The 72,089-nt window shown below is 44.7% G+C and overlaps 2 protein-coding genes across 2 annotated transcripts; both read left to right on the top strand.

The window, feature by feature from the left end:
* Nucleotides 1-34,236: 34,236 nt before the first annotated feature.
* On the top strand, nt 34,237-35,584 carry LOC311325220 (HLA class II histocompatibility antigen, DQ beta 1 chain-like; the record flags this gene model as incomplete). Its single annotated transcript, XM_084457889.1, has 3 exons — nt 34,237-34,318; nt 34,843-35,124; nt 35,469-35,584. The coding sequence occupies 3 exons, from the start codon at nt 34,237-34,239 to the stop codon at nt 35,582-35,584; spliced, it is 480 nt and encodes a 159-aa protein (XP_084314015.1).
* A 23,416-nt stretch (nt 35,585-59,000) lies between these two features.
* LOC311325219 (HLA class II histocompatibility antigen, DQ beta 1 chain-like) lies at nt 59,001-61,435 on the top strand (the record flags this gene model as incomplete). The annotated part of the gene is made up of 4 exons (XM_084457888.1): nt 59,001-59,082; nt 59,907-60,188; nt 60,996-61,112; nt 61,410-61,435. 4 exons carry the CDS (start codon nt 59,001-59,003, stop codon nt 61,433-61,435), a joined length of 507 nt encoding a protein of 168 aa, XP_084314014.1.
* Between the last annotated feature and the right edge of the window lie 10,654 nt (nt 61,436-72,089).

Below are 72,089 nucleotides of genomic sequence, written 5' to 3'. Positions count from 1 at the left end.
GGCTCATCTGGTTTCTCTTGAAGGTAGCATAGAGGACTGCGCAGCTGAGATGGCTGGTCATATTTTGAATGCTGCCACTGTGAGTATACCAAGACGGTTGACCCAGCGTAGGAAGAAGGTGGTGCCGTGGTGGAATGAAGAATGCAGTAGTGCGGTTCGAGCGCGGAACAAGGCTGTTAGAGTTTTGAGGAGGGACCTGTCGCCCGAGAATTTGGTTGCCTACTGTCGACATGGCAGCCCAAACCACAGGTTCGCCTGCTTGGGATTCAACCGTTAGCCTTCAACCTAGTACCCCCAGGAGGGAGACAGGGGTATCAGACGAAGGAAAGAAAAGGATAGTGAAAGCGGATAAGAAGAAGTTTCATGTCAGAATTCCCACATCAGATTGGAGGAAAATGACTAAGCAGGAGAGGTCAGTCGTTTTGGAGGAAAGGAACAGAGAGGCACAAGCAAGGAGATTGAGTAAGGTAATTAAGACTGAGGCCCAGCCAGAACCAGGGCAAGCTGAGATTAAACAAGAGCCAGAGCAGCCAAACTGGACCTTTGGATCACTTGACCCTCAGTATACCCCCATTGATCCCCACAGCATTGAGGCCGCTCTTCTGAGTTACAATATGGGCCAGGACCCTGGCAGTCTTCTGAGTTACTCTGATAGGGGCCAGGACCCTGTCAGTAGAGGTTTTTCCAGAGATCCTTTCGTAGGCCTCACAGGAGAGGGATTCACAGGGCCAAGTATGATCGACCTCCCTGTTGAGATCACTAGGCCTGTTAGCGTAGGCCTCACAGGAGAGGGAAGTACAGAGCAGAGTATGATCGACCTCCCGGCTGCGGCCCCTGGGCCTGCTGGGACAGAAGAGTGCATAACCGCCATACGGAGGTTGACAGATTCTTACGTGTAACACCTTGATGGATGCGAACCTGATCTGTCGAGTGTGCTCATCCGTGCTGGATGCTAATCTGATCTGTTGAAAAGTGCTTGAATATTGCTGTGCTAACACGCTTACAGTTAAGAATAAGGACAAAGCAACATGGAAGATAGGAGAAAAACATAGACACACACACAAGCAGACACTCAGACGCACACACACGCAGACTCCACTCACACACACAAGCAGACACTCAGACGCACACACACGCAGACTCAGAACAATGAAAGAGCAAAAATATACATGTTACAAATACATAAACTATATTTCTAAGATGTAATAGAAATGTTATTAAGTTTAGTTATAGGAAATGATTTGTTTGAAAGTAATATTGTGAAAGAATTGAAAGATTTTAACTTTAGAAGGAGATTACAGTATGTTTTACATGTGCCTGGGCGGCGCACCATGTCGTAACCACTTTAGAGTTTTTGTTTAGAAGCTCGGTGGTGAAAGATTGAGAGGAAGTGGGATGTGGAGCAATTGCCTGCCTGGTGCTACGCTACACAGAACACACAGAGGCTGAGGGTGCGTTCTGAGACACACTTGTGGCCTTGACACTTTAGGCCTATGAACTGAACATCCTACTAACTGACTGTCTTAAGGTACAATGAGTGACTTTCAGAGGGATGTTTCTCATGTGAGAGTCCCTCTGAAGTCTAAGTACTGTTACAAAAGGCATGATACGATCACGTGTACAAGAGGTGGCTTGGGGACTTTCCATTGGCGGCATGCTGAGATGGGACAAAATGGTGGTTTCCATATATGGTGTGAGACTGAAGATTCACCGGTTGATTCGAAGGTTCTCGAAGGCGAGCATGGGGTATATAAGGAAGATTTGACTGTTAGTCAGATGAGATGTCTACACTGCCCGCGAGCCTCGCCCGACCCTCCCGAAGCAGACGTTCCGGCTGAAAGAATCTCCCAGTTCTACATCCACGGCGTTCCGACGGGCTGTCTCCGTCTCCTCTTTGCAGAGAAAACCAGACTTTGCAGCAGCCGTTGCGACACGACCAACATCCCCTTCCGTTCCGGAGGGGCCGCGCCTGGTGAGAATTGTGTTCTGTGGTGAAGCGAGTACCAAGGCCAGGTGTTCTCTGCTCCACTAACATCCTATTCTTCTACTCTCGATCATGGTATACGGGTTTCGTGTATGCATATTGTTGATTAAGAAGGGTTTTAAGGTGAAGTTTTATATTAATATTGTGTGATAATTAATCATAGGTTCATTGGCAGGATAAATTCTGATTATAACAGGTTAGGACACATTATTACCACTTAGATTGTATAGATATATATATATAAAATTAGTATGTTTTGTGTTTTGATCCTAAAGTTAGTACTGATTTGGTTCATTCTTTTTATCAAAGTTTTATTGCTGTGCTCAGTTGTGCGCTCTTGGTGGCTAGCAATGTGTAACAAGTAAAAACTTGTATGATCAGTTAAGCATTAAATTTTGTATAACCATTTAATCATTTAATTCATTAAAAATTCCTCTAAAGGGACTGAGTTGTTTCATTCATCATTATTACTCCTGTAATGTAAATAATTAAGCTGTCCAGGCATAACATCTCAAGCTCTTTAAAGGTTGATTCTAGACTCAGTGTGATAATACTCCCTTGCAGTAAATAATATTGCTAATCCTCCTAACCCGACACGTAACAGCTGTCAATAAGGAACAGAGCGGTCGTGAACCAGAGCGGTATACTAGCGGGTGCCTCTCTCTCTTAGGTCACAGAGAGGGCGACCCAGTAAACTGAAATAGGGAGAGCTCTGGGAAGAAGACCGTTAGCAGTCGGGCGCGTCTGTTCGATTTACCGGTTGTAGCTCAAACGTATTGTGCAATTCTCTGAAGGGTAAATCTCGCGAGAGCATAAGCGTAGTGGCATCCTTGGAGATGACCGGTACTGATAAATCCCATAACACCACAGGGATTTCAGGGAGACACTACAAACGGAGTAGGGCTGTTGCTCGTAGGGTGGTGAAAAGCACAAAAAAGAGGACATGGACGGAATTGTGTTCCTCTATTGGAAGGAATGTGCAGCTGGGAGAAGTCTGGTCCATGTTTAAGCGAATGAGTGGGACGAGGGCATCAGTCCGTATTCCAGCACTGAATGTTGGGGAGAGGCTGGCAGTGTCTGATAAAGAGAAGGCGGATATGTTGGGTCGTGCTTTTGCTGCAGTGCATAGTGGGGAGCACCTGGATGAAGTGCATAGGCAGCAGAAGATCTGCACTCTTAGTAGACATGGGAATGTGTGGGATCGGAGAGGTGAGTTTGGGTCAACTCTAGATGTGGACTTTACAATGACTGAGCTCAAACTAGCTTTGCAGGGTACCGGGTATTCAGCCCCTGCGCAGGACCAGTTATGCTATGCCATGTTCCGACAGCTACCCGTGGCATCTTTGCAGCTAGTATTTTTTAATAGAATCTGGAGTGAGGGCATCTTGCCATGTGGGTGGAAGAGTGCAGTGATTTTGCCGTTTCATAAGCCTGGGAAGGACCCTGCTGTGCCTGATGGCTACAGGCCCATCGCATTGACTTCTCATTTGTGCAAATGGATGGAGAAGATGATAGTTCTCAGGCTGTGTCATGTGCTGGAACGGAGAGGGCTACTGAGTCACTGTCAGAGTGGATTTAGGAAAGGGCGTTCCACGCTGGATGCTCTGGTTGGAGTCTGCTCTGATGTTGAAAAGTCAATGAAAATGAAGGAGGGGATGGTGATAGTGTATTTTGACATTGAAAAGGCGTACGACTCTATGTGGAGGGATGGGCTACTTATCAAGTTGAGTCGTTTGGGTATTGTGGGGAGGTTGTACAATTGGGTTATGGACTTTTTAACGGGTAGGACACTTAGTCAAGGTGGGTGCGGACGTCTCAGAGCTGTTCAGCATAGTGAATGGTATCCCTCAAGGGAGTGTGATCAGCCCGGTGTTGTTTAATGTGATGATTAATGATATTTTTGCGAACCTTGAGGGATGCATCAAGTCGGCTCTTTATGCAGACGATGGGGCCATTTGGATGAGGGGAAGGAATGTGCCGTACGTGTTCTGGAAGCTGAGGCAGGCAATTGAGAAGGTGGAAAGGTGGTCTTATGAGTGGGGGTTCAAACTGTCAGCAAGCAAGTCCTGCTACATGGTGTTCACTAATAAGCGCAAGCTCGAGGCTGGGGGGCTCATGCTCTATGGTCGGCCTCTGGAGTTGGTTACAGAGTTTAAATACCTGGGCCTGTGGCTCGACAGCAGGTTTACATGGGCAGTTCACATTCGCCACTTGGAAACCAAGTGCAAAAAGGTTGTCAATCTACTGCGTGCTGTGGCTGGGTGTGACTGGGGGGCAGGAACGCAGTCAATGCTGGACATTTATAGGGCACTGATGAGGTCAGCTCTGGACTATGGGGGTGTGGTGTATGCAGCGGCAGCCAAGTCTACGTTGCTTAAAGTGGATCGGTTGCAATACAGGGCTCTGCGGATCTGTTTGGGAGCTATTAGATCTACCCCAAATAATGCGGTGCTCGTAGAAGGTGGAGAAATGCCACTGGAGCTCAGGTGGGAGAAACTGGCGCTGGCCTACTGGGTTAGGCTGCAAGGGTGTGGGGACGACCACCTTGCTAAACTCACGTTGCGGGATTGCTGGGAACTCAATAGGTTCCAGGGGACTGGGTTTGGGTGGACTATTGAAGCCACAGTGAGGGACTATGGGCTGGAGGGGATGGAGTTCACTAGATCCGCCCCAGTTAGTTGGGTGCCCCCTTGGCTCTTCCCTGAAGTGACCGTGGACAGGCGCGTTCTGGAGAGAAAACATGGATGGCAGCCGGGTGATGTGGGTATGAACACGGGCATGTATCTGCGTGCGAGTTACTACGGGTGTGTGTATGTTACGTCCCCTACTCAGGTGTAATAAAGGTGTAATAACCAGGGGGGAGAAGGAATGAATGTAATAACTAGGGGGGAGAGGGGAACGCAACAGCCTGTGTCTAGACGCACCGGGCCGACGTAACAAGACAGTACTATGGGGATGGATTGCTGTACGGAACCAGGCAGGGAAAACCAAAGATACCGTTCGTCACAAAATTGATGATTTATTACCGCCCACAACAAATGACAATGAACAGAAACACCCCAAGACGACAAAACCACAAAGGGGGAAATGAATGAATTAACAGAGGGCAGGAGATAAGGGACCTAGGGAGAAGGACTGTGAACGGTGCCACTAAGAAGCACAGCCCTACCTTCCCTACACCTCTACCCTATAGACCCTAACAATATCTAACTGAAAACAGAACTAGAGGCCCTAACTAGCCATCTATCTAAGCCTAAACCGGAACCTTACCTACCTGCTACAAAAAGACGTGGCAGCCGCTCACTCTTACCTAGTGTGTTTAACAGAGGGTTACCTACGTGGTGAAAATGTATACCCCAGGGTATCTTACCTAAAGCCCTTCTCCCAGGAGCGGAAGAACACAAGGGGGGGATAACAAGATCACAGTAAACCCAAACTAAGGTAGGTAGGTTGTCAAACAGAAGTAAACAAACAGTAGGCTATAAGAAAACTAAGGTCAATCAACGTCAAAATCACATACAACATACCCCTCTGTCTCCCTCTAACAAACAGGGAACACAGACACATATATATAGGGGGAAGGCCGCCTGCTGATTGGGCAGGAGATGATTGGGGGGAGTTGATTGCTGATGGCAGCCAGGTGGATGCAGTGGCAGCCAGGAGGATGGCAGGAGACAATAGCTGAATCCCAATCTGAGTGCGCAAACCGCACTTGCGGCCCCTCGCACTTGTGGCCTGAGGCCTGAGCACTTAATTGACGTCAGCTGGAAGGGCCAGAGGGTGCAGGGCCGTGAATTAAATGGGACAGCACTTCCAGTTTCGCTCAATGCCCCTCCCACTTCGTTTTCATTGGCTGCCGCGTTCCTCCGACGCAGAGGCTGCTCTGACGCTCCCTTCAGCTCTGCAAATTGACCGATTGACGTCTGTTTTAATTTAATAATAATAAAAAAATTAGGTTGGGTGGGATATGTTTGCAGCATGTGGATTTCAAGATAAATGTTGTGTTATCTGCAAATGTCATCATTTATGTGTGATGCACTCGGATCATGACTCGGATGCACTCAAGCACTGTGTCACATGAGACGCGGTGGGCTGTGGGTATTTTCTGCTCCTAAGTCCGTGAAATTGCGGACTTTCGGTAAGTGCGGTTACAGTGCGCAAAATGGCGGCGTGGCGCACTTGTGGACCTAGCAATTCCGTTTTGGAACTACCCTGAGCCCTTGTGGACTTAGCGGGAACGCGCATGTAAGGCCACAAGGCCGCGAGTGCTCTGCACTTTCGCCTAAGTGCGCGATTTGGGATTCAGCTTATGATTGACAGGACGAATGACAAGGGAGGGTGCACACAGCATGGACAGACACCTGGGGGAGACAAACATGAACAGTAACAAAGCACAGGACAGACACAATACGTAACACCCCCACCCTTAAAGAACAAACCTGTGGGTTTGTGACAATGCTTTCAAGACAAATCTCAATGAACTCAATGTACTGTATAACCTTGTTTGGCCATAGCAAAAAAAACAACAAAGGCCCTGGCAAAATGCCCGGTCATATGTGCTATACTAACAAAAAAACTGCTTCAAAAACAAAGCACCAAAAATAATGAGCCTACATTACCTCATGGACTCATTTTAGCAGTGGAGCCGAGAGAGGGCATCAGCCACGACATTCTCGGACCCCTTTTAGTGGCGCACCACCAATGGAACACCCTGAACCAGTAACGCCCACCGCATAAGGCGCTGGTTATGGTTATACACGCGGTTTAAGAATACCAACGGGTTATGGTCTGTGAAAACTTCAATCTGATACGGGCTGGACCCAAGGTACACCTCAAAGTACTGTAAAGCTAACAATAATGCCAACGTCTCCTGCTCGATGGTTGAGTATCTGGATTGGGCTTTGGTGAACTTACGTGAGAAATAGCAGACGGGATGATCAACTCCGTCTGCGTCTTCCTGTATGAGTACAGCACCCGCACCTACAGCACTCGCATCCACCTCCAGCTTAAATGCTTTGTTGAAATCTGGGGCAGATAGAACAGGAGAGCTACACAGTAATGCTTTAACTGACTCAAATGCAGCTTGACACTCAGCAGACCACCGATAGAACACAGATGGACTGAGCAACCCAGTGAGAGGAGCTGCTACTGTAGTAAAGTTACGACAGAATCCTCTATAGTAGCCAGCCATCCCTAAAAACCTGCGCAGTTGTCTGCGAGTAGCAGGGGCTGGGAAGTCAGCGATGGCAGAGACTTTTGCCGATACAGGGCGCACCTGACCATGTCCTACCTCCTTCCCAAGATAGGTAACTGTGGCCTCACCAAACTCGCACTTGGCCAAGTTGACAGTTAAGTGGGCGTCGGCCAACCGTTGGAACACAACCTGCAAGGAATTCAGATGATCTGCCCAGTTGGCAGAGTGTATGACCAGGTCATCTAAATAGGCTGTGCAGTTAGGCACACCAACCAAGACTGTGTTAACCAGTGGCTGGGGCGTTACAGATGCCAAACGCCATCACTGTATACTGGAGGAAGTTATCTGGAGTGACAAAGGCTGATATCTCTGAAGCCCGAGCTGTTAATGGGACCTGCCAATAACCCTTTAGCATATCAAGTTTACTGACAAAGGTGGCATTACCAATAGTATCTACACAGTCATCTATGCGGGGTAAGGGAAAAGAGTCGGGGTGGTAACGGCATTCACCTTACGATAATCTGTGCAGAACCTGCTTGTACCATCTGGTTTGGGAATCAGAAGACAGGGAGAACTCCACAGACTTGTACTGGGAACGGCTAAACCATGTTCCAACAAATAAGCAACCTCCTGTTGCATGACTTTTCGTTAGGCCTGATTAACCCTGTATGCATGTTGCTTAATCGGGAGCGCATCACGGGCCTCAATATCATGCGTCAAAACAGACGTGCGCGAGGGAACATCGGAGAACAGACAGGGAAAAGACTCGACCACATTTACCATGTCATCCTGCTGCTGTGGGGTTAAATGTGTCAAATGCTCACGGAGAGAGCCCAACATTTCTGAGTTGCTTAGCCTAGCACACTGCTGTGGCAGGTTGCGCAGGATAAAACCATCCGCATCAACAGCATCACTGAGAGCTGTGACATTTAAAACGGGAACACTGGCAACCTCATGGAGCTCACTTTCACTTTCTCTGGCGTGATACAATTTGAGCATGTTTATATGACACACGCGGGACTGACGTCTCCTGTCAGGGGTCTGTATCACATAGTCAGTCTCACCGAGTTGTCTGTCAACGACATAAGGACCACTAAAACGAGCTGACAGTGCGGAACCAGGAACAGGCAACAACACTAATACTTTATCTCCTGGTTGGAGAGACCGCTGGATAGCAGTTTTGTCAAAATGAGACTTCATCTTGATCTGAGAGGAAGACAACGCTTCTCTTGCTAAGGCACACGCCTCATGTAGTCGCCCCCTAACTTGACTGACATAATCCAAAACACTTTGGGGACCAGGATCTGTGGACATCATCTGATCCTTCAGCACCTTCAACGGCCCACGCACAGTATGGCCAAAGACTAAGTCTGCGGGACTGAATTTAAGGGATTCCTGCACTGTTTCACGGACGCCAAATAACACAAATGGGATCCCTTCATCCCAATCCTTGCTAGTGTCAAAACAGTACTTGCGCAGCATAGCCTTGAGCGTCTGATGCCACCTCTCCAAGGCTCCCTGACTCTGGGGGTGGTACGCACTGGACACTTTGTGCGTGATGTTGAGGGTCTTAAGGACCTGAGTGAACAACTTGGACCGAAAGTTAGATCCTTGGTCTGTTTGGATGACTTTCGGGAGACCAAATGTGGCAAAGAATTTGGTCAGGGCGGCTATAACAACCTTAGAGGTTATTTTACGGACTGGTATGGCCTCTGGGTAGCGGGTAGCAGCACACATGATGGTTATCAGAAACTGGTTACCTGATTTGGTGCGAGGAAGGGGACCCACACAATCGACAATGACCCGCTCGAACAGCTCCCCCATCACGGGAATTGGATAGAGAGGAGCTGGAGAGAGAACCTGGTTAGGCTTACCTATGACCTGACAGGTATGACAGGTTTTGCAATGTGCAGCTACATCTTGTTTCAAGGCCGGCCAAAAGAAATGCCTCAAAATACGGTCATATGTTTTTGTGACTCCTAAATGACCGGACCAGGGACTGTCATGCGCTAAAGCCAATACTTGTGCACGAAACGGCTTCGGGACAACAATTTGCCGCACAGAACTCCAACTGCTGTCGGTTCCCTTCTTAGGCATCCATTTGCGTACGAGGAGTCCATCCTCTACCATGTAAGCTACAGTCGGCTTAGCAGCTTGCTCTGAGCTCACAACAGACAAAAAACAGTTAGCTAAACTAGCATCCTGCTTCTGAGCATTTCTTAATGTATCACTGGTAACAGGAAGCAATAAATCACTGGGTTCTGATTGTATATGCTTGTCTGGGCCTCGTTCTTTAACAAGACGGGGGGGTGACACATCATCATCTGCACTGAATAAGTGACCAAACACTGTGTCCTCTAAGTCACATACCTCTTCGCCCACCCTCCGGGCCTGGGCACGGGTGACCACACAGGCTGGAAACGCAGCAGGGAATTCCTTTCCCAAACTGGCTTGTCAGGAGGAGCAAACACTTCCAGCACAGGTAACACCAACCCACCGGCGATATCATTACCCATGATTAACGTGACTCCTTTCACAGGGAGAGAGGATTGTAGAGCAACTTTAAAGTGACCATTGACCAGTTTGGAGTGCAAGCAAACGTGGTGTAAAGGTACTGGCACATGTCCCATTTCTATCCCTTGTAACAGTACACTGTACCCACATGAGGACGCATCTGACCAGGGCAACACATCCGCTAAAATTACAGACTGCGCAGCACCTGTGTCGCGCAGTATACGAATGGGCACCACTTCAGAGCTGTCGTTCAATGACACCGAACCAGTGAATATGAAGGGTGCATAGCTCGGATCAGGTGACTCAGAGCGCACTGTGGTGTCTTGAGTTCCAGCAGCAGGCATGGTCCTAATCAACCCTACAGGTGTACGGGGGTTAGAGAAGGGAGAAGACTGATTAGTCCCCTGTATCCGCTGCCTACAGTCTTGTATCAGATGCCCTTTCTTGTGACAGTAGTAACACTCGCGAGTCTCTTTGGGACCAGGAGATGAAACACATCCTGTCTTCTACCAATGCTTACATGCAGTGAGATGAAACACATCCTGTCTTCTACCATATCTATCAAGAACTAAATATTAAGATCAAGAACAAAAGATCTAAAGCTAAGGATGTGTTTGGGCTGGACTCCTCTTTCCTGAAGAAGCATAGGGAGTCACTCTCAGAGCCCATTACCAAAGTGGTTAATTCCTCTGTTAGAAAGGCTAACACCATTTTTTAAGTCAGGGAATATAAATGAGGTTAGCAACTACAGACTCATTAGCATTCTCCCTATAGTCTCAAAGATAGCTGAGAAGAGTATAGCTGAGCAACTAATCACCCATCTCAACAATAGTCCCTATCCACTTCACCCTATGCAGTTTGGGTTCAGAGCCAACCATTCCACCGAAACCACAAACTGCTTCTTTTTAGAGACTGTAAAAGTGAAAATGGACAAGGGGGGCGTGATTGAAGCCGTGTTTTTAGACCTGAAAAAGGCTGTTGATACCACCAGTCACAATGTGCTCATCACTAAGCTGTCCATGTTTAATTTTTCACCTCATGCCTTAAATTGGATGAGATCATATCTTGAGGGTAGAACACAATGTGTCAGAATAAATGGTGATCTATCACCCCCCTGGAACATAATGTGGGTGTGCCACAGGGATGGATCCTGGGCCCTCTCCTGTTCAGTCTGTACTGTACATAAATGGCCTGCCCTCTGTCTGCTCTGGTTCTCTAGTCCACATGTATGCGGATGACACAGTCATCTATGTGCATGCTAAAAACAAAGCAGAGGCAGCAAGCAAACTCAATGCAACCATGATGCAGGTAGTTCAATGGCTCACTGACTGCTGCCTCCACCTGAATGCAAAGAAAACCATCTGTATGTTCTTTGAAACCAGGCCAGGTCAAGCCTGGCTTGTTTTTGTTCAGGACTGGTCGAACGGAAGCTAGTCCAACACTGAACTAGCTGTGAATTGAAATGACAGGAAATAATGTCTGATAAATTAAGGTCCGCCGGGGCCTTGAACCCCCATCTCCCAGGTGGGAGTCCTGTGCTCTCACCACTACTCTACTTGTGCAGCGGAGATCGGCGGGTTGGTTTTGGTGTCCTTCTTCCAGTCCCTAGTCAGTCCCTCCAGAAAAACGCGATTATGCGATCGCATAATTCATTGCATTATCAGGTAAAAGGCGCAGATTATGCAAGGGTCACATAATTTTAGAAAGAGCGCATTTTCACCGCGATAATCACTGAACTGAAACGTGGAATATGCGGGGCTCGCTTGATTTCATACTTTCCGCATTTTTCTGCTTCAGGTTGTAATGTTTTTCACCTCGTTTGTAGGGTTGCCACCTTCAATGGGGAAAGATAAGGGACACCTTGCCAGCAGTCCCATGCTCACGGAACACAAATCAAGCAGGGGTCTGGGGGTCCTCCCCATGACATTATGAGTGTCAGACATCTAATTTCCTGCATTCTAGTGAATTGCACCAATTTCTGTTTAATATATCTTGTTCAAAGTCCTCTGCTATTCTCATCACGAATGAAGGAAATAAATAGCCAATAAGAGTAGGCTAAAGCACAGCTGCATCGATTATATTAAGATCAAATCAATAAACATCAGATCATAGACATGGGCAAAATGTTTGGTCTGATAAACTTGGAAATAGCAAATGACCTGAACGACCACAGAGACCAGACATCGGGGGTTGTTTATAAGTTCCAAGGCTGCCTTTTAAGGCTGCCTTCAATCATGACGCCGGTCTATACCGTACCTGGTCTAGGCGCTCTCGCATCGGCTATGGTTTTGTTATTTCTCGTATCATTCCAAGCATGTGAAGACGTAGTGTAGGCTATATGCATTAGAGTGGGGTGTGCACGAAAATACAGGACAGGTTCTTGCATTTTTCGCATATTCTTGCAATATTTGCAATGTCCCGCAACTTCAGAAAATCCCCGCTTTTTCAACGCATAAAATCACATAAAAACCCTGCATATTCCATTGTATAATCAAGGATTTTTGCCTGCATAATCAAGGATTTTTGCCCGCGTTTTTCTGGAGGGACTGCCTAGTGTGGGTTGGGGTCAGAATAAGAGTTGGGGTTAGAATAAGGGTTGGGGTTGGGACAGGATCTGACCTATAAGGCAAGGGGTAAAGGTTGGAGTGAAAGGATGAACATGTGGAGGTTTGGGGTATAGTCCCATAAAGTCATCCCCACTGGGGCCTTGAACCCTCGTCTCCTGGGTGGGAGTCCTATGCTCTCACCACTACTCTACTTGTGCAGTGTAGATCGGCGGGTTGATTTTGGTGTCCTTCTTGATTTTGGTGTGCTGGGACTACTGCCTCTTGTGATGCCAACAGAGAAATGCAGGTCAACATTGACCGGAGGGAGGGAGGGAGGGAGGGAGTGATAACCGGACAAACACTATTCTAGGTGCGCTGGCTTACAGCCATGCACAAAAAACCACTGCCTCTTGTGGTAGCAACATAGAACTGCGGGTCAACAACCCGACGGAGGAAGGGAGAGAGGGAGGGAAGGAGGGAGGGAGTGACAACCAGACATTTGCTATCTTTGGTGCGCTGGCTTACAGCCACGCACAAAAAGAGCATCCAAAACACCTGATCCAGATGTCTTCGCTGCTGGTGAGAGGCTCCAAGTGGTGACAGAATGCAAATACCTTGGAATCATCCTAGATTGCAACCTTACATTTAAAAAACAGGTTAAAAAGGTTACACAAACAGTCAAATTCAATCTATCGAATTTTAGGTACATTAGAATCTGTCTGAACATCGAAGCTGCAAAATTGTACTTCCATGCAATCATGTCCCATCTCACTTTCTTTCTCTCCAGCTGGACCCAGGCTTGCAAAACAACTCTAGCACCCATACAATCAGTTTACAAACAGGCTCTGAAGGTTCTGGACAAAAAACCTATCTGTCACCAACACTGCAATATCCTAGATAAGCATGCCCTTTTAAGCTGGGACAACATCATAAAGCTAACGGATGCCAGTCTGGTTTTTAAAATCCTCTGTGGTCTGGCCCCACCACCACTCAGATGTTTTCACTGAGCAGCAGATACAGCAGATCTGTGGTAGCGGGTGATTTTATAGTCCCACTGAGGAACAGCTCATTCAGCCAGTCAGCCTTCTCAGTGAGAGCTGCTGAGACCTGGAACTCCATACCAATTCACATCCGCAATACTGAAACACACAGATCATTCAAGCGCACTCTCAAAACATGGCTAAGAAATAATCAGGCAAGTGACCATAACAGCCCTGGTCACACTACAGCCTCCTGACCTTGCCTGCCTGCTTGCCTGCCTGTTCATGTGGTACCTTTACGTCTGTCTGTCTGTCTGCTCGTATACCATTGTCTGTCTAGTACTGTCCTTGCTTTTTGTCGTTGTAATCTGTCTTGTATTCTCTCTGCATTTTGTATTATATTTTCATTTCTTGTCTGTTAATTACTATGTTCTAAATGTGCATGAAATGTCTTTTTACTGTCTTATCTTTTCCTAATCTGTTTTTTAAAATGTCTTTCTTACTGTTTTTATCCGGCACTTAACATCTTTCCCAGGGACAGCAGTTGAAAACTAGCTACTCAGCTAACACGGGCACATTTACTATGAGGGCTCATTTTCTAAAATGTTCCTACAATTGTTGATTAATGTGCATTGTCCCTGTAAAAAAATAAACTGAATAAAGAATAAAGTAAAGTATTAACAGGCTATAATATTAGCACAGCAGTGCAGAGATTACAAGATTGGATTCAAGATTATTTTAAGAGCAGGGAATGTGCGCCGGACATGGAAGACAAACAAGGATAGAAATGGGCACGGCTGATTAGCTGATAACTCTTGTAGGCTAGTAGACTATTAACTAACAAGTAGTTTATTGTTCAGCACAAGTTCGGTCTGAACCCATCGTAAATCCCTTAGCGATGCCCTCTGTTCATCCCGTTACAGTTTTAGCTCAATTAGAGCAAAATGATACCTTTTAAAAAGGAGAGTTGCAGTATAGCGCACATCTACTCTACCTGCGCAAATTACGTTCTTAGTGTGGGCCTACAATACACTATATGAAAATGAATGATGAAGACAAGGTTTTTGTAGGCTACATACATCACTGGAATGTTGCGTTTTAAAATTGTATTGAACCAAATAAAATATAGGGACTATCCATATCTTAATATAAATCCAATCTATGAACAAAAACAACATTTCCTTATGTAAAGGGGCAATTTGATGACATGGCTTTTCTAGCTGTTGGTAGCCTAGGCGTAGTGGTGGGGTACAGACAGCCAGAAAAGCCATGTCACCAAATTGCCCCTTTGAAAATGTTGTTCTCAGATTGGATTTATATTAGGCTATGGATAGTGAACCATATGGATAGTTACAACTGTGTTAATGATTGGTGCCCTTTTTTGGGACTTGTGTATATATATGTCCATGTTTCTCATTCACCTCATGGCTGACGAAGGCTCCACGCTGAAACGTTCTCTCTTTCTGCCCATTAAAATGGCAATTTAATATAGCCTCCCATGAGTGCCGGTCTCTCTTTTTTCATATGGATAGTGACCCGACAGTGAGTACAGGTCAGTTGCCTACTATTTTATTCCCTTCTTTCACGTTCTTCACGTCGTAGCTAGCACTACCCGTTTACTTCAGGTTTTGTTTGCCACCACTACTTTCTGCCACCACACTGTGCACACAACTGCAGTGATGCAACTGTGACGTCGACTCCAAATTGGTCTATTCGACACAACAGTACACCCTTCTCTCTCACTCCTGCTCCCATGCACCCACCTGGAAACAGGAGCTGAGAGGAGAGCTGCAACGATACTGTGCAGTATACTTTCATTCTCAAAAATAATATTGCATTGGTTTTCAGAATAAGAAAAAGTGATAAAAAGAGGAAAAACCAAGGCAAAAGTGAAATCTTGAAACATCTTGAGACATTCCAAGACATCATAAGACATCTTTCAATAGTGACACATCTTAAGACATCTTGAGACATAAATATTCGACATGTCTTAAGACATGTTTTCAGACATGTCTTCACTGACAAAATACATCTCAAGATGTCTTCACAAATGTGTCTTAAGACATCTCAAGACAAGGTGATGACTGGGTATGTTGTCAATCAAAATCAGTTCAATCATTCAATCAGTAATGTTACAGGGCTCAGTTTCCATGTAATTTATATTGGCTGCTCTAAATTATCTTTGCCAGCAGGTGTCAGTAGTGTATACAGCATTTAATGAGGGCTTGAGTAATGAATCTATTACACAATGTGCCTGGAAGCCTCTGTGTTTCAGAAAGCCTCATTTCGCCATCACTAACTAGGCTACTTCCTCGCAAATCCTCCTTTTAGTGCTGCTGGTAACTTCAGTGCCATAAGGAAGTTAGCCTGATACACCGGACATTTCACAAGTGTCTGTTCTGCTTAAATCTGAACGGCTTTTGAAGAACATTTAAAATTGTTTGCATTAAACATAAACAGACATGATGGCAACGAGCGTTTCTAACTTGCAGCCGCTTCTGTGAAGTTTAAAATAGTTTGCAAACATTCACGTAGGAAGGCGAAAGTGAAGCTGAGAGCCAAAGGCAAAAGTGCCTATTAATATTGCCGATTTAAACCCAAAGCTAATGGGGAGCTTGATAACAGGTAATCTGTAAACTCTAGAGCCTTCTCTCTTGCTGAGTGGAAACGTTTGAGTTATTTTCCGCTGCGCCACACCTATCAGCCCCAAGAACACAATGCTGATTCTCTCCCTATTTGAAAACTCTGGTTAAACACTAACTATATTAAATAACAACTCACATCTCTCACTGTTATTTCCACTGATATTCTGAAAGGTTATTCTGAAATAAAGTAGCCTACTTACTCTGTATTGTCCTCTGCTTTGAGATGGTATTATTTTCTGTCGAAGCAAAAGCTGAAACTATTTAGACTTTCGTTTTCAGGTGTGGTCAGGTGTGCCTCTCCCTTCTCTCTCACTCCTGCTCCACCCACCAGGAAACAGGAGCTGAGCGTTGCAGCTGAGAGCAGAGCTGTGGAAAGAGACACATACAGGTTAAACACCCCATACTGTATAAAAACCATCATACTGTCTCTGTGTGTCAGTCGGTCCTTGATGATGTGTGTGAATCATGTGTTTGTTTGGATTATAAGAGATGAGTCTGACTAAAGCTATCTGCAGGTGCAGTGTGCTTCACTTGACCTAAAACAGCACAGAGATCAACAAGGTTACTCATGAGGGTGAAAGTCTCATGGAAGATGGAAAGATGGTCAGGTAAGTTAGTGCTGGCAGTGTGGTGAATAGCCATATGAAAAAAAAATTGTGCTGTAATAATGTCAGTGTTTGGAGTCGACTCACAGTAACTACAGCGCACTTTAAGAACAACCCTCATTTCATTTCAAACCGTTATTTATACTTGTGAAACACTGAGGTTTTGCTCATTTACAGTGAAAATAGAGAAACACTTACTCTGCCCCCATCTCTCTCTCTCCGTCTCTCTCTCTCTTTCTCTCTCTCTCTCCTCCTACCTTTACTCTTAAGATTTCAAAATACTCACTTTATTTTGTTGGCACTACTTCTGAAAAATGTACTCAGCTTGTCCGTACAAAATGGCTCCTTGACTGTTGTTGGGCATCACCCAGATGAAGTATGCTGAAGGTAGAGCTATAAACGTGTTTTACTGTTTACTGTACATTTCACTGCAGCTGACTCACAGAGTACATATTAACAATAGAACACTGATCATTTAGATCATTTATTGTGGTGTATTATCAGTCACTGTACTTCACTTTATAATGCCATGATAACAGCTTAAATATTAACAGGAATCGAAAGCAATTCTGTTTATCTGAACTAAATTGGCTGGACTGATGAAGTGCGCAGCTGGAGTGAGAGAGAGAAAGAAAGAGAGATAGAGAGAGGGGGAGACAGTGAAAGAGAGAGTGGGAGACAGTGAAAGGTAGATATAGTGAAGGAGAGGGCAGGGGAGAGAGAAGGAGACAGAGTCATAGAGAGTGGGACACAGTGAGAGATGGAGAGAGAGGGCAGGAGAGGGAGAGGAAGAGGGAGAGAGTGTGGGAAATAAAGTGAGAGAGGGAGAGAGTGAGAGAGGGAGAGAGACAGGCAGACATAGTGAGAGATGGAGAGAGAGGGAGACAGAGTGAGAGAGGAAGAGAGAGATAGGCCAGGAGAGGGAGAGAGAGGGAGACAAAGAGTGATAGGGAAGGAGAGGGAGAGAGAGAGGGAGACAGTGAGAGAGAGAGAGAGAGAGAGAGAGAGAGGAGGGGCAGGAGAGGGAGGGGTGAGAGAAAGAGAAGGTTGTAAGCACACAAGATAGATCATCTAGCCATGCATCATCTATTGACTGGACTCATGGCTGTGCCCAAAATCTGTCAGCATGCAAGCTGTGCCATGTTAACCAGATCTACAGTCATGCTATAATTTGTGTAACGTCACATATCAGTCAAAAGATCGGTTTAATATTTGGTAAACAACTGATATTACCGTGTTTGTCAGTTCAGCCTCATCCATGATGGAAAGAGTATTCCATGTGTGATGAAAAGTTGAGCTAATGTCATGGCAGCACATCTCTATGAAGCATGAGGCAGTGAAAGATGATTGGCTGAAAAGGAGTTCTGTGAATCAGCACTTGATTGCTCTTCCTCAAGGACCCGGATGAGTATGGGCTTGCATACACATATCCTGTATAATATACACATTACTCTGTGAATAGTGTACACATAATTGTACTTCTCCCCCCCCCCCCCCCCAGTTATAAATTACATTTTTTTTGTGTGTTAATACAGGGTAAATGGAGAACAAGGAGTTGAAAATGTGGACAAAGCACGATGCATGTTCACAGTTCGAGGCTGTGGAAGGGGAAGCTTTATCTCAGGCCTAACAACAAAACATGCTGGTTTCTGGTGGCCAACCAACCCTGACGATTTATGTGTGACCCAAATTTATTTTATGAGCTTGTCTGAAATAAAGTTTCTGAAGCGGTTTCTGAGTGGTCTACATTTTTGTAGAGCGCCCCTTGCTCCAGAGAGAGCCAGACCTCAGCGATGAATGCAAATGGCTGCGATCTGTCAGCATGGACGTGTCCACCATAACTGTTTGGCCATGCAACGCGCCTCTCAAAATTGTCAGATTGGGTGCAAAAACATTTAAGAAGTGCTCCAGGAAGTCAAACAGTGCCCTTGTAGCTTTATATCAGCAGCCGGCAAAGTAGATAGAGCTGACAAATGGACAGACAACGATGTGGTGTCAACCTCCACCCAGCAGCTTGGTGCACATGCTGGCGTGTTGAGTTTCAATGAAAGTATTTAGCACTGAAGTGTGCCCCACAGCCAGAATCGGTGCCCTCCACAGCTCAAAATAAGCCTACTCCGTGTGCCTTCCACATACTGTTGGGTGCAGCAACTCAAACATTTACCTCCACCGAAAACCATACAGAACAACAGAATGTGTTTAACTGAACTGTTTAACTGTCTCAACTTTAGATAAGGGAATGGAGAACGGAACATAACTCAGAGAATGAGATCATTAATGGAAAACACCTCTTCATATAATCAGATGATGCTCTGTTTGAGTTCAGTTCATGCTAGACAATTGGAGAGTGAACTCATCACAACTGCGCAGTGTGATTTTGATGCCAGAGATTCAATAAAGTATTGAAACTTGCTTCGACGGATCAGATTCTTCTTCCTTACGACCAGAAACCAAAGGTCACCACATTTTTGGCGCTGCGAGCAGGGTCTGGTTCAAAAGATTGAAAAAGGGCCTGCGAGCGCGGGGCAAGTGGTCTGATCAGCCAAAAGAGAGGTAAGCGTTATTATCACTCTCAAAAATGGCCTCGTGAGCGCGGGACCCCCGTGGGCCGGCTTCAGTCAACCAGACCTAAAGAACTGATTTGACATTTCTGGAAGTAAGAGTCATCTCACATCTGCTAAATTAAACTACTAATATACTGCATGATACATGATGTATCTCACCTAACTTTGAGAGCGTATAGTTGGGTTTATTTTGTACTTGTGTCAGAAGGAAATGCATGATGCGTTCAAAGTAGTTGTTAGAAGAATAATGGATGATCCATTATTTAGTAGTAAAGTAGTTGTTTGCCATAGCGCATAATGCACCGTCCGTCTTTAATATCTGTTGAACTTTGAGTTGTGTCATTCTGAAACTATTCTGAGATTAGAGTAGTCATCAAGAGGTGACAGTGAGATTTTTGTTGAACTTTGAGTTGTGTCATTCTGAAACTATTCTGAGATTAGAGTAGTCATCAAGAGGTGACAGTGAGATTTTTGTAGACTTGTATTATTGAGAAGAGTTGTGAGATGTTTCCTGTTGAAATAGAACAAGGGTTTTGCTGCAAATGAGTCTAGATAGGGCCAGAAAGATAGGGCCTAGGTACTGTAGCTTTATCTGAGAGCAAGTCCAACATTTGGCGTGCATTTGTGGTGTGTTGGTGCCATCAAGTGGCTATTGTTGAAATAGTTCCTATATGAGTGTGTGGGTCTAGACTGATTATAAGGATATTTGTTTAAGTGTTGATTTGGTGTTGGTGAGAAGTAACAGAGTTGTTGTGTGTCTTGTCTTTATTGTACTACCGGTAAATATATATACGTTTGGTGTTTGGGTGTGGTCCGAAGGGCCACCATATAATAGGCTATGTTGTATAAAGGAGTGATGTAAGCTATTGTTATTGGTCTGGTTCTCCTATACTGTCAATCTGATATAAGCATATACACACCTCACATAAGTCTCTTTCTATTTTAATAAGCATATACACACCTCACATTAGTCTCTTTCTATTTTAATAAGCATATACACACCTGACATTAGTCTCTTTCTATTTTAATAAGCATATACACACCTCACATTAGTCTCTTTCTATTTTAATAAGCATATACACACCTCACATTAGTCTCTTTCTATTTTAATAAGCATATACACACCTCACATTAGTCTCTTTCTATTTTAATAAGCATATACACACCTCACATTAGTCTCTTTCTATTTTAATAAGCATATACACACCTGACATTAGTCTCTTTCTATTTTACTAAGCATATACACACCTCACATTAGTCTCTTTCTATTTTACTAAGCATATACACACCTCACATTAGTCTCTTTCTATTTTAATAAGCATATACACACCTGACATTAGTCTCTTTCGATTTTAATAAGCATATACACACCTGACATTAGTCTCTTTCTATTTTACCAAGCATATACACACCTTACATTAGTCTCTTTCTATTTTACTAAGCATATACACACCTCACATTAGTCTCTTTCTATTTTACTTTTTTAAATAAGCATATACACACCTCACATAAGTCTCTTTCTATTTTACTTTTTAAATAAGCATATACACACCTCACATTAGTCTCTTTCTATTTTACTTTTTTAAATAAGCATATACACACCTCACATTAGTCTCTTTCTATTTTACTTTTTTTTCAAAAAAGCTCAACCGGTACCTTTTCTCTGCGTCGAAACGGTGATCACAGAGTTCACTCCCGCTCCATATGCACCGTATGCGGGCGGAATACAGGGCGTGGCACCTCCGTGACAGCCTAGCAGCCAAGGAATTGGTCAGCGGGTCCGGAGTTGCTGGGGCGCGAACCCCAACGTCTGTTTCTGCGCGCTGCGGATATCGCTGGGAGGGGGGAAGCAATGGGCACTAAAATAAACGCAGAAGGAGATGAGAACGGAGATGAGAACTAGCCATCAAGACAGATTGATGAAAACAACCGTTTCGCGGCAGAAAATAGATTTTTAGAAACTGCATTCTAAGTGCCCTGACCACCGCCATTACATGGATATACTGGCTCACGCTGGATTTTAAATTTCTTCTACATGCCTCAGAACTACACCAAAGTGATCTCGGTGAGTCAAACGTCTTATAATATGTCGTAAATAAGGTCCAGGTCGTCAAAAACAAGCATTGTCCTTTAAGCTGGCTTTAATGGGACACTGAACTGTCTTTGTTGTTTGTTTTGTTTTGTGCACCTGAGCGGCGGTATAGCAGCAGAGTGAGAGTCCCAGTGGACTCCGGTGTCAGGAGGGGGCGGACCCTTCAGGTTCCCGTCAGGTGGGACTGACTCCATTGTTATACTCTGTTTCTCCCTTTTTACTTAATCTTTATTCTTTATTTCTGCTCATACACATGAATACACAGACACATGTTTGTATTTGACATTGCAGGCATGCTGGTTGAGGGAAGATTAGACCTTGACCTGGATTATACATTAAAGTAGACACACACACAAATACACACACACACACACACACACACACACCCCACATATGCTCTTCTTCTCTTTGTTTCCTTCCTCTCATATCTAAGCGTATTTAAGGGCATTTTGCAAGCTGAGCTGTGTTATTTTTATGCTGTGTTGTTTTATGCTTTATGCTGTTTTTATGCTTTATGCTGTTTTTTGTATGCTATGTTATTATGTGATGATTGTGACAATGTTTGCTATATTGCTGAGCTATTGAATGGATCATAATTGAGATGCAATTGTCTTAGGTGGTCGGTTATTGATTGGTTTATATTAGATTGCTTGATTGGTTTTTGGGTCAGTTAATAGGTTGATTGATTGGTTACTTAATTGGTGTGGACTGGTGTGGTGACTTAATTGTTAATTGCTTATTGACTTAATTGATATAGGTATCCGTCACACGTTCCTGCAGATTCATGCTCTACAACATCAGGAGGATTCGCCCTTTCCTCACTAATGAAACGGCGCAGGTACTCATCCAGGCCCTGGTCATCTCCCGCCTGGACTACTGCAACTCCCTCCTCGCGGGGGCACCGGCGTCAGCCATTAAACCTCTGGAACTTGTCCAGAAAGCTGCTGCTCGCCTGGTGTTCAACCACCCCAAATTCTCCCACACAACTTCCCTCCTCCGTTCCCTACACTGGCTCCCTGTAGCGGCTCGCATCCAGTTTAAAACTCTGGCGCTAACCTACAGGGCAATGAAAGGAACAGCCCCCTCCTACCTCCAGGCCATGGTCAAACCCTACATCCCCTCCCGACCACTACGCTCTGCTACCTCAGGGCGACTGGTTGCCCCGTCACTCTGAGGCTCCTGCGGTCGATCGACACGGTCACGGCTCTTCTCCGTCCTGGCCCCGCAGTGGTGGAATGAGCTGCCCACTGATGTCAGGACAGCAGAGTCGCTGCCCATCTTTCGTCGCAGGCTCAAAACTCATCTCTTCAGGAAGTACTACAACAATCCTCCCACCTAAGCACTTATTATATTATATTGCACTGTACTTTAGATTGTGATTCTTGCACTTTGCCTTCAGCACTAGATTATGCTCTTAGTCACTTGTTTTAGAAAGAAGATGCCCTTGTGAGTTCTGGCAAGTAGTAGTACATTGGCTCTTCCTACGTTAAATTATTGTTAGTCGCTTTGGATAAAAGCGTCTGCTAAATGACTGTAATGTTATGTAATGTAATGTATTGGTTGGTTGTTTTTGGTTGATTTAGTCTTCATTGATTTATTGTTTCCTAGCTAATTATAGTCTCTTAATTGTTTTAGTGGTGTTTTATTTGGTCGGTTTGCTGGGTGAATTATTTGCTGCTGTGTTATTGATTTTTGTTTGATTGCTTAGACAGTTGTGTTAATAATGGGTGATTAATTATGATAATTGACTATAATAATAATAATAATAATAATTGATTAATTGCTTTGACTAATTGATATATTAATTGTCAATTGATTAATTGATAATTCACTGGCTGGTTTATTGGAAGTTAATTGGTTAACTTAACTAAGGTTAACTTAATTAACAGTTTAATTGCTAATTAGTATTATTTAATTGGCTGTTTTTGATTAATGCTTAATTGATTAACACGTTAATTTGTGATTAATTGATTACTAATTGGAAAGTGCTGGGTGATGCGGGATTAAGCTTCCTTTTTTAAATTTTTGCATGGTTTATATTATTTAGCTTGAGCAGAAATAAAAGAGCAGATGGGCAGTGGCTAGTTTCAGTGCGAACTAGAATGGAGAAGTAAGACGGCTCCTTCCCTCCACTAGTCTGGGGGTCCACCTTGGGCAAGTGGTAGTACCCCCTAGCCACCCTACCTTGGGTAACAGGAAAAAAAACCATGATGGAAGACCAAAGAGGAAGAGAGGCCCTTGTCTGGAGTAGGGCTGGGCGATAAAACGATTAATTCGATAAGAATCTTCCACGATAACGATGATAAACACGTTAGGCTTGTTTTCGATTAAGGTGTTTACCTATTGGCTAACAAACTCACGAGCAGCCAATTGTACAGCAGCAGTGAAACAAATGCATGGGAATGGGAAGCCAGATATTTCCAGTGCAGCCCCTCCCACTCAACAATTCGGATGGCGACCACGCGTTCGGGTGTGTGAAAAATGAATGAGAACGACAACGTTAGGGAGGAAGAGATTGTGGAAAAGCCAAACAAATTCGGTTGTGTGGAAATGGTTTGGCTACCTTAAGTCTGACCAAGCACAGGTCAACGTTATGTGTAAACTTTGTCGGCGAACAGTACTCAGCGAAACTGGAAACACAACAAACCTGTTCCACCATCTAAAAAGGTACTATCCCACCGAACACTCAGAAGCCTCGAGTTTGCGCTACCATGAAAGTGTCAGCCTCCCAAGTAGGCCTACTTCCAAAGAACGACAACAGCCAACAATTAAGTCTGCTTTTTCCACCGTTACACCATACGAAAAGACATCGAAGCGATACAAAGACATAACCAGCGCAGTAACGTACTGTATCGCCAAAGACATGATGCCTATTAGCACGGTAGAAAAACAGGGCTTCAAGAAACTAGTTCGTGTTATGGATGCGAAGTACGTGCTGCCCGGGCGGAAATATTTTTCTCAGACATCACTCCCTCGGCTCTACTCCGAGTGTAGGGGGAAACTGGAAGAGGAGCTCAGGAACATTAAACACTTCGCTACCACATCTGATATATGGTCTAGTCGCACGTCGGAACCATACATGAGTCTCACAATACACTATATAGACGAGGAATGGGATCTCCAAAGCAGATGCCTTCAAACGGCATATTTTCCCGAAGACCACACTGCAGAGATCATTGCCCAGGGGCTTCAGGAGGCACTCCAGTCGTGGGGACTCAGCGAGGACCACCAGGTGTGCATTACTACCGACAGTGGTGCAAACATCGTGAAAGCTGCTTCACTGAACCACTGGCTACGACTGCAGTGTTTTGGACACCGGCTCCATCTCGCCGTTGGTAAGCTATTAACGTTACTCAAACATTTGGATAAATGTTAGTGCTAGCTACAGCTGTCTGGGCTAACGTTAGTTAAACTAGCACTAGCTAACGGGGTCTTGCGTCCGAATAACTGCCCATACACAGGCTTGCTACAAATGTAACCTCGACTTGCTAGCTGACATTTTATAATAAACGTTTTATTATGTATTCTGTTAGCCAGCTAGCAAGCCAGGGGGGCTAGCCTAGCTAGCGAGTCTAGGTGCGTTGTTTACAAACCAAACGCGTTCTACTGTCAGACAGCATAACGTTACTAAAACGATAAGCAGTGGGTGTAAATGTCACCTTTAGATGAAAATGGCAGTTTGTAATTCAAAATAAGTTATTTGTTTGATTTTGTGTATGCATGACTTTGGAGCTTTGTCACATTTCTCACCCATGAGGTTCTAGTGCAGCCCTGGATAAGGATAGTAGTAGGCTACTAGCCAAACACAGCACCTTCAGATTTCTTTGTCATTACAATGTTGAGTATTGGACATCCAATGAAACTAAAGATTGTTTCTCATCAGCTCATACAGTGCAATCGATTTAATATTAATAATAGAAACGTAGCAGCAGGCTCCCAAAGGCTCTCTCTTTGTACTCTTGTTGTTATATCTGTTTTATTTATTAATGTAATCAGTGACTGTTGCTGAGTCTTGTTTAACAATGTCTATATTGCCTTTCCATGCATCTTCAGAGAGAGGTGGGAGAGACCTGGCAGCAGCTCAAGAGGAGCTCAAACTACCCCAGCACAAGATGGTCACGGAGTCGCCTACAAGATGGGGGTCACGTCTGAGGATGGTAGAAAGAGTACTAGAACAAGAGAAGGCCATCGTACAGGTCTTGTCGGCTGACAAAAAAGCAGGCATTTGGTTCCCTCATGGCAGGATATCATGGTCCTCGAGTCTTTCCACAAGGCAGTGAATCCATTGCTAGAGTTCACTGATGCCCTCTCTGGGGAAGAATATGTCAGCATATCTTACCTCAAACCAGTCCTGCACCTTTTCAATGAGCAGGTGTTAAAGCCTGAAGATGGTGACAGTGATCTCACCAAGGAAATCAAGGCAGAGGTCATAGGTTATTTAAATAAGTACTATGACGACACAATCACTGATGACCTGCTGGATATGGCATCGCTGGTAGATCCACGGTTCAAGACCCAGTACATCAAGGTGGGTGTACATAAATGTGACCGCCGCTGGTAATTTGGTCCTCAACTAGGCATTTTCATTTTTCAGTTTTTTACAGATTATGAAAGTGCAGATTGTAAGCTTTCAAATGAGGTCTCATACATTGAAATCTGAACATAATTGAAGAAGATATGCTTATTTGAATGCTAGTACTGCCAAATCAACTTAGCTGAGAAATCTCCCTCAAAAGTTCTCCAACATTTTCACACCTCTGACTGCCAGGTAATGGGCGTGAACAATGGCCTGGTAACCCCTCCCCCAGCCACTCCCCCACTGGACGATCTGTCATTATCTGTCAGAGTGGCTGTCAACTTGGGGTATTAACTGAGAGTGGCAGCCAAGTGGGGTGCTCTCTCACTGGTGACCCCACACTCTTTGAGTCAGTATTAATCTTGTGTTGTGAATGCAGTTAAGAACAATATAAGATGAAGTTCAAATTTAACGTTCTTTATTGTCACATACATGATATAAAGTACAAGCATAAGTAGTTAAGTGTACAAAAAAAGGCAACTGTCTAAGTGTTAAAGTGTACAGTCAGTTGTCTGTTTTATAGACATGGTGCATAGTGTTCATTGTGATCAAGTGTACAACAAAGTAATAACAGTCCCCAGCTCAATACTCAAGGTAATAACAACAGTACTCAGCTCAGTATTCAATATTCTAACAATGCAGTCTGTGCAAGTGTGGGCAAGTCTGTGCAAGAGAACAAGCAACGCTTCAGTATACAAACAGGAAAACAGGAAAGGCTATGGCCTTTCTCCTGCTGTGCTATCCATCCTGATGATCTGCAGTGAATCTACAAGCGGACAGTCTTGTTCTGAGCTGCTGTGGAGTTTGGCGGGGGACATGTGACGTCTCGTCCCTCATCAGAACAGAACTCTCTGATCTTGTCAAAGAGATACGTCTGTCTGGCCATGTCAAGTCCGGGTGGGGCTTGCACAAGAAGACCTTCTCTGGGGGGCAGGACATCAGGCTTGCGCAGCAGCTGAAACTCGACTGCCGGTGCATCACAGTGTTCTCTGGCCACAACCATGCCAGGTCTCTCAGCATCAAAACTGCAATAGAATAGAAGGAAGAAAGTACATTAAACTATTGCCCACAGTACTGGCACTCCATATAGATAAAATAGTACCAGAATGTGTTGATTAAATAGACTAGCTAATGCATGATAGGATGAACGTATTCTCACCTGTTGTGCAAAATCAAAGCTGTAGGGCATAGTGATCTTCTTGCTGGCTGGTATGGAGGGACCCAGGGAGAGCTGCAAATCCTCACCTTTTTGCTCATCCTGTAACCAAAACAAAAAACAAAGGTGTCAGACTACCATAGCTCTCATGCTCTCTCATTCTGTTTCTCTCTATAATATAGCTACCTAGCTCGATATTAGCTGCCACGCTGGCTAGTTCACGAACAAAGGGCTAGCTCAGCTAACTAGCATGTTAGCTAACGTTAGCTAGCTAGCCTTTGTTAGTTTGTTATGCTAGCTAGACTTAGTCACTTGTTTAGAAAGGAGCTACTGCTAAACGACTAACGTTAATGTAATGTAAACAGCACAGATAGTATAAAGATCAGCTTACCCCAAAGCAAAGCAGAATGCTTGGCGGTAGTGTGAATCTGGTACGTCGTTCGCGTTCGCTTGGTAGCAGCATGCTTTGCTGATACAGTCATCTCTGTATCACAGGTCATCAAGAATAAAACTCCGTGTACGAACGAGTCCTGCTCTGCTGGAGTTTTAGCTGCTCTTAAAACTCTTTCCATGTCCTGGATGCCATCCCCGTCTTCTCTTTAGCAAAAGCTGTAGCATCCATCGTTTAACTTGGGACTGAATGTAAACAAAGCGGGCGTGTTTGGGAAGGGTGGGGGGCGGAGAACCCGGAAGCAATAGCCAATGAAACCAAATCATGCTAATCGATCTGCCCGCCCCCAAGCCCGGCTCGAAATCAGCTAAAAACGAGCTTAGTTTGCAGACTAATTAAACGTATTTCGTGAACCTAAAACTGTTGTCTGTTATAGTAAGTAGGTTCTTCACAACTTCAACTTTGGTAATACACAAAAAAACTAAAAACTAAAAAAAAAGTTTTTTTAGTTATTTTGCCCCCTAGCGCATTTCGGGGTTTGCCGAGTTGCGGACCAAATCACCAGCCGCTGTCACATATAATAACATGGGGAGCTGGCAATATACTTCAGATGTAATCACTCTGAGATGTTTGCTATACAGTAGAACTTGTTTCCCTTAATGTATGGCAACAATCAACATATTTAGCAGCTAATAATGCACACTGACTTTTCTCTCCACATAAATATGTCAGTTTCTCGGGATCAGGGAGGTGAATAAACTCAGGATATATATTATTTATTTGATCAAAGAAAATCTCTCTTAAATGTTTATATTTCTCACATTATAATAAGAAGTGAGATTGGCTAGGCTGTATGAGTTTAGTTGGCTATTTGATTGCAATTTTGATGCATTTTCACAAGTAATTAAGGGTATTTATCGGTGTATTATGAGTCTATATGAAACAAGTACCACTTATTGAATTTGGTGCATTTTAACATGTTTCAGTCATCCGGACATTTCAGAGATACGAACGACCTTCGGTCCCGTTGGGTTCGGATAAGTGGGGTCCTACTGTACATTTTTTACTCATATTTTTTTTGGCGGTGTGATCTGTTCGGGGGCCCCCTGCCTGACCAGGAAAGCGGCAATCTAGATGTTCCCCCCCTCTGTGCCGCTTGGCCCAGAGTGCCGGGCCGGAAGAGGGAACGGCATCTAGCCCCCTGCCTCTATGACGATCAGAGTGGGCCGCGATCGGGAAGACGCTCGGAGGTAACTCAGCCCACTAAGACCGTCAAAGAGCGCCACAGGAGGACTGCTGTACATTATAGTCCCTGGCCTCCACGGGCCAGCGCTTCGTGGAGTCCGAAGGAGATACAGCCTAGTGTCTCTGCCTCCATGGTGACCCTAAAGTCAAAATTAAAATTAAAGTTAAAATTAAGCAATAAACCATGAGAGGTTGTGTAGTGATCATATAACAGCTAGGGGGCGTCGTTAGGCACGACGCGAAGCGGACAACACCAACTAGCTGTTATAAAATCACTATAACACACGGCCTCTCGTGGTTTATTGCTTAATTTTAACACGGCTTCCAGCCAATCAGAATCAAGAACCAGAACTAACCGTTGTATAATGATTAAACAATTCATTGCCTTGGGGCTGACATGAGTTTTCTATGAGAACGACTTGACAGTCTGTGTCTTTATACATTCATTTTCAATGTGGGGCCAAAAACACCTCCAGTTGTTATATAGGTACACATGTTGTTTTAGGTCGGCTTCAGGTTTCTACAGTACTTTCTCTTTGCTGCTTCACTCCTCTGGACACTCCGCTTGTCAGCATTCCTTGGTTTTGGTGTTGGGTAAAGAGTTCAGCCATATCATTCATGTTTCACTTATACTTCTTATCCTTTTCCTACCCCGACCCTACCCCTGACCCCTGCCTCTATCTGGGCCCAGGCACATTCACGCACACACAGACACACACCAGTGTTTGCCATGTCTCTCCTATGATGTTATTAGCCTCTCTTACTCTGAAAATGTAATTTATTGCTTTATAAATGTTCTTAGCCGGTAGACAAACATACTCCAGGAGCTTGCTCGATCGCCTTGTTGAGAGGGGTCAGGGAAGAATTTTTACAGCTCACTTATCTGGCCCCCGGGTGATTACTGTTTTTTTTCTTCCCTTTGGAATATGTAGGGGTGGGACGTCTGCCCACCTCCCTTTTTCTCTGTAAAGCGCATTGTGTTGCCTCTGGGTATGAAATGCGCTATACAAATAAAGCTTTGATTGATTGATTGATTGACTTCTCTGTGTGCAATATAATCATGTCTTCAGTTTTTAATTGTGTGGTGTCCATGGTCACCATGTTGGCAAGCGGTCATTTAATACAAACGACGCTAGGCAGGGAGTGTAGCATGCTTCACTTTTGGTTAAGTATTTTGTTCAGCACTCTGTGAAAAAACCTGTGAAACACTGTGAAAATTATGTATGATTGACTGTTTGAATAATGCAGGGATATAATTTGATACATTTACAGTATGATTGACGGTTTGAATGATTCAGGGATATTATTTGATAGATTTATGATTGACGGTTTGAATGATTCAGGGATATTATTTGATAGATTTATGATTGACGGTTTGAATGATTCAGGGATATTATTTGATAGATTTATGATTGACGGTTTGAATGATTCAGGGATATTATTTGATAGATTTATGATTGACGGTTTGAATGATTCAGGGATATTATTTGATAGATTTATGATTGACGGTTTGAATGATTCAGGGATATTATTTGATAGATTTATGATTGATGGTTTGAATGATGCAGGGGTATCATTGTGTCCTGTGTAACGTGTGGGCTGACCTTTGATGACCTCTAACCTGTACGGTGAAGTGTCCTGGTTCAACAAACACACAGAAATTCTATTTCATATACAGTATACTCACACACACACACACACACACAATAGGAGGAGTTGATGTAGCTCTCAGTTATATACAGCTTCTCTTAGTAACTGGTGATGCAAAAAGTCTGAAGCATTTCTGACGATATTCTGTCCAAAGTCGCTCCATAGTTTTATGGTTTCAATATTTAGGGACTTCTCCAGACTGGTTTGTCTGGACAGGTTGGTTTCCGGGTACAAAAAATGAAATAATTCATCAAATAATTCAGAACCGAACACTAAAGGAATGCAGCTTGTTTCCAGGTTAGCTTCAGTGTGATGGATGTGAAAACATGTTGCTTTTTCTCTGCCAGCCGGCCTGCCTGTGTGTCTGTCTGTTTGTGTACCTGTAAAGTCTTCCTGCCTATATAGGAGCTGGATAAGTGGGTGGAGGGGCATTGAGGTGCACTTAAGCTGTAATGACCCCTAAGCCCAATAGGAGGTGCTACATATCCTCCTGCCCACCCCTTATGCCCCAGCCACAGTGCACACTTGTTCTGCTCCTGTCTTGTGTGATCAGAATCACCTCACCTAGCAACAGATGACATGGTAAGAACAACTCTCACATAAAATCTGCCATTGGCTGATGAGAGATTAGTGAAGTGAAATTGGAGTTGTGGGACTTTCCAGACCTCATGTCTTTCAGTGGAGGGGAAGCTGGAGGTAAACACCCTGCTGTAGCAGCACTGACCGGCCCTGAGATGAGGAACAGGACAGACCACAGAACATGGAACAGACCTCTGTCATATCATCACACAGTACAGAAACTCACACCATGGTCCAGGTTGAAGAATAGAGAAATGAACATTTATAAATCTAAATATCAGTCATTTTGAAGAGATACAGACAGATAAAGCCAAGTTGTTTTTATTTAAATTTAAATTATTTAAATAAATAAGTACAGTAGTGTTTGACCAGGTACGCATATTACCATCAGATGAAGAGTTTCCTGCATCTGAAGGCTGTTGTTATGCAGATGACTGTTTTAAGCTGACTGTACAAATGACTGTAATATAAACTATAACTAGCCTACAGCTGGTTGGCTGATAAAGAAGGTTGGACACATGGTCAGAATTTAAAGACTTCCTGTAGGTTAGAGGATAGGTACTTTGCCACAGTCATTGTTGTTTTCAGGGGGGAAAACATTAATAATAATTAATCAAATAATTCAGAAAAAAAGACTTAAAGGTGGGATAGGTAGTTTGCTTTTGGCTTTATTTGGTGAAATTGGCATAATATCCTTTCAGCTATCAGTAACAGAAGTGCTCTGAGAATAAACTTGGATCTCCGTGTTTACCGCTGCCTCTGTATTTTGGATTCAAAGAATGCACCGCGCCCGAATGTATTGACCAATCAGGGTCTCTATCTCGTCACACCTACCAGTCATGTTTGGAGGGAGGGATTACATCATGATTGACAGGAGGAAGGGGCGGGTTCTTTTGAAAAAGATGACCAACCCGAGGCCTTGTTGACATCAAACTACCTACCCCACCTTTAAGGATTTTTGGTTGAGCTCCACAAGTCATTTTTTCTGGGAAGGCGCGTCCTACTCTCCAATTGTCAAATAAAGATGTTTGTTTGCTGTATTATTTGATTGATTTATGATTGACCGTTTGAATGATACAGCCACATCATTTGATTGATTTATGACTGATTGTTTGAATGATACAGTCACATAATTTGATTGATTTATGATTGATTGTTTGAATGACTGCTGTGAGGCGACAGTACTAGGTACTGCGCCACCTGTTTGAATGATTGACTGTTTTGAATGAGGCAGGGGTATCATGTGATTGATTTATGATTGACTGAATGATACGGGTGTATCATTGTGTTCTGTGTAACGTGTAGGCTGACCTTTGATGCCCTCAGTACAGGTCCTAGCTAACCAAACACACGGAAATGATATTTTATATACTGTAACACTGTACACTGACACACGCACGCACAGACACACATCTTCTGGTAGCTCCAGAATACATGTTCATGATCAGCTTCCATACGCCCACATACCCTCAAGAATAGTTGTTGTATAGGTAGAAGCCTTCCTCTAAACTTTGTTGCTCTAAAAAATCTGAAGATATTCTTCTGTCTTAAGTCGCTCCATAGTTTTATGGTTTCAATATTTAGGGACTTCTCCAGACTGGTTTGTCTGGACAGCCTGGTTTCTGTGATACAGATTCAGTGAGATTCTCACCCCGACAGTTGATGTAAGTGGATAGGAACGCAGCCATAATCTTTCTTTGTTGTTGTTTTCAGGGGGTAGATTGATTAAATTATGCATTTTGTCAGTACATGAGTTATCATATTAATGTAAAAAGGTAAAATAATTAATTGAATAATTCCGTCATGGCACTTTTACATGATAGCCATTAGTCATCTAGTTCTACTATAACTGAAGCATATAATCAGCCACTTCCCTAATGGCATTATAGGCTTCATGTTATGTACTGTACACTTTCAAGTCCCCATCAATCTGATGATCATTATCTTCTTTTTACATAAAGACCTTTATGTGAGAGGCCTCTGACACCCCAACTCTATGTATTCTATCCCTGCGTTACCTCCTAAGTTCTCATCCACTGTGCATTTACACTACAAGCCTGAACAGCCATGTGAGCGTCTACCTAGATACAGATGATGAGGCTGGAAATGACTCATCTGATTGGTCCAAGGGTCCTACACAAGAGACAAAAGAGAGAGAAAAGAAATGTTCAGTTCAGTGTATAATTCAAGTCTTCTCAGTTCTCCTCTCTGTGAAGAAATGACATCAACAACAATTACATGCTTTGCTTGATAAATAAAACATTTTTGGTGGAAATACATCATAGTCTTCCATCATAATGTCTCAGGTTTGTAGTTTTCAGACAGAAACACTTCTCCAGATGCAAATGTTTCCAGAGCTTGCTCTTCGACATCAGTCCCTCCCATATTGTAAACATGAATCTTTTTCCCAGTATCTCATTTGATCCCAAGCACACGGTCCATAAGCAGATACACACATTGAGCATAGGCATGGCACGGATCAGCTCAGACCTTGTTTTGCTGAGGAAACCTTGCACGACTGGCCAAAATGGCTACTCAGGATATTGTTGATTTGGATGTAATTGGTTAATTGAGTTTTAAGTGATCAGTTGATACCTGTGCTATTCCTTGTGCTGCCCTATGAAGAGATATGTCTGTCTGTTGCTGTAACACTGTCAATATGGTTGGCATGGCTGAATTTAAGAGAACTGAGTGTGACAGCCTGAAGTTACAAACATGATGAGTAAACAACGCTCTAACTCAATACAAAGTAAAACTTAATTAAATGTTTGTCAATGTTTAAAAACAATGCTGTATGTATGTAAATGACTGTGTTCTGATTTAGAATTAACTGTTAGTGACCGACCATACAGTAATGATGAAAGTACAAAGTTTGACCTCTGCCTAGCAACATGTGACATGTGTTTTTCTGAAGCAGAGATTGGTTTGTTTGGTTAAGAGTCAGTTTATTATCTGAGTGCTCTGCTCTCTTTCATCTAGTTGAGAAGTTGAACGCTGGGGGAACATGTCCTTGTCAACTGTGTTTTCCATTTGCATGGCTGTGGTTCTGTCCACGCAAAAAGCAGGTAGACTACATTATCACAAACTACACACCGTGAGTCTGTATAATACAGTCTGTATAAAGTCTATGGTATTACCAGATATAATTAGCTTTCTATCAATGAACTAATGACAGTGATCTTATTGTTGAATATTGTTTCATATAACATTTGTATTGAATGTTTCTGAATTGTTCTTTCACATGATGATCATGAATTATGAAAAAATAAAGTGTGTAATGAATTCAGATGAAAACTGTAATTATGCATTATTTGTTCTTCAATATTTCAGGTGGATATGAGAACTACGCGGTGTCACACTGCTTATACTCTACAGAGCAACCGCATGAGTACATATACTCTTATATTTATAATAAGATTGAATATGTCAGGTTCAACAGCACTAAGGGCAGGTGGGAGGGATACACTGAGTTTGGTCTGCATAATGCTAAGATCTTTAATGATGATGCTGCTTACATGGCTTTTATGCGAGCGAACCTGGAGCGTTACTGCAAGCCCAACGCTGGGAACCACCTCTCTGCCGTACTGGAGAAGACAGGTGAGCTGCCCTCCTCACCACAACAACATCACATCTCTCACTCACCAGATGATACGACACCTCTTTCATCTGTTCACTACAAAACCTGTAATGAAACTTCTGTCTGGTGGATATAAAGCAACATAGACCTGATGATGATTAAATTATGATGTTTTCATCTTGTGGGATGGGAGGATGATATTGTTTTTCACCATTCAGAACTGGTGGACTGCATTACTGGTCATCTCTGGGACTAAGAGAGATCTAGAAACAAACATGATGAATCTACACAGTTATATTAAAGATCAATAATAGAGTAGACATATTAAAGATCAATAATAGAGTAGACATATTAAAGATCAATAATAGAGTAGACATATTAAAGATCAATAATAGAGTAGACATATTAAAGACCAATATTCACATGAAGACATTATTATTAAAGACATAATCACTTAATTAATAGAGAACAGAACCCTGATCAATATGATATGAATGATAGTGTTATATGAACTAATGTGTTGCTGTTTTTCCTCCACTATCAGTGGAGCCCTCTGTCAAACTTCTCTCAGTGACCCCCTCTAGTGGCAGACACCCTGCCATGCTGGTGTGCAGCGCCTATGACTTCTACCCCAAAAAGATCAGAGTGACCTGGAAGAGGGATGGACAGGAAGTGACCTCAGACGTGATCTCCACTGAGGAGTCGGTCAACGGTGACTGGTACTACCAGTTCCACTCCCAACTGGAGTACACGCCCAGATCCGGGGAGAAGATCTCCTGCATGGTGGAGCACGCCAGCCTGGACAGACCCCTCGTGAAGCACTGGGGTGAGTTCACTGCTCAGCTGTTGTTAGGGTGTTGTCATGGTGTACTAGGGTGAGTTCACTGTTCAGCTGTTGTTAGGGTGTTGTCATGGTGTACTAGGGTGAGTTCACTGCTCAGCTGTTGTTAGGGTGTTGTCATGGTGTACTAGGGTGAGTTCACTGCTCAGCTGTTGTTAGGGTGTTGTCATGGTGCACTGGGGTGAGTTCAGGTGAGCAGGGTACGAGTGCTGTGTTGTGGCTGGGTACCTGAATGACCCTGACTGTGACTGTGTGTGCTAGCGTATGATAGATGGTGGTCTGTCAGAAGCTACATACAGGACAGCTACAGTGTCATCACATGCTAACAGAAGGGTCATTTCTCCTTGCCCCGTCCCTGCCTGAGTCTGAGAGGAATAAGATCGCCATCGGGGCGTCTGGGCTGCTGCTGGGACTGGTCTTTGCACTGGCTGTGTCACGATGCTAACTTAAGAGTACTGAGTTTAAGTACAGGACGCTGAGCATAGGAGCCAAAAACAAACTTGCTTTAATCCAAAAGAAGGTCCCACAAAGGGTAACAAAGGTACAGGAGTCTCCTAGAAACATATGAGGCTCGAATGCATGGCAAAACACAGACACCTCTTAAATACAGGTGCATGCAATCAGCAACCAAACAGGTGAACCCACTTAGGGTGAGCCAAGCCCAAATCAGTCCACAAAATCCAAGTACGGTGCACTCTGCCGCCATCTGCTGGACATCTTGGGACACTATGGCGCAGTGCTGACAGTGCCCCCCTCCCGACGACCACCTCCAGGTGGGCCAGGTTTGAGAGGGTGGGCGCGGTGAAAGGCGCGGATGAGGCCAGGATCCAGGACGTGCCGGGAGGGCACCCATGAGCGCTCCTCCGGGCCGTAGCCCTCCCAGTCTATCAGGTACTGGAGGCCCCGCCCCCACCGCCGGGAATCCAGCAGCCTCCGGACGGTGTAGACCGGGCCACCAGCGATGACCCGCGGAGGGGGCGGCAGCGGGGCAGGCCTGGACAAGGGTGAGGAGAATAGAGGTTTCAATAAGGAGACATGGAACACCGGTCTCACCCGGAGAGTCCTAGGAAGTTTGAGTTTGTAAGCCACCGGGTTAACCCTCCTCTCCACAGGAAACGGGCCGATGAACCGGGGAGTGAACTTGGTGGCTGTGCGCAGAGGCAGGTTCTTGGTGGAGAGCCACACTTTCTGTCCAGGGCGGAACGTCGGGGTAGGCCGTCTCCTGCGATTGGCCTGGATTCGATGGCGTTCGGTGGTGCGCGTAAGCGCAGCACGGGCCTTTTTCCAGGCCTGGCGGCACCTGGCCACAGCAGCATCCGCAGAGGGGACCGCAGACTCGGACTGTTGAGAGGGAAAAAACGGTGGGACGAATCCATACTGAACCTCAAAAGGGGACATACCGGTGGATGACCCACTCAGTTGGTTGTGGGCGATTTCAGCCCACACCAGCTTCCGACTCCAGGCACCCGGATTGGATGAGACCATACAGCGCAAGTATTTCTCCAGTTCCTGGTTCACACGTTCCGTCTGTCCATTACTCTCGGGATGATAGCCTGAAGAAAGACTGACAGATGTTTCAAACAAGGACCAAAATGCACACCAATACTTGGACATGAATTGGGGGCCTCTATCAGAGACAATGTCACTTGGGATGCCATGGTAACGCACCACCTCCCGGACCACCACATCGGCGGTTTCCTTCGCTGAAGGCAGCTTAGGTAAAGGGACAAAGTGGGCAGCTTTAGAGAACCGGTCCACGATTACAAAAATCACAGTGTTGCCATCAGAAGGTGGTAGGCCTGTGATGAAATCCATCGAAATGTGGGACCATGGTCGATATGGGACCGGCAGGGGGTGAAGCAGGCCTGCCGGGGCTTGGTTCCCTGACTTCTGTGTAGCACAGACTGTACATGCGTGGACATATTCCTCAATGTCGCTTCTCATGCGCGGCCACCAAAAGTGGCGGCTAACTAGCTCTACCGTGCGGGCAGTCCCCGGATGCCCCGTCACTGGTGAGTCATGCCCCCACTGTAGAACATCAGAGCGGGCGTTGAGTGGGACATACAGATGGCCCAGGGGTACTCCACCAGGACCCGGATCCTCCTCTTGCGCACGCCGGATGGCGTCCTCCAGGGCAAGCGTCACCTGTCCCACCACACAGCTGGGGGGAATGATGCACTCGGGGACAGGGTCAGTAACATCAATGTCATACTGTCGTGATAAGGCATCAGCCTTGGCGTTCTTGGTTCCGGGGCGAAACGTGATGATAAACCTGAATCGGGTGAAAAACAGAGCCCACCTGGCTTGTCGGGGGTTCAGGCGTTTGGCTCCACGGATGTACTGGAGGTTTTTATGATCCGTGATGACAGTGAATGGGTGGCGTGCTCCTTCTAGCCAGTGTCTCCATTCCTCAAGCGCCCGTAGGATGGCCAACAGCTCCCTGTCACCGGCGTCGTAGTTCCTTTCAGCGTCACTGAGCTTGCGAGAGAAAAAGGCACACGGGTGAGTCTTATTGTCCATACCTGACTTCTGGGAAAGCACGGCTCCAACTCCAGAACCGGACGCGTCCACCTCCAATACAAACGGTAGGGTAGGGTCAGGATGCCTCAGCAGGGGAGCCGACGTGAACTGAGCCTTGAGGTGCTCGAATGCCGCTTGTGCCTCTGGGGTCCATCTGAGTTTGGTCGGTGCTCCACGGGTCACTGCTGTGATGGGTGCTACAATGGAGCTGAAACCTCGGATGAAACGACGATAGAAGTTAGCAAATCCCACAAAACGTTGTACCTGTTTGAGAGTGGTAGGAACCGGCCAGTCCAGTACTGCTTGCACCCTGGATTGGTCCATGATCACACCGTCAGGGGAGATGACATACCCCAAAAAGGAGGTGCGTGTAACATGGAACTCACACTTCTCTAGTTTGACAAACAGCTGATTGTCCAGTAACCGCTGTAGGACCTGCCGGACGTGCTGACGATGTTCTGTAAGGGACTTGGAGAAGATGAGCACATCATCGAGGTAAACAAACACACTGCGGTTGAGGAAGTCTCTGAGCACGTCGTTTAAAAAGGCTTGGAACACAGCGGGAGCATTAGTCAGACCAAACGGCATCACATAGTATTCATAATGTCCACTAGGGGTGCTAAATGCAGTCTTCCACTCATCATTCTCTCTGATGCGGACCAAATGGTAAGCGTTCCGCAGGTCTAGTTTGGTGAACACTGTAGCTCCTCCAAGGAGGTCAAAAGCAGAAGACATGAGTGGCAACGGATATTTGTTTTTCACTGTGATGTTGTTCAGTGCTCGGTAGTCTATGCATGGTCGTAGACCACCATCTTTCTTGGGTACAAAGAAGAATCCTGCTGACACGGGTGAGGTCGAGGGCTTAATAAGCCCATTGGTAAGGGACTCACTAATGTAATCCTCCATGGCCTGAGTCTCTGGGACGGAGAGAGGGTACAGTCGTCCCCGGGGGGGAATAGTGTTAGGCAACAGGTCAATGGCACAGTCATAAGATCTGTGAGGGGGTAGTTCTGTAGCTCTAGTCTTACTAAACACTTCAGCTAAGTCATGATACTCGGCAGGGACTGAAGTGAGCTCAGGAGATGAACAGGCAGCGGAACACTCCATCACAGGTGTAAAATGATTGGCTGAAACACACTCTGAGCTCCATGACAAAATTGCCCCAGTGGACCAATTGATTAGGGGGTTGTGCTTCTGGAGCCAGGGAAACCCTAGTACCACCATGTCATGGTGGGATTCGACTAAAGCCAAAGAGATAGTCTCTTTATGTGAACCAATCTGTAGCGATAAGGGGCGCGTCATGTAGTTGATCTTACCGGAGCCTAGGGGTCGTCCGTCGAGTGCCTGTATTCTCACAGGATTGGGAAGAGCCATGACCGGTAGACCGAGGCGTGTGACCAGAGCAGAGTTCATCAGATTCTCCTCTGAACCGGAATCGATCAGCACAGTGATTGGGATGTTCTCAGGGTTCTCTGGGGTCCAGGTGAGTTGAGCACTCAGGGATAGGCGCTTAGCTGGGTTGAGGGACTGAGATCGGACCAAACTGCTCACTAAGCTGTCCCCTTCCCCTAATGAGCGTTTTCGTTTCCCTGCAGCTGGGGGCATCGGTCTCTGTAATGACCAGCCTCACCGCAGTAAAGACAGCATCTCTCTCTGCGGCGACGCTCTCTTTCAGCAGGTGTGATGCGGTACCTGCCTATCTCCATAGCCTCCGCTTGAGTGGGCTGAGCAGCGGGAGCTGACGCGCTCTGTGGCGAACACACTTGGGGCTGTGCGGAGTTGGGAAGCCTGCGCTCACGCCTCCTTTCGCGTATGCGCTGATCGAGGCAGATAGAGGTGGTAATGAGCTCATCTAAAGTGGCACCCCACTCCCGACTAGCCAAATCATCTTTGACCGCCTCAGACAGGCCGTTATAAAAAGTGGTCAAAAGTGCTTCATTGTTCCATTTACTCTCAGCTGCCAAGGTGCGGAATTCTATAGCATACTCAGAAACGGCTCTGGCCCCTTGGCGGAGCGTGCTGATGCGGCGTGCTGCTTCTCTGCCACTCACAGGATGGTTGAAAACCTGGCGTAGTGCTTTAGAGAACTCTGCTGCATTAGCACAAAGTGGGGAACTAGCCTCCCACAGGGCAGTAGCCCACACTAGAGCTTTACCTGAGAGCAGAGAAATCATAAAAGCAACCTTAGCTCTTTCTGAGGGGAACTGATCTGGCTGCATAACAAAAAACAGGTCACATTGAGTCAAAAATCCCTGACAGGTCTCTGGGATGCCATCATACCGCTCCGGTTTCTGAAGGAATGTCTTGCCGCCTGGGGGGTTCTGTTGATGCATTTGCTGTGTTATCCAGGTCTGGATCTGCTGGATTGAGGATCCTTGGGTCTTCAAAGCTCCGAGCACTTGGGATAGGCTGATGTCCGCTCCTTCAGCGCCTGTTAAACTCATGTTGATGATTCGAGCCTACTGTCACGATGCTAACTTAAGAGTACTGAGTTTAAGTACAGGACGCTGAGCATAGGAGCCAAAAACAAACTTGCTTTAATCCAAAAGAAGGTCCCACAAAGGGTAACAAAGGTACAGGAGTCTCCTAGAAACATATGAGGCTCGAATGCATGGCAAAACACAGACACCTCTTAAATACAGGTGCATGCAATCAGCAACCAAACAGGTGAACCCACTTAGGGTGAGCCAAGCCCAAATCAGTCCACAAAATCCAAGTACGGTGCACTCTGCCGCCATCTGCTGGACATCTTGGGACACTATGGCGCAGTGCTGACAGGCTGGACTCATCTACTACCAGAAGAAGAAATCCAATGGTGAGTCATCAGCTGTGTGTAGAGAACATGTCCAGTCTTCATAGTCATCTGTGTGTAGAGAACATGTACAGTCTTCATAGTCATCCAGTCTTCACAGTCATCTGTGTGTTATGTACGCAGCACACTTTAAAATAATCATGATGTAAGAAAGATTAACTTATACATTGAGAGATGTATTTTTCAAGAATACTGCTCCTGTGTTCAGTGGATGGTGGCAGCAATGTTGATTTATTTGTTGAAATATCACATAGTGATTGTGTCACCTCTGTCTCTTCACCCTCTCTGTGTTTATTTCACAGGGCGGATGCTGGTGCCTGCTAGCTAAGGTGAGACTCCTCTTGTCACAGAAAAGTTTCACCAACTACTACAACTGACTGTGCCTGATGGTCATTGTAATGGTTTTCTTTTATCTTCTCAGGTTTGCAGGTCTGTTTCTGAATCCACTGCTGAACTAGACCTGATATTAGAGCTTCCTTCTAACCAGAAATCTCAGTTCAAATGAAATAACGCTAAAATGCTTGAGCATAATACAATATCTTTGCTCCATATTAACCAATACTGTCTTAAGAAGGCCATACACATGTGTTATGAGTTTGTCTCTCTATATGCAACAAAAATATTCCCTTTAATACGCAAATAATGCATTGTCCTGTGTGTTCTGAATCAATAATGCACTGTCCTGGGTGTTATCAATCAATAATGCACTGTCCTGGGTGTTATTAATCAATAATGCACTGTCCTGGGTGTTATTAATCAATAATACACTGTCCTGGGTGTTATTAATCAATAATGCACTGTCCTGTGTGTTATTAATCAATAATGCACTGTCCTGTGTGTTATTAATCAATAATGCACTGTCCTGGGTGTTATTAATCAATAATGCACTGTCCTGGGTGTTATTAATCAATAATGCACTGTCCTGTGTGTTATTAATCAATAATGCACTGTCCTGGGTGTTATTAATCAACTGTACCAGGGTTATAAGATCCACATATCAATAATAGTCATGTATGAGAGTTGGAGTCATTTCCCTCTGGTTTCTAGTCTAAACTGGGTGTCTGTGGAGAAACAGCATTAGCAGGACAAGTGACTGGAGGACATCCTGAGTCTGACACCAAACATCACTGACAACTTCAGACACTCTTTGTGGCAGGTTAGAGGTCTGTACAAAGGCCTGTTTACTTGGTTCCTACAGGTCTTAACCTGTCTCTGCTAGAGGATAACCAGGCCAAGGTTTATCACACTGTATCCATCCTTTGCCAACAAATATGCATTATTGTAATGTTACAGTATATTCACCTTAAGTCAATAATCTACATGAGAATCCACTGTACTTGGGAGCTTCAGGACTGCTTCAACTTCAGGACAGGTCTTCAAACCTGACATATACTCCAGTATGAGAGTCCTTGTTGCACTAATGTATTGCTTTTTTTCACCATATATAAACTAATGATTAACATACAGTCAAGTGTTGGTAAATGTATGATAATGATAATCTAATGTTGGCATTCAGAGGGGAGTAAACTACTGTTCAGGAGAATAACTCAGTTGTATTCTTTGTTTTCATTTGTTTGTGAGATACAGCAGTGTTATCAGCTAAAGCTTGCCTTGTGTCTAATGTTAGAGCCAGTCAACTATTACAGTACGCAGAGCTCTGTTTAGATGAACTATTACACTTCAGTTGGTGTCTGTTTATATTGACTAGGCTATTATAGTACGGTTGTAGTCTGTTTAAATGAACTAGGCTATTACAGTACGGCTGGTGTCTGTTTAAATTAACTAGGCTATTACAGTACGGTTGGAGTCTGTTTAAATTAACTAGGCTATTACAGTTCGGTTGTAGTCTGTTTAAATTAACTAGGCTATTACAGTACGGTTGTAGTCTGTTTATATTAACTAGGCTATTACAGTAGAGTTGGTGTCTGTTTAAATTAACTAGGCTATTACAGTACGGTTGGTGTCTGTTTAAATGAACAGTACGGTTGGTGTCTGTTTAAATTAACTATTACAGTAGTCTACGGCTGGTGTCTGTTTAAATGAACTAGGCTATTACAGTACGGCTGGTGTCTGTTTAAATTAATTAGGCTATTACAGTACGGTTGGAGTCTGTTTAAATTAACTAGGCTATTACAGTACGGTTGTAGTCTGTTTATATTAACTAGGCTATTACAGTAGAGTTGGTGTCTGTTTAAATTAACTAGGCTATTACAGTACGGTTGGTGTCTGTTTAAATGAACAGTACGGTTGGTGTCTGTTTAAATTAACTATTACAGTAGTCTACGGCTGGTGTCTGTTTAAATGAACTAGGCTATTACAGTACGGCTGGTGTCTGTTTAAATTAACTAGGCTATTACAGTACGGTTGTAGTCTGTTTAAATTAACTAGGCTATTACAGTACGGTTGTAGTCTGTTTATATTAACTAGGCTATTACAGTAGAGTTGGTGTCTGTTTAAATTAACTAGGCTATTACAGTACGGTTGGTGTCTGTTTAAATGAACAGTACGGTTGGTGTCTGTTTAAATTAACTATTACAGTAGTCTACGGCTGGTGTCTGTTTAAATGAACTAGGCTATTACAGTACGGCTGGTGTCTGTTTAAATGAACTAGGCTATTACAGTACGGTTGGTGTCTGTTTAAATGAACTAGGCTATTACAGTACGGTTGGTGTCTGTTTAAATTAACTAGGCTATTACAGTACGGCTGGTGTCTGTTTAAATGAACTAGGCTATTACAGTACGGTTGGTGTCTGTTTAAATTAACTAGGCTATTACAGTACGGTTGGTGTCTGTTTAAATTAACTAGGCTATTACAGTACGGTTGTAGTCTATTTAAATGAACTAGGCTATTACAGTAGAGTTGGTGTCTGTTAAATTAACTAGGCTATTACAGTACGGTTGGTGTCTGTTTAAATGAACAGTACGGTTGGTGTCTGTTTAAATTAACTATTACAGTAGTCTACGGCTGGTGTCTGTTTAAATGAACTAGGCTATTACAGTACGGTTGGTGTCTGTTTAAATGAACTAGGCTATTACAGTACGGTTGGTGTCTGTTTAAACGTGGTGGTGGTTTCAGGTTCTGTTATTGGACTATAACATTAGCTTAATGATTGATACAAAATGTCTTTCTCTTATAATTCTTTTACCTCTTGCTTAGCGTGTGCACAATCTACTGTAGGAGCTAACAGAAGAACATCTTACCTGTTTGATGTAGAATGTGACTAATAAAGAACATGTCACTACTCGTTGTGTCTTGTCACTACAAGAGGACTTTGTGATAACATTGTGCCACTTTTGACCTCAATATTACTATTAGTAGTGTGATGCCCGCAAAAGTTTGGACCACATGTCAGGACCAAAATTAATTTACTACCTGATATAAGAAACATATTCATAGGAATTTCTGCACTGTAAGTCAAGTCACAATTATGTTTGGTTTCTGTGATTTATTGCGCAAGACAAGCCAATTAAGCTAATTAGCAAAGCTAATTTCTTACAGTGTATATGTTATGTTCCACTTTAGTTAGGCCTACAGTCCAATATGTTTGTCCGTTTCGTGCTTTTGTTCTCTCTTTCTTGCTCTCCTTGAGTTCTAGGCTCCTGTTCCCCATTGGTCGTCTGTCCTGTCCGTCATCGTTAGCTGTGCTGGCAATCATCCCTGTTCCACGTGCCGCCAGCTAATCGTCTCGTCCTGTCAGCCAATCATCTCATTGTGTCACTTTACTGTTGTCCAATCAGGGTGTTCTGCTGTTTATTTAAACCTTTGTCTCCCCTGTATGTTTAGGTAGTGGCATTTGATTTTTGTTAGGTAGGCTGTCTGTTCTGTTTTGTACTCCTAGATTCATGTTATTACCTCACGATCTGTTCTGTCTTTGTAGCCCCTTTTTGTTATGGGTTCATGTCTGTCCTGTTGTTCCGGTCCCCCCATAGTTAGTTCCAGGGGAGGGTTAGGGAGGTAGGCTAGCGGCCCATGGGTTTACATTCTCACACGTAGGTAACTCGATGTCTAAATACACCAGGTAAGCTTCTTTGGTCAGGTGCTACCTTTTGTATTTTAGTGGGCTTAGTCTAGGAGGGATAGTTTAGGGATGGATAGTGAGGACGATGGTTTGTACATCTAGGTAAGTAAGTGATTAGGGTAGTGTTCAAGGGACTAGAATAGGAACGGGTTTAGGTACTTTGTTATTTTGGCACCTGTACCGCCCCTCCCCTTAGCTTGTCCTGAGGAGAGCTTGTCCTCATGTTTTCATTGTTTAATGTTGTCTCGTTACCCGTCTCTTACAGTATCACCTTTTTGTACCACAATAAACCTAACAAGGTTATTGTTACTTGGTCATCCGTCTACCTTTATGGATATTAGTTGTGTTGTTTGTTTTTGCCACTGCTTCCATAGTCTCTGCCTTACATTACCCATACTTGGCCACACGCAGGCACTGCTTGTTGCGTTTGACTGGGGTTGAAGACCTGGTGGGGATGACTTTATGGGACTATACCCCAAACCTCCACATGTTCATCCTTTCACTCCAACCTTTACCCCTTGCCTTATAGATCAGATCCTGTCCCAACCCCAACCCATATTCTAACCCCAACCCACACTAGGGACTGGAAGTAGGACACCAAAACCCACCCGCCGATCTCCACTGCACAAGTAGAGTAGTGGTGAGAGCATTGGACTCCCACCCAGGAGACCGGGGTTCCTGGTGGGGCTGACTTTATGTTATCATCATCAGTGTAACTGCTTTAGCCACTGACCGCTACCATTAATGTTATGGAAGCTGCTGCTAGTCGTTGTGAGCCCATGAGCTAACAGGCTATCCCGCTCTCATTGTGCTGGATTAGCATTGGAACTGATGTGTCCAGGTGACAAGACCTATCTTAATTTATCGAACATTACCGTCCTACCAGTCCCGCACAGAAACAAGCCAGCCAACGCACATAAGCCAGGCTGGACCTGGCCTGGTTGTTTTTAATGTTACTGAAAGCAACATTTGTATGTCTGTATGAGGTAGGCCTATGACGCCTTTCTTATAGGCCTATTTTTTAGAATATAGCCTAGGCCTAGGCTACAGTTTCAACACTGCTTTACGCACGGTAACTCACCCCAAAAGAGACCAGTTTAAAAAACCAGGAACCACATCTGGATACCCTAAAGCATTTTAATCCTTCGCCAGACAATTTAGCTGACTGGGCACCATTATTGCTGTCCATAATCTGGGCATTACAATAACATTCAGTAAAGAGACCAGCCTATTGACTGCAGGCATAGAGACCTAGCCTTCTGCATAGAAAAGAGATTACAATAACAGTCATATAATAATAACAATAATTATTAAATATAATAATAATAATTAGGCCTATAATTATTATGATAACAATAGCAAAACATAGGCCAGCTGCCCCCCCATATGGCATTTTTAAACCCTAAACACCTGTAAACTTGGCCTAATATTAATTTTTGTTTCCTGTAAAATGGTATTCATGGTCACAATAGCCTATTAAATCAATCGGTTATTGCCTAGCCTACATAAAACAACTGATCCCCATGACAATGACATGTCAAAAAGCTTTTGACATAGGCTGGTGCCACCCAGTAGCAGGTTAAGGAACTTAACAGGGTAGCAAATGCAAATTCCACCCAGGCTTAGATAATGGTTCCATCCGCATGTTCAGCAGCCAATGGAAACTGACGTGTTCCAATCGAGCTTACCCGTTCAAAATGCAAGAAATGGCCAAATGGTTCAAAATCACGCGCATTTTAACACGTTGACAACGTGTTGTCTACATGTTGTCAACATGTTGTTTACGTGTTGTCTACATGTTGTTAACGTGTTGTCAACAAGTTGTCAACGCGCTGATTTTTCACACATAGACAACACGTAGACAACACGTAGACAACACGTAGACAAGACGTTAAAATTCGCGTGATTTTGAACTGGACGGCCTTCCATATTGGTGTGACGTGAGTTTGCCATACAGACGTGTCTCTCCAGTGACTCATCACCCCTCGGTTCTTCTGACCGGTAACGTTGGGAAAGTAACTGCTATTTTATTCCAAAGACTGAACTAGCAGAAGTGGATTGTTTTCTTTGTTTTATTTTGTGCTCCTACCGCAATGAATGTTATTCAAATTGGAGACGGATTATTTTGGAATGCAATTTATGTTTAGTATATGTGCCAGTACACAGTGTTATTTTGACTGACATTATTATTGAAGGGACTTTCATGAACAGTTATTCTTTGTAAGTGAATGCACTGTTTAATGGTAATTTTACCTCATGCTATTTTGGTTTAAATATACATTTGACCTTACGGAACTGTTATTGTCCTTGTGTATAGCCTACAGTTTATTGAGAAGGTTATTTCAGTATACAGTGTACTTACCTTGGTATAGGGGCGCCTCATCTGTCTCGCTAGTGCTGGGGAGGGAGAGTTTATGCTGGGATTGATTCATATTATATGCTGAGCATACACCTTCAGGGAGCTACCGTGCCTGCTGAAGGCCTCCCCACAACATTTTATAGGAGTAGCATCCTGAACACTTAACTCAGCAGGACAGACACCCACATACTTACTCACGTAGGTACCGAGGCTAATCGTGCTGGGGCGTGTGGACCCAGATCCTTACACTGACCCAAACGCCCAAGGTAAGGTAACTACTATGACCCCTATTAGAGGTTTTTACCCTCACATAGTCAAATCCTTTTTTTTACATTTTAGAAAGATGCAGAATAAAAGTACTGCTTCCCCCGAAAAAATGTCTGAATTTATTAATTTAAGAGGGTTCAGCAAGAATGTCCTGTTTACTTCTGTCTGTTTTGGTCCCCACCTCTAACAAGGCAAACAATAGGATTATGACATTGGTACCATACAGAATTAGTCTACATCAAAATCTTGACTATTGCACCTTTAAGATGACTTTGTATAAAAGTGTCCAAACTTGAAATTGTAAGCATTTTCCAAACATTTTGGTAAAATATAGTAGTTTGCGGACTCATGCTTACTGTAAATATATGTTCTTTATTTTTTATTATGCAGGTCGGCCCAATCCTGCAGCTGACCACCCTGATTTTGCCCCATCACTACACCTGGGTCCTGAGGTCTGGCAACGCCAGTCCAACCACATCTGCTAAGAGAGCAGCAAATAAACTGGCTCGGTACCAACGAGCAGCTGCACCTGAGCCCAGGTCAAAGGTCATTACCCAAAATAAAGAGGACAAACAGGACGAATGTGACCACAAGATGGCTGAATCAAACGGCAGCTGAGAGAACAGAGTGAAACTCCACAGCAGGAAGATAAGGCTGCTCTAAGAGAGCTTTTTACTGAGAGGTGTCCAAACAGATCTGCAGGGAAACGGAATGTGAGCTCGCTAGAACAGGATGTCACAAGACTAGCAAAATTGCTCATCTCTTCTGAGAACTTCATTGTCATAGACAAACTTCATTGTCACATATTTTCCATGTTTTCTGGACTGACAGGTTTAGCTGTGTTTACATGGATTTTTATCTTAACAGTTCATCTCAGAACGAAGGGTTATGTCCAGGGAAAGTCTCTTTTTTATTACCAATGTGCTCTCAGTATTGTTGAATTTCTTACTGTTAATTCATTGCCACTTTGTTTGGCTTTCTATACATGGATCTGTCCACTTTCTGACTGTGTACAGGGCAACAGGTTTACTTATTGTCCACATAAAACATTAAAAAGCTAAATAAACCTAGTCAGATATTGGTATGTAATCTCATGACAGAGTGGCGCCACACAGTTCAGAGCATCTATCAGTGGCAGGATGTGCTGAGAAACCAAACAAGACGCAGGTTACTTTACATGTAGTGAATAAGTCTGCATAACTACTGTAGCCTGCAAATCAGGCAATCTTTTTTGCACATATTGTCTGCAACAGTAATCAGAGCCCAGCAGAGAGAAGGAACAGGGCAATGATGGCTTAGTTAAAACAACACAGACTGCTGGTGTCACTTTAGGAGGTGCACTTACTCTGGAGACAAATTATTCTAAGTTGCTTTGGATGAAAGCAATGGCTAAATGACGGAAATGTAATGTCCTATCTCGATCTCACCACTAGATGTCACTAGATACTCTTTCTGAGGGTATTTGTGGTGTAGCCTAGTTTGTGTTGGACAGGCTGATATGAAGCATGTGCCCAGAGAGGCTTGTTGATTCCCTTCACTTATCTGACACAATGTGTATGGTGGTTGTCATGTTTACTCCCTGCTCTGGACTGACTGTGTTCTGACCCTGTGGCATCTAGAGAGAGTATCTCTTTCACAGTCATTACCTCTGCCCCAACGACAGCATAGTGCGGAAGGTAGGTATTCATCCTCTGCGTTTCTCCCATCCCAGCTGTCCTCCTCCAGGGGCAGCCAGGACCAGTGGGCAGCCATCGTTCATGACGCCCGGGGACCAAGTGCTCAGTTCAAGTCCTGGTCAGGGACAGGACTGAAGGGCATCTGCCTGTTTTTCAAATTGGGTTCTTGGGAGGAAACCCTTGTGAACACGGGGAGAACATGCAAACTCCGCTCAGAAAGGCCCAGAGACCTTCTTGCTATGAGGCAACAGTGCTAAGGACTGTGCGAATGCCCCTTGTGAGTGATTTTGGCGTTCAGTGTCTCCTTCAAGGACACTTCGGCACACTGCTGGGAGCTGGGATGGAATCGGGGTTCTTCAATCCCCAGTTGGCCGCTCGACCATCTTGTGTCCCTGCTGGCGGTGCCAGACCCTGCCTGCCTTACAGGATATTCCACTCACAGTGGTCGTCCCAGATAGGGCTTCAGTACGAGAGAGAGGGAGAGGCTGTAGATAAATACTGTTAGCTGGTCTCTCAGTTGAACACCCCCTGAGTGTCTCTCCTGGAAGGGGAGGGAGGGAGGATGGGAAGAGAGATTCAAAGAGGAAGAGAGAACGAGAGAAAGGGGGGAAGAGTGGAAGCTGAGCCATGAGAGGAGACTCTGGGAGCGTATGGGCTGCTTCAGCTCTTCTCCATGAAGAGAGGAAGGAGAGTTGGAGGAAAGACTGGAGCACTGTCTTTATAGTCTGTAGTCTCTATGGTCTATAGTCTCTATGGTCTATATTGTCTATAGTCTCTATAGTCTATAGTCTTTATGGTCTATAGTCTCTATAGTCTCTATGGTCAAAATTGTCTATAGTCTCTATGGTCTATAGTGTCTATATTCTCTATGGTCTATAGTGTCTATAGTCTCTATGGTCTATAGTGTCTATAGTCTATATGGTCTCTATGGTCTATAGTCTCTATGGTCTATGGTCTCTATGGTCTGAGGAACTCTCTTAACCAGGACTTCAAGAAAGGCGCTGCATGGAGTATAAGCTCCGGGCAGATAGAATCAGGCCCTGGGGCTTTCCCTGGCCTTACATGCTGGAGGGCAGCAGCAAACTCCTCTGGTGTGAATTCACCAGAGATGTTACCACCGCTAGGAGTTGTGTCCTTCCAGAGGTCAGACACTTCTTTAGCCACGAGACGTGACGATCCGCGGTCTTTGCCCTCAGGTCTGTCCCACTTTTCACAAATTGTGATGCGATTTTGTTTGCAAAGATGGGGCAGTGATGGGGGGAGTGTCTGGACCTACCAGTGAGGTTGTTAAGGATGCTCCATGCCTTGCGGCTGGAGTGTGAGAAGTCGATGGAGTTAATGGCCTCCTCCCAGCGCTCTTGTCTCCTTCGGCTGAGTCTAGACAGCAGGGCTGAGGCAAGTCTGTCTGACTCAGCTCCTGGGGGGGCCCGGAGGAGGGCACAGTAGAGACTCTCACGCTCCTCATCCCAACACGGTTTGTAACTATTGCGACGTCCGCGTGGGATGGATTCTTGGCCTCTTTCACCAGTATGCTGCAGAGTTCCCGGTACGCCTCGTCCACGTTGTTGGTGTTAGGTGGTGGGAGGCACCTTGTGGATCTATGGGTAAGGAGACGGTAGCGTTTCCAGTTGGCCTTTCAGAAGTTCCATCGCTTCACCGGCTCACTCGGGACGAGGTCCACGAGTTTAGGCATGGTTATCAGTGATGGTCGATGTTGGGACCACGGGAACTTTCCTAGCACGCGTCTATCATGGAGCCGGTTATCAACGGCGACGCTCACGAATGCCAAGTCAGGATTGGTCCCAGTTTTTTAGCGACCTGAGACAAAGCTGGCTGAGCCCTTGGGATCGTACAACAGGGCCAGGCTGTTGGCAGACTTTGCTTCGCTTACGGTGGTTAATCACAGCTACTGACCATGAAAAGGTGTCTGGTGTCGGCCTCGCCACAAATGAACTATTCATTCATTCATTCATTCATTCATTCATTCATTCATTCATTCATTCATTCATTCACACAAACAGATTATATATAAACCTCTTTCTCTTCCTCTCTCTCTCTCTCTCTCTAGTGTTGAATTCAACAATGAATGCACAGAGAGAACCACAACATGGCCATTCAAAATCCCCAAATAGACAGATTACTAAATGCACTACATGAATTTCAAAACACTATAACATGAAGTAATTGTGAGTAAAAGAAATTATTGGCTTTATATTATACAAAATAAAAATAAAAAGTATTACAATAGGACCGACTGGCTTTTAAAAAAATGTTGAGCATGTTTCTAATAGTGGCTCAAAGTTATCATGACAGCTGGCCATCAGTGAAATGATGTGAAAATATTCATAAATGTCACAAAACATAACACTCAGTGAATACAGTAAATACATACCATAAAATTACTTCAGTCGAGATCACTTTAGTCAAAATTGACCCATTTATTAGCATGCAATACTATATACTGCATATACAGTAGGACCCCACTCATCCGAACTTCAGAGATCCGAACCTCCCGGTCTACCGGACAGTAAAACGTTTAAAAACGTTAAAAAACATTGTTTTTTTTAGCCTGCTATCTGGTTACTGGTGGGATTTTCATTACAGTACTGTATCCTACTGTGAATAAAAACAGAACTGTATGCAGACCTACATGTTGCCTGTAGGCTGTAGCCTACTGTCACGTTTAATTTCTTTGTTACTTTAATGTCGAGCGCAAAACGCAAACGAGTCTGCTGCGCGAGAGCTGCATTCCTTGGTAGCCAGTAAGTGCGTCAGCAACCTGAAGCAGAGGAGCATCGAGTCATTTTTCGTTCCCAGTTAATGGACTTCAGGAACACAGACGTGTTGTAAGCATGTAGATTAGCCTACTAGGCCTACTGTATTTGTTAAATAATAGCCTACAGCCTAGGCCACGTTAGCCTACATCGGTTGTTTAGGCTGCAATAGCCTAGACACGACAACTTGTCCGTCATTTCATTTTATTTCTTGATTATAATTTGCTCTAATTGTTCTAATGTTGGGTTGCTTTTAGGCTATACCATTTTGTTTTGTGAATACAGTAGCCTATCGATGCAGCGTACGCCTCATTTAAGAATAAAGTACTGTATTTGATCAAAGCATGCACTCAAGTGGAAATTTGTTTATTTCATTCTAGGCTATACTGTAGGCCTATTATAGGCTAGGCTGTATGAGTTTAGTTGGCGATTTGATTGCAATTTTGATGCATTTTCAAAAGTAATTAAGGGTATTTATCGGTGTATTATGAGTCTATATGAAACAAGTACCACTTATTGAATTTGGTGCATTTTAACATGTTTCAGTCATCCGGACATTTCAGAGATACGAACGACCTTCGGTCCCGTTGGGTTCGGATAAGTGGGGTCCTACTGTACATTTTTTACGCATATCTTTTTTGGCGGTGTGATCTGTTCGGGGGCCCCCTGCCTTCCACGCATGTGGAAAGCGGCAATCTAGATGTTCCCCCCCTCTGGGCCGCTTGGCCCAGAGTGCCGGGCCGGAAGAGGGAACAGCATCTAGCCCCCTGCCTCTATGACGATCAGAGTGGGCCGCGATCGGGAAGACGCTCGGATGTAACTCAGCCCACTAAGACCAGCAAAGAGCGCCACAGGAGGACTGCTGTACATTATAGTCCCTGGCCTCCATGGGTCAGCGCTTCGTGGAGTCCGAAGGAGATACAGCCTAGTGTCTCTGCCTCCATGGTGACCGGAGAGACCGCTGGATGGCCCTTCGGAGATGTAATGGCAAGAGTGAGCAATGACGTGTGTAACTGTCTGTAATATTTTGTTTTCTTTTGTTCTCTTTTGAGAACTTTTAGTTTGAAGTTTAGTATTGTACAAATTTACCAATGTTTGTATACCTTTATTTTGAAGGACGCTGCCGCTAGAGATGCATGTGCAGGCAGGTGTCGGTCAGATAAAAGAAGAAGCAACTCGTTCGGTGTGAGAGAATATGATCCCGCTCACTAGAGATTAAGCATAACCTACAGATTCCTGGTGTAGATCTGTAAACTCTGATACTAGTTCAGTAGACTGGTGAGCAAGTTTTGGAAAGTGCCTTTGTTGATATCCTACATCGCAAAACAGCGTTCCGACATCCTCTTAGCACCCTTGATAAGCGGAGTGAGGTATGGATATCCATGTTGTGTAGCCTACTATTGTTTGTTCTTTATTTTGTTCATGGTGCATTTCCAGAGATGTATAGACCTAGATTGTTTAATTTTGTGAAGCTATGAAGTTGTCGGACTAATTGTTCATTGTATTCTTCATAGTTTTCACGGTGCTCGTCATGGTGCTCATTGAGAATAAATGCACCCGTTGAGACACTCTACTCTTCGTCTTCTTGAAAATATCGAGGGCTGCTACAAAGTGTTTTGACAGCTTAAATACATGCGCTCTAGCGAGCTGAACCAATGCTATGACAGCTGACAGTCAGCTGACAGTCAGCTGGTGGGTTGCGTCATACGGGGTGTGACTGATTGGCCTCTGCCGATTAGCCCGGCGTTGACATCCGTGTCTCGCCTGAAGTACGTCGGAGACTTCATTTTTGACCACTGGTATAGATATACTCTTGTATGTAAAATAACATCTCATAAACATGAAACAACAACAAAAACATTTCCACTTCCCTAAAGTCAAAATTAAAATTAAGCAATAAACCATGAGAGGTTGTGTAGTGATCATATAACAGCTAGGGGGCGTTGTTAGGCACGACGCGAAGCGGACAACACCAACTAGCTGTTATGAAATCACTATAACACACGGCCTCTCGTGGTTTATTGCTTAATTTTAACACGGCTTCCAGCCAATCAGAATCAAGAACCAGAACTAACCGTTGTATAATGATTAAACAATTCATTGCCTTGGGGCTGACATGAGTTTTCTATGAGAACGACTTGACAGTCTGTGTCTTTATACATTCATTTTCAATGTGGGGCCAAAAACACCTCCAGTTGTTATATATGTACAAATATGTTGTTTTAGGTCAGCTTCAGGTTTCTACAGTACTTTCTCTTTGCTGCTTGACTCCTCTGGACAATCTGCTTGTCAGCATTCCTTGGTTTTGGTGTTGGGTAAAGAGTTCAGCCATATCATTCATGTTTCACTTATACTTCTTATCCTTTTCCTACCCAGACCCTACCCCTGACCACTGCCTCTATCTGGGCCCAGGCACATTCACGCACACACAGACATACACCAGTGTTTGCCATGTCTCTCTCCTAGCCTCTCTTACTCTGAAAATGTAATTTATTGCTTTATAAATGTTCTTAGCCGGTAGACAAACATACTCCTGGAGCTTGCTCGATCGCCTTCTTGAGAGGGGTCAGGGAAGAATTTTTACAGCTCACTTATCTGGCCCCCGGGTAATTACTGTTTTTTTGCTTCCCTCTGGAATATGTAGAGAGTGGGTCGTATGCCCACCTCCCTTGTTCTCTGTAAAGCGCAATGTGTTGCCTCTGGGTATGAAATGCGCTATACAAATAAAGCTTTGATTGATTGATTGATTGATTGACTTCTCTGTGTGCATAATCATGTCTTCAGTTTTTAATTGTGTGGTGTCCATGGTCACCATGTTGGTAAGCGGTCATTTAATACAAACGACGCTAGGCAGGGAGTGTAGCATGCTTCACTTTGGGTTTAGTATATTGTTCAGCACTCTGTGAAAAAACCTGTGAAACACTGGTAAATTATGTATGATTGTCTGTTTAAATAATGCAGGGATATCATTTGATAGATTTATGATTGATGGTTTGAATGATTCAGGGATATAATTTGATAGATTTATGATTGATGGTTTTAATGATTCAGGGATATATTTTGATAGATTTATGATTGACGGTTTGAATGATTCAGGGATATTATTTGAGATTTATGATTGACGGTTTGATTAATTTAGGGATATTATTTGATAGATTTATGATTGACGGTTTGAATGATCCAGGGATATTATTTGATAGATTTATGATTGACGGTTTGAATGATGCAGGGGTATCATTGTGTCCTGTATAACGTGTGGGCTGACCTTTGATGACCCCTAACCTCTACGGTGAAGTGTCCTGGTTCAACAAACACACAGCAATTCTATTTAATTTACAGTATACTAACACACACACACACACACACACAATAGGAGGAGTTGATGTAGCTCTCAGTTATATACAGCTTCTCTTAGTAACTGGTGATGCAAAGAGTCTGAAGCATTTCTGACGATATTCTTCTGTCCAAAGTCGCTCCATAGTTTTATGGTTTCAATATTTAGGGACTTCTCCAGACTGGTTTGTCTGGACAGGTTGGTTTCCTGGTACAAAAAATGAAATAATTCATCAAATAATTCAGAACCGAACACTAAAGGAATGCAGCTTGTTTCCAGGTTAGCTTCAGTGTGATGGATGTGAAAACATGTTGCTTTTTCTCTGCCAGCCGGCCTGCCTGTGTGTCTGTCTGTTTGTCTACCTGTAAAGTCTTCCTGCCTATATAGGAGCTGGATAAGTGGGTGGAGGGGCATTGAGGTGCACTTAAGCTGTAATGACCCCTAAGCCCAATAGGAGGTGCTACATATCCTCCTGCCCACCCCTTATGCCCCAGCCACAGTGCACACTTGTTCTGCTCCTGTGATCAGAATCACCTCACCTAGCAACAGATGACATGGTAAGAACAACTCTCACATAAAATCTGCCATTGGCTGATGAGAGATTAGTGAAGTGAAAGTGGAGTTGTGGGACTTTCCAGACCTCATGTCTTTCAGTGGAGGGGAAGCTGGAGGTAAACACCCTGCTGTAGCAGCACTGACCGGCCCTGAGATGAGGAACAGGACAGACCACAGAACATGGAACAGACCTCTGTCATATCATCACACAGTACAGAAACTCACACCATGGTCCAGGTTGAAGAATAGAGAAATGAACATTTATAAATCTAAATATCAGTCATTTTGAAGAGATACAGACAGATAAAGCCAAGTTGTTTTTATTTAAATTCAACTCTCTTTCTGGCCATGTTCAATGTTATTCATTCACTCAGGGGGTGGTTGGGTTTCTAAGTACAGTAGTGTTTGACCAGGTACGCATATTACCATCAGATGAAGAGTTTCCTGCACCTGAAGGCTGTTGTTATGCAGATGACTGTTTTAAACTGACTGTACAAATGACTGTAATATAAACTATAACTAGCCTACAGCTGGTTGGCTGATAAAGAAGGTTGGACACATGGCCAGAATTTAAAGACTTCCTGTAGGTTAGAGGATAGGTACTTTGCCACAGTCATTGTTGTTTTTAGGGGGGAAAACATTAGAAATAATTCATCAAATAATTCAGAGAAAAAGACTTAAAGGTGGGATAGGTAGTTTGCTTTTGGCTTTATTTGGTAAAATTGGCATAATATCCTTTCAGCTATCAGTATCAGAAGTGCTCTGAGAATAAACTTGGATCTCCGTGTTTACTGCTGCCTCTGTATTTTGGATTCAAAGAATGCACCGCGCCCGAATGTATTGACCAATCAGGGTCTCTATCTCACCACACCTACCAGTCATGTTTGGAGGGAGGGATTACATCATGATTGACAGGAGGAAGGGGCGGGTTCTTTTGAAAATGATTACCAATCCAAGGCCTTGTTGACATCAAACTACCTACCCCACCTTTAAGGATTTTTGGTTGAGCTCCACAAGTCATTTTTTCTGGGAAGGCGCGTCCTACTCTCCAATTGTCAAATACAGATGTTTGTTTGCTGTATCATTTGATTGATTTATGATTGACTGTTTGAATGATACAGCCACATCATTTGATTGATTTATGACTGATTGTTTGAATGATAGTCATATCATTTGATTGATTTATGACTGATTGTTTGAATGACTGCTGTGAGGTGACAGTACTAGGTACTGCGCCACCTGTTTGAATGATTGTTTTGAATGAGGCAGGGGTATCATGTGATTGATTTATGATTGACTGAATGATACGGGTGTATCATTGTGTTCTGTGTAACGTGTAGGCTGACCTTTGATGCCCTCAGTACAGGTCCTAGCTAACCAAACACACGGAAATGATATTTTATATACTGTAACACTGTACACTGACACACGCACGCACAGACACACATCTTCTGGTAGCTCCAGAATACATGTTCATGATCAGCTTCCATACGCCCACATACCCTCCAGAATAGTTGTTGTATAGATAGAAGCCTTCCTCTAATCTTTGGACTTCTAAAAAATCTGAAGATATTCTTCTGTCTTAAGTCGCTCCATAGTTTTATGGTTTCAAAATTTAGGGACTTCTCCAGACTGGTTTGTCTGGACAGCCTGGTTTCTGTGATACAGGATCAGTGAGATTCTCACCCCAACAGTTGATGTAAGTGGATAGGAACGTAGCCATAATCTTTCTTTGTTGTTTTCAGGAGGCAGATTGATTAAATTATGCCTTTTGTCAGTACTTGAGTTATCATATTAATGTAAAAAGGTAAAATAAATAATTCCGTCATGCATTCTCACTTTTACATGATAGACATTAGACATCTAGTTCTAATATAACTGAAGCATATAATCAGCCACTTCCCTAATGGCATTATAGGCTTCATGTTATGTACTGTACACTTTCAAGTCCCCATCAATCTGATGATAATTATCTTCTTTTTACATAAAGACCTTTATGTGAGAGGCCTCTGACACCCCAACTCTATGTATTCTATCCCTGCGTTACCTGCTAAGTTTTCATCCACTGTGCATTTACACTACAAGCCTGAACAGCCATGTGAGCGTCTACCTAGATACAGATGATGAGGCTGGAAATGACTCATCTGATTGGTCCAAGGGTCCTACACAAGAGACAAAAGAGAGAGAAAAGAAATGTTCAGTTCAGTGTATAATTCAAGTCTTCTCAGTTCTCCTCTCTGTGAAGAAATGACATCAACAACAATTACATGCTTTGCTTGATAAATACAACATTTTTGGTGGAAATACATCATTGTCTTTAATCATAATGTCTCAGGTTTGTAGTTTCCAGACAGAAACACTTCTCCAGATGCAAATGTTTCCAGAGCTTGCTCTTCGACATCAATCCCTCCCATATTGTAAACATGAATCATTTTCCCGGTATCTCATTTGATCCCAAGCACACGGTCCATAAGCAGATACACACATTGTGGCATAGGCATGGCACGGATCAGCTCAGACCTTGTTTTGCTGAGGAAACCTTGCACGACTGGCCAAAATGGCTACTCAGGATATTGTTGATTTGGATCTAATTGGTTAATTGAGTTTTAAGTGGTCAGTTGATACCTGTGCTATTCCTTGTGCTGCCCTATAAAGAGATATGTCTCTCTGTTGCTGTAACACTGTCAATATGGTTGGCATGGCTGAATTTAGGAGAACTGAGTGTGACAGCCTGAAGAGCCAAACATGATGAGTAAACAACTCTCTAACTCAATACAAAGTATAACAGAATTAAATGTTTGTCAATGTTTAAAAACAATGCTGTATTTATGTAAATGACTGTGTTCTGATTGAGAATGAACTGTTAGTGACCGACCATACAGTAATAATGAACGTACAATGTTTGACCTCTGCCTAGCAACATGTGACATGTGTTTTTCTGAAGCAGAGATTGGTTTGTTTGGTTAAGAGTCAGTTTATTATCTGAGTGCTCTGCTCTCTTTCATCTAGTTGAGAAGTTGAACGCTGGAGGAACATGTCCTTGTCAACTGGGTTTTCCATTTGCATGGCTGTGGTTCTGTCCACGCAAAAAGCAGGTAGGCTACATTATCATCAACTACACACCGTGAGTCTGTATAATACAGTCTGTATAAAGTCTATGGTATTACCAGGTATAATTAGCTTTCCATCAATGAACTAATGACAGTGATCTTATTGTTGAATATTGTTTCATATAACATTTGTATTGAATGTTTCTGAATTGTTCTTTGACATGATTATCATGAATTATGAGGAAATAAAGTGTGTAATGAATTCAGATGAAAACTGTAATTATGCATTATTTGTTCTTCAATATTTCAGGTGGATATGAGAACTACGCGGTGATGCACTGCTTATACTCTACAGAGCAACCGCATGAGTACATAGCCTCTTTAATTTATAATAAGATTGAGTATCTCAGGTTCAACAGCACTAAGGGCAGGTGGGAGGGATACACTGACTATGGTCTGCATAATGCTAAGATCTGGAATGCTGATCCTGTTGAAATGGCTGTTCGGCGAGCACAGCTGGAGCATGTCTGCAAGCCCCGCGCTGAGCTCTACTTCTCTCACGTACTGGAGAAGACAGGTGAGCTGCCCTCCTCACCACAACAACATCACATCTCTCACTCACCAGATGATACGACACCTCTTTCATCTGTTCACTACAAAACCTGTAATGAAGCTTCTGTCTGGTGGATATAAAGCAACATAGACCTGATGATGATTAAATGATGATGTTTTCATCTTGTGTGATGGGAGGATGATATTGTTTTTCACCATTCAGAACTGGTGGACTGCATTACTGGTCACCTCTGGGACTGAGAGAGATCTAGAAACAAACATGATGAATCTACACACTTATATTAAAGATCAATAATAGAGTAGACATATTAAAGATCAATAATAGAGTAGACATATTAAAGATCAATAATAGAGTAGACATATTAAAGACCAATAATAGAATAGACATATTAAAGACCAATAATAGAGTAGACATATTAAAGATCAATAATAGAGTAGACATATTAAATACCAATAATAGAGTAGACATATTAAAGACCAATAATATAATAGACATATTAAAGACCAATAATAGAGTAGACATATTAAAGATCAATAATAGAGTAGACATATTAAAGATCAATAATAGAGTAGACATATTAAAGACCAATAATAGAGTAGACATATTAAAGACCAAATATACAGTAGGCCTATATATAATAAATACCAATAATACAGTATATATAATTAAGACCAATAATACAGTATATATAATAAAGACCAATAATACAGTATATATAATACAGACCAATAATAGAGTTAATTAATAGAGAACAGAACCCTGATCAATATGATATGAATGATAGTGTTATATGAACTAATGTGTTGCTGTTTTTCCTCCACTATCAGTGGAGCCCTCTGTCAAACTTCTCTCAGTGACCCCCTCTAGTGGCAGACACCCTGCCATGCTGGTGTGCAGCGCCTATGACTTCTACCCCAAAAAGATCAGAGTGACCTGGAAGAGGGATGGACAGGAAGTGACCTCAGACGTGATCTCCACTGAGGAGTCGGTCAACGGTGACTGGTACTACCAGTTCCACTCCCAACTGGAGTACACGCCCAGATCCGGGGAGAAGATCTCCTGCATGGTGGAGCACGCCAGCCTGGACAGACCCCTCGTGAAGCACTGGGGTGAGTTCACTGTCCAGCTGTTGTTAGGGTGTTGTCATGGTGTACTAGGGTGAGTTCACTGTCCAGCTGTTGTTAGGGTGTTGTCATGGTGTACTAGGGTGAGTTCACTGCTCAGCTGTTGTTAGGGTGTTGTCATGGTGTACTAGGGTGAGTTCACTGCTCAGCTGTTGTTAGGGTGTTGTCATGGTGTACTAGGGTGAGTTCACTGTTCAGCTGTTGTTAGGGTGTTGTCATGGTGTACTAGGGTGAGTTCACTGCTCAGCTGTTGTTAGGGTGTTGTCATGGTGTACTAGAGGATGTTAACTGTTCATCTGTTGTTAGGGTGTTGTCATGGTGTACTAGGGTGAGTTCACTGTCCAGCTGTTGTTAGGGTGTTGTCATGGTGTACTAGGGTGAGTTCACTGTCCAGCTGTTGTTAGGGTGTTGTCATGGTGTACTAGGGTGAGTTCACTGTTCAGCTGTTGTTAGGGTGTTGTCATGGTGTACTAGGGTGAGTTCACTGTCCAGCTGTTGTTAGGGTGTTGTCATGGTGTACTAGGGTGAGTTCACTGCTCAGCTGTTGTTAGGGTGTTGTCATGGTGTACTAGGGTGAGTTCACTGCTCAGCTGTTGTTAGGGTGTTGTCATGGTGTACTAGGGTGAGTTCAGGTGAGCAGGGTACGAGTGCTGTGTTGTGGCTGGGTACCTGAATGACCCTGACTGTGACTGTGTGTGCTAGCGTATGATAGATGGTGGTCTGTCAGAAGCTACATACAGGACAGCTACAGTGTCATCACATGCTAACAGAAGGGTCATTTCTCCTTGACAGACCCGTCCCTGCCTGAGTCTGAGAGGAATAAGATCGCCATCGGGGCGTCTGGGCTGGTGCTGGGACTGGTCTTTGCACTGGCTGGACTCATCTACTACCAGAAGAAGAAATCCAATGGTGAGTCATCAGCTGTGGGTAGAGAACATGTACAGTCTTCATAGTCATCTGTGTGTAGAGAACATGTACAGTCTTCATAGTCATCCAGTCTTCACAGTCATCTGTGTGTTATGTACGCAGCACACTGTAAAATAATCATGATGTAAGAAAGATTCACTGATACATTGAGAGATGTATTTTTCAAGAATACTGCTCCTGTGTTCAGTGGATGGTGGCAGCAATGTTGATTTATTTGTTGAAATATCACATAGTGATTGTGTCCCCTCTGTCTCTTCACCCTCTGTGTTTATTTCACAGGGCGGATGCTGGTGCCTGCTAGCTAAGGTGAGACTCCTCTTGTCACAGAAAAGTTTCACCAACTACTACAACTGACTGTGCCTGATGGTCATGTAACGGTTTTCTTTTATCTTCTCAGGTTTGCAGGTCTGTTTCTGAATCCACTGCTGAACTAGACCTGATATTAGAGCTTCCTTCTAACCAGAAATCTCAGTTTAAATGAAATAACGCTAAAATGCTTGAGCGTAATACAATATCTTTGCTCCATATTAACCAATACTGTCTTAAGAAGGCCATACATATGTGTTATGAGTTTGTCTCTCTATATGCAACAACAATATTCCCTTTAATACGCAAATAAGGCATTGTCCTGTGTGTTCTGAATCAATAATGCACTGTCCTGGGTGTTATTAATGAATAATGCACTGTCCTGGGTGTTATTAATCAATAATGCACTGTCCTGGGTGTTATTAATCAATAATGCACTGTCCTGTGTGTTATTAATCAATAATGCACTGTCCTGTGTGTTATTAATCAATAATGCACTGTCCTGGGTGTTATTAATCAACTGTACCAGGGTTATAAGATCCACATATCAATAATAGTCATGTATGAGAGTTGGAGTCATTTCCCTCTGGTTTCTAGTCTAAACTGGGTGTCTGTGGAGAAACAGCATTAGCAGGACAAGTGACTGGAGGACATCCTGAGTCTGACACCAAACATCACTGACAACTTCAGACACTCTTTGTGGCAGGTTAGAGGTCTGTACAAAGGCCTGTTTACTTGGTTCCTACAGGTCTTAACCTGTCTCTGCTAGAGGATAACCAGGCCAAGGTTTATCACACTGTATCCATCCTTTGCCAACAAATATGCATTATTGTAATGTTACAGTATATTCACCTTAAGTCAATAATCTACATGATAATCCACTGTACTTGGGAGCTTCAGGACTGCTTCAACTTCAGGACAGGTCTTCAAACCTAACATATACTCCAGTATGAGAGTCCTTGTTGCACTAATGTATTGCTTTTTTTCACCATGTATTAACTTATGATTAACATACAGTCAAGTGTTGGTAAATGTATGATAATGATAATCTAATGTTGGCATTCAGAGGGGAGTAAACTACTGTTCAGGAGAATAACTCAGTTGTAATCTTTGTTTTCATTTGTTTGTGAGATACAGTAGTGTTATCAGCTAAAGCTTGCCTTGTGTCTAATGTTAGAGCCAGTCAACTATTACAGTACGCAGAGCTCTGTTTAGATGAACTATTACACTTCAGTTGGTGTCTGTTTAAATGAACTAGGCTATTACAGTACGGTTGGTGTCTGTTTATATTAACTAGGCTATTACAGTACGGTTGTAGTCTGTTTAAATGAACTAGGCTATTACAGTACGGTTGGTGTCTGTTTAAACGTGGTGGTGGTTTCAGGTTCTGTTATTGGACTATAACATTAGCTTAATGATTGATACAAAATGTCTTTCTCTTATAATTCTTTTACCTCTTGCTTAGCGTGTGCACAATCTACTGTAGGAGCTAACAGAAGAACATCTTACCTGTTTGATGTAGAATGTGACTAATAAAGAACATGTCACTACTCGTTGTGTCTTGTCACTACAAGAGGACTTTGTGATAACATTGTGCCACTTTTGACCTCAATATTACTATTAGTAGTGTGATGCCCGCAAAAGTTTGGACCACATGTCAGGACCAAAATTAATTTACAACCTGATATAAGAAACATATTAATAGAAATTTCTGCACTGTAAGTCAAGTCACAATTTCTTACAGTGTATATGTTACGTTCCACTTTAGTTAGGCCTACAGTCCAATATGTTTGTCCGTTTCATGCTTTTGTTCTCTCTTTCTTGCTCTCCTTGAGTTCTAGGCTCCTGTTCCCCATTGGTCGTCTGTCCTGTCCGTCATCGTTAGCTGTGCTGGCAATCATCCCTGTTCCACGTGCCGCCAGCTAATCGTCTCGTCCTGTCAGCCAATCATCTCATTGTGTCACTTTACTGTTGTCCAATCAGGGTGTTCTGCTGTTTATTTAAACCTTTGTCTCCCCTGTATGTTTAGGTAGTGGCATTTGATTTTTGTTAGGTAGGCTGTCTGTTCTGTTTTGTACTCCTAGATTCATGTTATTACCTCACGTTCTGTCCTGTCTTTGTAGCCCCTTTTTGTTATGGGTTCATGTCTGTCCTGTTGTTCCGGTCCCCCCATAGTTAGTTCCAGGGGAGGGTTAGGGAGGTAGGCTAGCGGCCCATGGGTTTACATTCTCACACGTAGGTAACTCGATGTCTAAATACACCAGGTAAGCTTCTTTGGTCAGGTGCTACCTTTTGTATTTTAGTGGGCTTAGTCTAGGAGGGATAGTTTAGGGATGGATAGTGAGGACGATGGTTTGTACATCTAGGTAAGTAAGTGATTAGGGTAGTGTTCAAGGGATTAGAATAGGAACGGGTTTAGGTACTTTGTTATTTTGGCACCTGTACCGCCCCTCCCCTTAGCTTGTCCTGAGGAGAGCTTGTCCTCATGTTTTCATTGTTTAATGTTGTCTCGTTACCCGTCTCTTACCGTATCACCTTTTTGTACCACAATAAACCTAACAAGGTTATTGTTACTTGGTCGTCCTTCTACCTTTTTGGATATTAGTTGTGTTTGTTTTTGCCACTGCTTCCATAGTCTCTGCCTTACATTACCCATACTTGGCCACACGCAGGCACTGCTTGTTGCGTTTGCCCCTCTCCCTCTACACCCCTAAACATAACAGCCTGAGAGGAGACGGAACAGTATAGTTTTCGAAAACTGAGGTAATCCACACAGCCGCCAGAAGGCGTGTTCATAGGCGGAACATATATTCCCTAACCTGCTATTTCCCCCGTGTCCTTTTAGTATTACTCATGCACACTTCCGGCTTAAACTAGCCAACTCATTGATCTGGAGCAGGAAGTATAATTGTTATTGATAAATGCTCTGTGTTATTTAGACAATTATGGTTGTAAGCCAGCACACCTAGACAAGAGGCAGTGTTTTTTTGTGCATGGATGTAATCCAGCGCACCTTGAATAGCGTTTGTCCGGTTATCACTCCCTCCCTCCCTCCCTCCCTCCCTCCGATCAATGTTGACCTGCATTTCTCTGTTGTCACCACAAGAGGCAGTAGTCCCAGCACACCAAAATAAAGAAGGACACCAAAATCAACCCGCCGATCTCCACTGCACAAGTAGAGTAGTGGTGAGAGCATAGGACTCCCACCCAGGAGACGAGGGTTCAAGGCCCCAGTGGGGATGACTTTATGGGACTATACCCCAAACCTCCACATGTTCATCCTTTCACTCCAACCTTTACCCCTTGCCTTATAGGTCAGATCCTGTCCCAACCCACATTAGGGACTGGAAGGACACCAAAACCAACCCGCCGATCTCCGTAGAGTAGTGGTCAGAGCATTGGACTCTCAACCAGGAGACCAGGGTTCAAGGCCCCAGTGGGGATGACTTTATGGGACTATACCCCAAACCTCCACACGTTCATCCTTTCACTCCATTATTTTTATCCCTTACCTTGTCCAGAAACAGAAGTTGAACCAATTGCAGCAAAATAGCTAGCGTTACAGGAATAATCAGTGTGATTAGCATTGGAACTGATGTGTCCAGGCAACAAGACCTATCTTAAAGGTACGCGATGTAGTTTTTGACCACTAGTATGCGCTCTAGAGCAAATTTGAGAAGGTGGTCCCCGAAAATTGCGTATACGTCATTTCTCGCACGAGGACGCACGAGCAAGCGCACGAACACGCGCCGAGCACATAATAGTGAAGTTATACCCCCATATTCCAGCAGTTCGTTGCTGATGGCTCAATTCAAGGCGGGGTCTTTTAGAAAGAACTTCGAGAGACAACCAAGTTAGCTATCTAGCTACAGTATACAGTATGTCTGCCGGAGGAGATAAAATGAAGCTGGACAGGGATGTCCAATGGCGACGGCTAATGGATCAGAGAAAGAAGAGAGTAAACATTGGTGGAGAGGCTTTTACAAGGTGGAGAAAGTTGCAGGCTGAGAGGGGATTCAGAACGGACGCCGAGGTGGCCGTCTTTCTACTGGACTGGTAAGTCATTTTTGTCTCACTAGCTTGCTAAGATTGCTACTGTAAGTTGAAAACAAGGATGTCAAACCCTATTACTTCTCCTTTTCTATCGATTAGTATGGGGCAGATGTTTAATCGGTAACATTACTGTCGGCTGTTTGTTAGGTATGAACGAGAAGGCGAAATAGCGTCCACTCCTCTGAAAAGGTACCGTTCTGTCCCTCCAATCCCATTGTCTACGATCCGTGGATCAGGCTCCGACTCTGGCTCTGAAAGGTAACTTAGCTAGCTAGCCAACTACGTTGGTAGAAAACACGGATGCCAAACTCTATCTTCGCAATCACCGTGACCGTGTTAGTTTATGATTGTCACATCGCTTTCAGACTGGAAGAACTTGGAGTAGCGAGCATTGGATCAGAAGAGCAAGCTGGAGCTACTGCAAGGTATTCAAGTTAGCTAACATTACTGGTGTAACAGACGTAAAAATGCCTGCGAGTCCCTGTGGTAGCCAGCACGTAAGTACCTAGCAATGTTGGTAACGCGTCCGTCTCACGATCAGAGGGTGCTCAGGGGAGCACCCTCATTTACATGGGTCGAGCCAAAAACACAACTCAGAGGCACGAGACCAGCTATACTAACGTCAGTCTAGTAGTAGGAAGTAGTCGTCAGGAACTGAAGAGGTCCACCTAATTTCAGGAAGTAGTGGAGCTGGACTACAGCAGTGAACAGAGCATATTGATAACGCAATGCTTCTTTCTGTTGCATGTCTTTCAAAGGATGGAGATTTCAGAGGAACACACAGTCACAGTACAGCACATCACCAGTGATGAAACTGTGACTCTGCTGATGACAACACCATCAACAATCTCCAAAACAGCATGTGAGTGTGCACCTGCAGTGCAGTTCTAGGTCAAGCATGATATAGTGGGGGTTGCTTGTCAGCTGTTTTATGTAGTATAACAGTTATGGTTGATGTCCAGTGTGGGGGAAAGGAGCGTTCTGTGGGTGGGCATGTTGGCCCTAATGCGCTGGCTGTTGGGGCCCCTCCTTAGCCTTGGTTTACATCTCTTTTGTTGTTTCATTTCATTTGTATGTATTTCCATAGGGACAGCATACAAGTAAAACAAGAGTGTTAAAACAAGTGATGAGAAATACCACAGCATTTATAGCCTAGGGCTAGTTTGCGATGCCAGTCCCTAGATTGTGATGGCCGTGTGGCCTGGTTATGACAGTGCTTATTTTTTCCTTTTACAGTATTGACTGGGCTGAGGAGCCGTCAAGTGCTGATGATGGCAGAGACAGCAATGAAAACAGTGATGAGGACTGGAGTGCTGTCGAATTTGATGAAGACAGCAGTGACGGTGAAGAGGGCTAAACTCCTCCCTTGTGTGTGAAGTATGTGGAAGAAATAGGTTGAATATTTTACACTCAGATGTAGCTAATGACTACATGCAACCAATCTACCATACTCATGTTATTCAACAAAACTGTTTACACATTCTCAAATAAGTGCTACTCTGCATAAACAAAAGAATATTGTTATTTTTGGGGGTGGGGTTACTTCACCAGAACAGGAGGTGCTCTGAAGAATAGCTTCAATATTGAGGAACTTCCTGAGGTGGGCGTGAGCGACACAGTCTAATGGTGCGTTCCAGGCAACCCGTAACTCGTGTTTTTCCTACCTCCTACACGTGAAAATGCTCTGGAATTGCAGTCAAACCCGTAACTTCCCACCCGGCAACTGGTAGTACATCGAGCTGTACGAGTTCACGGGTGGGAAGTTACGGGTTTGAGGTCGGAAAAACACAAGTTACGGGTTGCCTAGAACGCGGCATTAGACATCCAGCAAGATGAAGCTCAGTCAACTACAGAAGAGATGCCTGAGAGACCGGAAACACTGCGGCTGCTATGTCATGAGGACATTGTAAATCAATCAGCTTCAATCACCTATGAAGCATCTCTACGACAGCTGGTGAACTTCCTACAGCAACCCTTTGACCGTTGCCCATTCTCTACAAAGAAGAGCGCATGTGATGCAAGAGCACCATTTGAGATAGAGTTAAAGAGGAGAGGGACTGCAACTGTAATCGAATGGGTGAGTTCAACTATGCATATCTGGAGTTACTGTAGTTTAGTCATACATTGTTTTCATCAAATGCCTCTATGTCTATTTATTATCCAGTGTCTTATTAATTTGTGGATCTGTGATACCATACAGAGTGACTACAGTAAGTGTTTGGCCTTTTACAGACATGCCCCAACGGCCACATAGTCTGGAAGTGGAACTCGCAGCCCTTGTTCAAATTTGGGTTGCAGGCCGGAGACTTCATGCTCTCTACAAACATTCTCCTCTCCGGCAACAACTTCAAGAAAGTTCTCCTTCTCCTAAAGTTCATGAACATGGGATGTGTTGCAGAGAGCACCTTCTATGCTGTTCAGGGTTCATATTGTCTTGGTGCTATCCAGCACTTCTGGGAGAAGAATGAGCTGGAATCATCCAATCTCTATGCCAGAAAGACAGTATTGTAGCACTAGGTATGTTTCCTCTGCAGTTATCAAATATGATCTTGTAAAAAAACAGTTCAGCCGAGATCACTTTTGTCAAATTTGAACATTTATTATACAAGCGGCATAATACATGCATATGAATTTTTGGCGGTGTGCTCTGTCCGGGGGGCCCCCTGCCTTCCACCGGCGTGGAAAGCGCGTTAGCAGGGGGAGGCAATCTAGGTGTTCCCCCCCTCTGGGCCAAGCCCTTGGCCCAGAGAGCCAGGAAGGGGGAACGGCATCTAGCCCCCTGCCTCAATGACGATCAGAGTGGGCCGCGATCGGGAAGACGCTCGGAGGTAACTCAGCCCACTAAGACCGTCAAAGAGTGCCACAGGAGGACTGCTGTACATTATAGTCCCTGGTCCCCACGGGCCGACGCTTCGTGGGTTCCGCGGGAGATACAGCCTCGTGTCTCTGCGTCCATGGCGCCCTCCATGGAAAGCCACAGAGACCAGCTAGCGGCTACTCTGGCATCCACCGGCCGACGCTGGTGGAATACCTGCAAACTACCCCGGACAGAGAGCAACGATGACAACAGATGACATCGACATACGCAGGAGGAGCAGGGGAGGAGGTGGGGCGAGCATGCAATGCACAACCAGCAGTAATGGCAAGCGCGAACAATGACATGTTTTGACAGCTTAAATACATGCGCTCTAGTGAGCTGACCAATGCTATGACAGCTACAGTCAGCTGGTGCTGCGTCATGCGTGACTGATTAACCTCTGCTGACCCCCCGGCCGTGACGTACGTGCCTCGGCTGAATTTGCGTCGTTGACTTCATTTTTGAAATTGAATATAGATGGCATGGAAGGTACTTCTGAAAAGGGCAAAGACATAAGCTTTGTCTTTCAGGTGACGGGCGCATGGACTCCCCTGGCTTTTGTGCACAATACTGCACCTATTCCACAATGGACAACGACACAAAGTTCCTCATTGAGGTCGTCACCATCGACCAGAGAGAGACCAACCGGAATTCTGTGATCATGGAGAAGAAGGGCTTCACAAGGACCATGGACAAGCTTCTTGATGAAGTGCCTCTACGGGAGTTTGTCACTGATGGGCACATTCAGATCGCAGCGCTGATGAGTATGCCTGATTTATAATGCTTTATATAACCCAATGTTGCCATTATGTGTGCGGTGTTTTATTGATGCAATATTGTTGTTTGAACACTGGGTAGTGTAAGGGTGTACAGCATACAGGTATAGGTGAGCTCACCGGTACTGGTGTCATTGATTGGGACTAGGGTGAGCATACTTTTTTTGACGGTGTAGCCATGTCAATACTGTGTGTTCAAAATGTTAATTGAATTGTAACTAATTATTGTCCTTACTACTGTTAGGGTTTGAGGCAGGACCCAAAAGCAGACGGCAGGCAAGCAGCTCAGGTTCAAAATATAGGTTAATATCCAAAATAATACCGGGGGGAAAAGCAGGGGAAACACACTAACATTGACAATGAACCGACAGAGAACAAAGGAAACAGGAGGGCATATATACTCTGGGAGAACAATCAAGGAACAATGTACAGGTGTGCAACAAGACATAACGAGACACAGGTGCAGACAATCACCCGGACAAGGACATGGAGGGATTCCAACAAGACACCAACACAAGGACACAGGAACAAGGACACAATGGAAGGGAACGGGAAACGAGGCTGGGACAGGGAAAGGGACTGGGCAGAACTAAAGGGCCAGGAGAGGAGGGACCAGAGTGACGTGAGACTAGTGAGGGAACAGGTGTCTAGAGCTGGGGCTGGGAGGACACAAACCAACATAGAAGACAAGACAACGAACACAAGACCAAACACAAGGAGGTAGAACAAAACCAAGTGACAATGTGGACAAAGTGTACATTAGTCTCTGGGGGTAGTGCAGGGGCAGTCACTGGGAGAGGAGGGTCAGGGTCCAGGAAGGTCCAGGGGGCACAGGAGCTGAGGGTCAGGAATCCAGGCCGGGATCAGGGGGTGAGCAGGGCGAACCAGGGGTCCGGGGCAGGGGCGCGGGTCCAGACTGGGAGCAGGGGGTGAGCCGGGGCGGACCCGGCCCGAACCATAACAAAAGCCAAATCCCAGACGGCCCAAAAACCCCAACCAGGGAGGGCGGAGGGGGCCCGGAGTAGGGAAACGGACAGCTCCGGGAGCCTCGGGCGGACGGCCTGGGAACTGGCCAGGAACAGTGCAGAACTCCTCTGGCGGACGGCCAGAGGGCTGACCAGGGACAGAGCAGAACGTCCCAGGCAGGCGACCAGAGAACAAAACGGCAGGGCAGGTCTGGAGGATGACCAGGAGGCCCGGCCGAACGGCGGAAGCATTTGGGAAGCAGAGCTAGCCTCCAGAGGCGATGGCAGGACCACCGAAGCACCCTGTAGCGCAGGCAGGATTGCTCAGGGGACCGACGGCACAGGCAGGATCGCTCAGGGGACCGACGGCGCAGGCAGGATCGCTCAGGGGACCGACGGCGCAGGCAGGATCGCTCAGGGGACCGACGGCGCAGGCAGGATCGCTCAGGGGATTGACGGCGCAGGCAGGATCGCTCAGGGGACCGACGGCGCAGGCAGGATCGCTCAGGGGACCGACGGCGCAGGCAGGATCGCTCAGGGGACTGACGGCGCAGCCAGGATCGCTCAGGGGACCGACGGCGCAGGCAGGATCGCTCAGGGGACCGACGGCGCAGGCAGGACCGCTCAGGGGGCCGACGGCGCAGGAGAGACCGCTCAGGGGGCCGACGGCGCAGGAGAGACCGCTCAGGGGACCGACGGCGCAGGCAGGATCGCTCAGGGGGCCGACGGCGCAGGAGAGCCCGCTCAGGGGGGCCGACGGCGCAGGAGAGCCCGCTCAGGGGGGCCGACGGCGCAGGAGAGACCGCTCAGGGGGGCCGACGGCGCAGGAGAGACCGCTCAGGGGGGCCGACGGCGCAGGAGAGACCGCTCAGGGGGCCAACGGCGCAGGAGAGACTGCTCAGGGGGCCAACGGCGCAGGAGAGACCGCTCAGGGGGCCGACGGCGCAGGCAGGAACGCTCAGGGGGCCGACGGCGCAGGAGAGACCGCTCAGGGGGCCGACGGCACAGACGGACCCACCAAGGCGGCTGGCAACGTAGACGGAACCCCCGAGGCCGGCGAAACCACTCAGGTGGTCGGCCATGAAGCAGGAGGGCAAGAAGAGCGGTGTCTGGGGGAACAGAGCTTGAAGATCGCCAGAGGACCAGCCCTGGGGCTGGGGTGGCCACAGGGCCTGGCGTGGCAGCTGAGCCAGGGGTATCTAGGAGATCAGAGTCCCGATCCCCTAACTGAACAGGGTTAGATAGCCCGGGCCTAACAGGGCTAACGGGACCGAGACTAGCTGGGCAGACAGGGTCAGGACCTGCAACTGCTACCGTTACCCCTACAACTATAGCTACGACTATGACTATGGGGTCAGGGGCCGAGTCATCTACAGAGAATGGGATGACTACAGGGACAACAAGACTGGGGCTAGTAGGGCTCACAGGATTGGGGCTTGAGGAACAGGGGCTAACAGGGCCTGAGCTACTAACAGGGCTGGAGCTAACAGGGCTGGAGCTAACAGGGCTGGAGCTAACAGGGCTGGAGCTAACAGGGCTGGAGCTAACAGAGCTGCCGGGGTCAGGGACAGCCACCACTAAGGGGACAGGAACTGGGTCAGGTAAGGAGTTGGAGTCTGGAACTGGAATTGCTACCGCAACAGCCACAGCTATGGCTACAGCAATGGCGACGGCTATAGGGTCAGTGTCAGCTGCCGGTCCAGGGACAGCTACAGGGCCTGGAACAGGGCCCTGTGGGGGCGCAGCCATGGAGGACTGCTGAGGCTCACGAGGAAACGGAGTCTCTTGTAGCTCAGGGAACAGCATAGCCAATGGGGCCTGCTGGAGCACAGTCATGGAGGGCTGCTGGGATGCAACCACAGGTGGCCACTGGAGCACATGAGGAACTGGAGATGCTTGCAGCTCGGTGTCCAGGAAACACTGCAGGTCATTGATGGGTGACAGCTGCGGCTGGGACTCCGTGGATTGCTGAGGCATGGAACACAGGGGGCGTCTGTGGCAC

Source organism: Borostomias antarcticus (assembly GCF_949987555.1).
Source record: "Borostomias antarcticus genome assembly, chromosome: 24".
Taxonomy (NCBI): domain Eukaryota; kingdom Metazoa; phylum Chordata; class Actinopteri; order Stomiiformes; family Stomiidae; genus Borostomias; species Borostomias antarcticus.
Note: the sequence above shows the minus strand (reverse complement) of the source record. Positions and strands in the feature narration are given on the sequence as shown.